The 70,352-nt window shown below is 43.9% G+C and overlaps 2 protein-coding genes across 4 annotated transcripts; both read right to left on the bottom strand.

Moving 5' to 3' along the window:
* Positions 1-11,989: 11,989 nt before the first annotated feature.
* On the bottom strand, positions 11,990-19,538 carry LOC122736860 (ly-6/neurotoxin-like protein 1). 2 transcript variants are annotated; one of them, XM_043979271.1, is made up of 4 exons: positions 19,386-19,538; positions 16,364-16,478; positions 15,828-15,929; positions 11,990-15,162 (listed from the first exon to the last, which is right to left on the bottom strand). In XM_043979271.1, the coding sequence occupies exons 2-4, from the start codon at positions 16,413-16,415 to the stop codon at positions 14,951-14,953; spliced, it is 366 nt and encodes a 121-aa protein (XP_043835206.1). In that variant the 5' UTR covers positions 16,416-16,478; positions 19,386-19,538; the 3' UTR covers positions 11,990-14,950. The 2 variants fall into 2 exon arrangements, with proteins under 2 accessions (XP_043835206.1, XP_043835207.1); XM_043979272.1 differs by having other exon boundaries at positions 19,281-19,517.
* A 2,287-nt stretch (positions 19,539-21,825) lies between these two features.
* On the bottom strand, positions 21,826-50,276 carry LOC122736458 (ly-6/neurotoxin-like protein 1). 2 transcript variants are annotated; one of them, XM_043978696.1, is made up of 4 exons: positions 50,196-50,276; positions 46,419-46,517; positions 36,289-36,517; positions 21,826-22,067 (listed from the first exon to the last, which is right to left on the bottom strand). In XM_043978696.1, coding segments are annotated over exons 1-4 (402 nt in total). In that variant the 5' UTR covers positions 50,269-50,276; the 3' UTR covers positions 21,826-22,066. The 2 variants fall into 2 exon arrangements, with proteins under 2 accessions (XP_043834631.1, XP_043834630.1); XM_043978695.1 differs by lacking the exon at positions 21,826-22,067 and having other exon boundaries at positions 35,437-36,517.
* Positions 50,277-70,352: the final 20,076 nt, after the last annotated feature.

Below are 70,352 nucleotides of genomic sequence, written 5' to 3'. Positions count from 1 at the left end.
GGATGATAAAGCTGCTTTACTTTTAAACTTTGTGTAACTGAATATGATTGAATAAATGAATGAATGAATGATAATTTATTAAGTGCTTGCCATGTGCCAAGCACTGTGCTAAGTTCTGGGGGACACAAATAGCAACATCATCTTTGTCCTTAAGCAATTTAAATTGTAGTGGAGGAAGATAAAAAGGGGAACTAAGAGGAGGGAACCAGGAGGAGGGGAGGGGTAAGCACAGGGCAACATGGTTTAGAAATAGCCAGGAGGAAGTGATGTGGAGGTCTCATTCCAGGCAAGATAAGGCAAAAAGTAAACTTCCCAGAGCCCAATATACAACAATACAGTCTAAGGTTCCAGTGGAAGGGAAGTAAGAAGGATGAGGAAGATGACTGGGGAAGCTAGGTAGTGTAAGCGCTAAAATTAGTCTTGAGTGCCCTAAATGGGCTGCCCCTTCCCCAGACTAACTACTCTACCCGAGACCACCCTGGGCACATAAACCTCAGGAGCCCAGGTCCCACTCAATGGGGATGCGCATGAAAAACCTGAGACTCGCTGGCTTTCTCCGCCCACAGCTCCAGGAGGGCATGACAGGAAGGCTTAGTGCCCCTGCTGGCTTTGGACACCTGCCCTGGGATTGGCCAGTGAATTTGCTTGGCATACAGGGGATTGATGAGCCTGAGGTTTGAGGGGAGAGAAGGGATATATAGTCTGGGAGGCAGAGATGCTGGAGGGTCACTACAGTGAAAGAGGAGGACGCTACAGAGACAGGGGCTACAGGAGCAGTACGGAGAGAAAGGGGGGCTACGGTGAAGCCCGGGGTCGCTACAGAAAGAGAAGTTAGAAGAGGGAGACGCTACAGAGAAAGGAGACACAGGGGGACACTAAGAAAGTTGCAGGCATGGCTGACAGTGAAAGGGGTTGCTACAGTGAAAGAGGGAAGGTAGTGAAAGACGTGCAGCAACAGCAGAAAAGAAAGTTTAAAAGGCAGTCAGGTCATATTTCTTGTTTTATTCTTATTTTTATGTTTATTCTCATAAATAAACCCTTTGCTGTTAAATTGGAAGAGGCTGTTTCTTGTGGTTTGGGAGAAGCAGTTGTGGGAATTTATAAATGGCCCATACTAAATTATAAGCAGTCAGATAGCCAGCCAGGAGTTCACAGATTAGGCCCACCAGTTAATAATATCATTTTTACATTGAATGTCGACTGCAATGGGACTTATGGGCCAGTTATAATTTTTCAGCTACTTATAATTTTTCATATAGCTTATAGTATAATTTTTTCAGATAGCTAGTTAAGAAAAAAAAATTTTTTTACAGTAGCTCATGGATAGAGTGCTGAGCCCAGAATTTGGAAGACCTGAGTTTAAATTTGGTCTCAGATACTCACTAGCTGTATGACCCTGGGAAAGTCACTTCACGTCTATCTCTATGTAGGATTGCAAAGGAAACCAGAGGTTAGTGAAAACGAAGATGTCATTTTTTTCCCTATCCAAGTTCACAGATCCTCTGAAATCTATTAACAAATGCAAAGACCCCAAGTTAAGAACCCCTCACCCTAGAAAGAGAGGAGAAATTTAAACCTGGGCTGATGCCTGCTACTGAGATGTGATGAGAGTAGAGATTGTCAGCTACAGAAAAGCAGCAATGGCTGCTCAGCAGCCTCTGGGAGCCTGGATTTGAGGTGCTGTGTGTGCTAAAAATAGAAGCTCCATCTGCTGCTGAGTCTGAGTGCTGGAGGGCTCAGGGTAATCACTCTGGGCATATGGACAGTGCTGAGAAGCGGCATGCTGAATTCTTAACTACCGAAGAAGAAGAAGAGTACAGGCTTCTGGGCACAGAGACATGGTAGCCCTGGTGCTTCTGGTGACTTTAGAGGGCGTGAACCAAACCATGGCTTGGTGCTCAGGTGACCTTCCTCCCTGGACCATTGTATCAGATTGCTGTCTGGAAACAAGGCACTTCCAGTTACTTGCCACTCAGAAAGCTGATGAAGAAGGAAGAAGAAAGATGAGCTACCAAAGAAAGAGGCAGAATTTGAATCCAGGCCCTCAGATTATAAATCCAGACCCCACCTTTTACTGGCTGTGTTCACCTCACTAAGCCTTAGTTTCCTGATCTATAAATTCAGAGGGTTGGACTAGATTACCTTTGAGGATGCTCTTACCCTATAAGTCACTTCATCTCTTTGGGCCTCAGTTCCTCTATCTGTATAATGATGTGATTGGAATAGATGATTTCTAAAGCTATGTACTAAGAGTTGTCGGAGAAAAAGACTAACTAGTTAGATAGGCTAGGGCTGTGGGGTTTTACCCCACAGCTCTGTCTTGGCCCTAATTCTCTTTTCTTTCTTCAGGCTCTCAGTGACCTCATCAATTGCCATGCATTCAGTTAGTAGCTCTATGCAGAGAACTCCCCAATCCACACCTGTCTGGTATCACCAGCCACCTGCTAGTTGTCTCCACCTGTGTGTCTAATAGGCATTTCTAAATTAATATATCCCAGACAGATTGCTTTATCATTCCCTCTAAACCAACCACTCCTCCTGACTTCCCAGTTTTGTTGAGGGTGCTGTTGTTCTTCTAATCACACAGGTTTACCACCTAGAAATTATCCTTGAGTGTTCACAACTTCTCCTTTGCCATATGTGATCAATTTCCAGGTCTTATAAATTCTACCTCAGCATTTGTCAAATTCACACCATCTCCTTCACTCAGAGGATCACGGAACCTAATACATACCCTCACCACCTCTTGCTGGGACTAGATCTATGGTCTTTCTGTGTGTGTGTGTGTGTGTGAGTGTGAGGGAATTGGGGTTAAGTGACTTGCCCAGGGTCACACAGCTAGTAAGTGTCAAGTGTTTGAACTCAGGTCTTACTGACTCCAGGGCTGGTGCTCTATCCACTGCGCCACCTAGCTGCTGCAGGTCTATAGCCTTCCTTTTTTTTTTTTTTTTTTTTTGGTGAGGTAATTGAGGTTAAGTGAGTTGCCCATGGGCAGCTAGGTGGCACAGTGGATAGAGCACCGGCCCTGGAGTCAGGAAGACCTGAGTTCAAATCCGACCTCAGACACTTGACACTTACTAGCTGTGTGATCCTGGGCAAGTCACTTTTTTTTTTTTTTTTTAGTGAGGCAATTGGGGTTAAGTGACTTGCCCAGGGTCACACAGCTAGTAAGTGTTAAGTGTCTGAGGTCGGATTTGAACTCAGATCCTCCTGCCTGTGCTCTATCCACTGTGTCACCTAGCTGCCCTGGTCTATAGCCTTTTAATAGATCTCTTGGTTTCCCATCTCTTCTCTCTCTAATCTTAATTAGCTCCCTAGGGTAAAATGCAAACTTCTTCATTGCTTAAAATCCTTCACAAACTGGTTCTAATCTATTTTTCCAGATGTGTTTCACATGACTCCCTCTCATGCATTTTTCCAGCCAGACTGGCCCATTTACTCTTCCCAGCACACAATAATCCATGCCCCTACCTTCGCATAGGACATCCCTACATTCCTTGTATGCACTTCCTTCTCAATCCCTATCTCCCTCTAAGGCTTAGCCCAGATGCCACCTCCTGATCTCTCTGTCATTAGTGTTCTCTCCATCACTGAAATCCTGGGGTATCTACTTTCTATTTCCTTATCTGGGGATATGTTGGGTCTCCCCTCCTGTCCTCCAAAAGAAGATGTGTAAATTCCTCAAAGGCAGCAGCTATTTTCATTTTGGTTTTTGAACTCTCAGTGTCTAGAACAGTGCCTTACACACATTAGGTTAGATTATCTCACAGAGGACTCAGAAGAAAAACATGGGAAGCCAAGGGAGGCAGTGCAAAGAGGGCTGGTCTGGGAATCAGAGGACATGGGCAGCTAGGTTGCACGATTGGAAGGCAACTAAGTGGTTCAATAGATAGAACAGTGGACCCGTTGTCAGGAAGACCTGAGTTCAAATCCAGCTTCAGACACTAAATGTGACCCACAAGTCACTTAGCCTTAGTTTCTTCATCTGTATAAAGGGGATAATAATAACATATCATTATTTCATATGTAAATATATATATATTTTATAATCTCCCCAGTGGATATATCATTGGGAAGGGCTATAAGAAGGTCAGAAAGAAGGGTCAGAAAATATATCTCAGGAGAAAAAAAGGGACAGCTTGGATCTGGTCCATGGGGAATGTGGCGATGACATATCTTCCCAAACTCACAGTGCATTGGGGTTTTTGTTTGTTTGTTTGTTTGTTTTTGTGGGTCAATGAGGGTTAAGTGACTTGCCCAGGGTCACACAGCTAATATATGTCAAGTGTCTGAGGATGTATCTAAATTCAGGGCCTCCTGAATCCAGGGCTGGTGCTTTATTCACTGTGCCACCTAGCTGTCCTCACATTGCATCATTGTTGGGTTTTACTGGTCCAAATGAACCTTTTCTGCTAGACACACATCAACCTGGGTGACTTGGGAATAGTTTGCCAGCCAGTGATTCACTGACAGTGAGATCCACTATCTTATCAGTAAGTTGTAAAGAATTAATTGGTGTTTGAAGTTTTTATGACCCCATCTTTTGGCTAGAATTTTTTTAAAAAACCTTGGTTCGTGCACTGGCCTCTGTGGCTCCACAAATGTCACGGTGCTCCACCCACTGGTTGTAGCTGTCGCCATGGTGCTGGCACCTCACGTCATCACCACTCGCAGATGCCTACATGGGCCTGGAAAAATTATAATAATTGGAAGCCTAGTGAGGGCAGTCATGTGACTGTCAGAGCGGCCAGCCAATTGGCTGGGGGCTGTCTGGGGTCTGCTGGGAAGAAGGGAGGAGATTCACCATTCTAGCTTGAAGCTGGAAGGCAACAAGATGCTGCTGTGTATTCTCAGCTGATTCCTGAGTGGTGGTGTTATTCAGGTTGTATAATTTCCCTTTTCCCCATTTTATTTCCTTTCCCTTGATCCTACTGACCCTGTTTGTGTGTTTTTTTTTTAAAGTTTGTTCTTGTTAAATAAATCCTGCTCAGTTTCGAGGGAGGCTGCTGGTCTCCTTCCTTGCCCCAATATTGCAGTGAGCCACTTAGCTAACACTCCCCAATTAAAAATTGGTCCCCACAAAGTACAGTAGTAATCCCTGGCCTTTCAGTGCTCTGTCATTGAAAGGTTATGCTTTTGTTTTTGTTTTGTTTTTTGTGGGGCAATTGGGGTTAAGTGACTTGCCCAGGGTCACACAGCTAGTAAGTGTTAAGTATCTGAGGCCAGATTTGAATTCAGGTACTCCTGAATCCAGGGCCAGTGCTCTATCTACTGTGCCACCTAGCTGCCCCTCATTGAAAGGTTATGAATGGATGAAAAAACATTTATTAAGCACCTACTATGTGCCAGATACTATGCTAAACACTGAGCATATGAATACAAAGAGGCAAGGCAGTGCCTGCCTTCAAGGAGTTTGCATTCTAATAGGGAAAGCCAACCTAAATACCCCAGTGGTGGTGGTGCCAGGAGAGGTGTTTTGAGGAGGCATAGGGAGGGTATCCATTGGGCCATCAAGTCACACTTCCTGTCCAGGAATGTGGATTTGATTACTACCCCTATGGTAAGAGTAGGGAGAGGGGTTTTCTCTTGTGGTAGAAGAGGGCTGGCGTGTGCTATTGTAGGTCTGGGGTTGGCTAGGTATGGGGAACTCTCACCCATCAGGAGAGCACAGGGCCAGGGTAGGATTGTGAAGATGCGACTGGAGTCAGTGGGTGGAGTGGCACCTGTGATCCGTGGCTGGAGTTCTGAGACCATATGCATGGGCAACCAACCACCTGCTGTCCTGTATTCTGACCAGTGAAAGAAATGGGTAACTGACCTGATCAGCTAGAAGTTAGTGAACAAGAAGAAATACAGATAAGAATGCTCTGTCATCCCATAGGCCCCACAAATCGACAATCATGCTGATTTCCAGGGTGGATAAGACATGGTGTGTTTCCGAGGGAGCAGAGCCCCTCACACAAAGAGAAACTGCTCCCTTATTATCTCCAGGATCAAATATCAAATCCTGCTTGGTTCTCACAGCCCTAAATAAATCAACCCCTTCCTATTTTCCCTGTCTTCTTACACTTATTCCATACCTCCACAGTCCCTACCATCTAGCTGCCTTGCTCTTCCTCCCACGTGACAGCTGAGTTCCTAACTGTGTACCTCTTCACTGACTGTCTCTCATCCTTGCAATTCTCTGCCCTCTCAACTCCACCTCCTGGTTTACCTGGATTCCTACAAGACTCAGCTCAAATCCCACCTTCTGCAAGAGGACTTTTCCAGTCCCCCTTCAGAGCTAGAGCCTTCCAGCCTTCCTTCTAAGTCCACTTCCCATTTACCACCCCCTCTCTGTCTCTCTCTCCTCTATCTTTCTCTCTCCTCTCTATATTTCTCTTTTTCCTCTCTCTTTCTCTCTGTTTGCTTTTTCTTTCTCTGTCTCTCTCTTTCCATCTCTCCATCTCCATCTCCATCTCTGTCTCTGTCTCTGTTTCTCTCCTCTCTATCTTTATCTCTCTCCTCTCACTTTCTGCTTTCTCTCTCTGTCTCCTTTCTCTCTGTCTGTCTCTCTCCTCTCTATCTTTATCTCTCTCCTCTCTTTCTCTCTGCTCTTTCTCTTTGTCTGCTTTCTCTCTCCACTTTATCTCTCTCCTCTCTATTTCTCTGTCTGCTTTCTCTCTCTGTCTCTCTATCTGTGTCTGTCTCTCTGTCTCCTTCTCTCTCCTCTCTATATTTCTCTCTCCTCTCTCTTTCTGTCTGCTTTTCTCTCTATGTCTCTCTCTCTTTCTGTCTCTCCATCGCTCTGTCTCTCTGTCTGTCTGTCTCTCCTCTCTATCTTTATCTCTCTCCTCTTTCTTTCTCTCTCTGTCTCTGTCTCTATCTGTATCTCTCTCTCTGCTTTCTCTCTCTGTCTCTGTCTGTCTGTCTATCTGTCTCTCTCTCCTCTCTATTTTTCTATCTCCTCTCTATCTTTCTCTCTCCTCTCTTTTTCTGTCTTATCTCTGTCTGCTTTTTCTCTCTCTGTCTCTCCATCTCTGTCTCTGTCTGTCTGTCTCTGTCTTTGTCTCTCTCTGTTTCTCTCTCTGTGTCTCTGTCTCGTAAATATTTTCTTGCATGTTGTTTCTTCCATTACAATGTGATCTCCTTAAGGGTAGGGATTCTGTTTTTGCCTTTCTTTGAATGCCCAGCACTTAGGACAGTGCCTGGCACTGCCTGTTGATTGACTGGCAGAGAGTTTGGGACTTTCTGTGGGGATAATGCCAATTACAAAATTAAATGACATAGCTTTGATCCAGATCTCCATACCTTGGCTGAGATGACTCAGCAACTGGATCACTGGGAGGTAGAGGGGCATTATAACTGTGATTTTAGAACTTATTAGAACTCCCCCTCCCATTTTATAGAAAAGAGAAACTGAGTCCCAATGTCATATGAGCAACATGCAAAATTGGGACTAAAAAACAGATTTCTGGGTGGTGCAGTGGATAGAGCATTGGCCCTGGAGTCAGGAGGACCTGAGTTCAAATCTGACCTCAGACATTTGACACTTACTAGCTGTGTGACCTTGGGCAAGACACAACCCCAATTGCCTCATTAAAACAAACAGACAGACAGACATAAAAAAACAGATTGCCACCACACTATAACCACCGCAAATTAGAAAGGCCTTTCTCATCATGAAATCAAAAGTAATGCCTTTTTAATTCCCCACCTCTCCCTCTACCATCTATCCACCTGATTACTTCTACTTCTGGCAGTTACACAGAACAAGTCTAATTCCCTTAGAGGATTTGAAGACAGTGATTCAGTCATTTTGTGTCTTCCAGGAGCCTCTCTGTCTTTCAGTCTTTTCTTCTCTGAACTAAATGTCTCCAATTCTTGCAATTGGAAGTATTCCTTTATCTTGAGAGGCAATAGGCTTTGGTGGAGGAGAGACCTGGGTTGGATCCCACTTCCAACATTTAGGAGCTGGGTAAACATGGGCAAGTCTCAGACCCCCTGAGCTCTCCTTGTTTCATTTGTAAAATGGGATAATGATACCTGTAATAATCTTGTAGGACAGCTGAGGGGATCAAAGAAAATTCTGACACATGCAACATGTGAAGCATTTTGTAAACTTTAAAGGGCTAAGTCAGTCAAATTAATAAGCACTGATGTCATTGGTCCTCTTTGAGAATGAAGGATGAACAACAAACATTTAATAAGCACTTAGATCTCTGATGGGATGGGGAGGGTGGAGAAATATGAATTATCTGAGGTCTGAATCTTCTCTTCTTGTCTCTGAGGAGACAAAGACATGCTCAAATTCAAATACCAGTGCTTAGTATAATGCCTGACATAATAATGGTAAAAGCATCATAAATGCTTGTTGACTGACTGACTGATGGACTAGCACTTATTCTTTGTGAGTTTGGGCAAATCACTTAACCCTCTCTGGGGTACAGTTTAAGCATGCATCAAATGAAGGGTTTAGTCAGAAGTCCAGTGTGTGTGTGTGTGTGTGTGTGTGTGTGTGTGTGTGTGTGTGTACTTCTCAGAATAAGGTTTTTATATAAATACAATAAATAACAAAAGATTATAAAAGGAACCAGTAACATTGAAATACAATTATTTAAATGGTAAAAACAAAATACATACCCTCTGAAATCTATTCATGAACTCCTTAGGGGTCCAGGATCTCTAGGTTAAGAACCATTGGAGTATATAATTTTTGAAGTCCTTTCAAGTTCTGAATTAATGTTCTTATAAAGGGGGACTGGGGATGGGGCAGTTAGGTGGCACAGTGGATAAAGCACTGGCCCTGGATTCAGTAGGACCTGAGTTCAAATCCGGCCTCAGACAGTTGACACTTGACACTTACTAGCTGTGTGACCCTGGTCAAGTCACTTAATCCTCATTGTCCCGCAAAAAAATAATAATGGGGAACTGGACAGTGGGATCCCCTGGAGCATGTCCACTGGGCTCTGCTTTCAAACCCCATAGGGAGGCGCAGTGATCCCATTCTTGAAAGTACATGATGACTATAATGGAAAGTCCCTTCCCCCTTTCCTGACTTCAGAGCATATACAGATATTCCAGCAACCTAGTATGCCTTTTGCATCCAGCTCTGACTAGGTGTACACACAAGGACTCCAGTGGGGGCAACTCAGCTCTCTTTCCTTCTCAAGGGAAGTCATACTATAAACTGGGTGGATAAAGAGGCTCAGAACCTTTAATGTCCCCACCTAGGCCGATATGTGCTTTCCTGCTGGTCGATGAAGGAGTATGGAACTAGGCTGCACCCTTGGGAGCTTAGAAATGTTGGGAAATGGGACCAGCAGAGGTTCAGAAATCATACCAGATTTTGCAGACAATCAAGCCAACTAAAGAGTGAAGTCCCAGGTTCTACATGACACTGAGTTGCAATGGACTGAATGCAGCCAAGAAAGTGACAGTGACTCAATCATTGCCTCCTCTGCATTCAGAAGTGAACTTTTGGTGGGTGCTTTAAGTTTGAGACCACCTCTACTCTTGGGCCCTGAGGTCCTAAAGGGGAGATTTGCCCCCACCCCCACCCTCCAGTGTTGCTGGGAAGGGGAAACATTCATACTTCTTTTCCCTGGAAAAACTAAATGATGTTAATTGGTTAAATGAAACTGAGGTGCCAGCCACCAGAGGGTATTAGTGCTAGAAGGAAGGCACTAACTCAAAATGAAGTGGGGAGATCACACTGAGATAGGGCTCTGGCTGATGGCCTTAGGATCACCATAATCCCTTGGGGTACCCCTAGAACTTTGAGTGTGATCCCTCCAAGGATCTGACTCTTCAAGGAGAGGGGGAGTTGGGATAAAGATCCCAAGAGTTTCTAAAACTACAATCTTATTTCTTGATCCCGTTTCTAATTGTTTACCTTCCTATTCTGGTCTGATTAAGTACCTTTTGCTTTAAGATTTGTGTGTACTTTTTGTAAAGTTGAGGTTTGGGCTGAAGTTCTGGGTCACCGATGACCTAAAACATGATCCAGAACCCAGGGAGTATTGAAAAGTCCCAGAATTCTGTGGGGCCTATGGAAGCCCTATATACATACATATGGATAGGTACACATACATGAATATATGCACATGTAACTATATGCATACATATGTAGACATATTTGGTCTGAGTAAGGCCTTTCTGAGTATTGGATCAAGTTAAAGTTACTTGTCCTAGCATCCCCACATCTTGGGGACTGATCTCTCAGGGTTTACAGGACTTCCATTTATAACCTTCCCACCACTTTTCTTTCTATTAGAGGTACCTCCCCTTTACTTGGTTGAAATTTAACAGCAAAGAGTTCCAATAACTCTTTTTTTTCTTTTTCTTTTGTTTTTGTTTTTTTTGGGGGGGGCAATGAGGGTTAAGTGACTTGCCCAGGGTCACACGGCTAGTGTCAAGTGTCTGAAGCCGGATTTGAAATCATGTCCTCCAGAATCCAGGGTTGGTGCTTTAACCACTGCGCCACCTAGCTGTCCCCTCCAATAACTCTTATGAGAGACAAATTGAACCAAATAACCACTCTACAACTTTTTTTTTTTTTCCGGAGTTATTGTTTATTGTGTGTTGTTGTTGTAGTGACATTGTAGAACCGGGTTGTGTAGACTGTAGAGTTGTGGATGTGAGTTAAGTTTTGAATTGTCATCATACATTACACATCTGATGAACAGAGCTGAATAGTCAGTCACCGGGGCTATTCAGATGTTCAAAATCCGACACATAACAACAGGACTGGACAGTTCGAGGACTATTGTTTTTGTTTTTTGTTATTTTTTTTGTTAATTTTTTTTTGTTATTTTTTTGTGGGGGGGTTACCTATTTGGATAATTATTATTGTATTGCAAAGACTTTACAGCCTGCCTAGGGCACTTGGAAGGATTGTTGAGTCCTGGCTAAGGTATACTGGAATGGAAAAGGGATATCTGTTATCTTTCACATGAACTTTCTGAAACTGGGAAATTCCAATATCAGTAAAATGACAAGTGTCACTAGGGTTACTTTGGAACTAGTTATTACCTCCCCCCTCCCCTCCAGGAAATGGTGAACAAAGAGAAAGCCAACATGGTGAGAGGATAGGCTGAGGATGACAGAGAAATTCTCCAGAGAAGGAAAACCCCATCCTCAGCAGCCCCCAAGCCAGTGGAGATAGTTCTATGGAATGCAGGTTGTCAACCTGCCAATATTGTTACATTAGAGGACCAGCTTTCCACCAGATTATAGAGACTGTAGAGTTGTGAATGTGAGCTTGTTATTTGTTTGGTTTTTACTACACTCCCCCCAAATGCAGAGTTCCAAGGTTATGGTTTGTAGTGCTTGCAGAGTGTGGATAATTTGGAGGTGCAGAGAATTCACAGGAACTCGATGTCCAGTCCCTTAATTCCCTCAAACAGGAGGGAAATGTAGCCTGTAACTTTGTTGTGCTCCATGTGGCAAGGTTGCTCCAGAAGCGGATGGTTGGAAGAGCATAGCCTGTTGAGCACATAAACAACTACAGACTGACCCAAGTGCCCAAGGGGAAACCCTAGTGTTGCACCTATCAGGGCAGTCTTTCAATAACCAGAGCTGATATGCCTGTGTGTGTGTGGGAGGGAGGGGGAGAGAGATAGAGATAGAGAGATAGAGAGAGAGAGAGAGAGAGAGAGAGAGAGAGAGAGAGAGAGAGAGAGAGAGAGAGAGAGAGAGAGGGAGGGGGAGGGAGGGAAGGGAGGGAATGGAAGGGGGGCATAGAGGTGGGAAAGGAAGAGAGGAGAGAGAGGAAAAGGCAGAGAGTAGGAGGCAAGAGGAAGGGGGAGAGAGAAAAAAGGATAGAGAGAGGGAGGGATGGAAAGGGAGCAAAGGAAGAGGGAGGGAGGGGAGAGAGAAGAGAAGAGAAGAGAAGAGAAGAAAAGAGAAGAGAAGAGAAGAGAAGAGAAGAGAAGAGAAGAGAAGAGAAGAGAAGAGAAGAGAAGAGAAGAGAAGAGAAGAGGACAGACAGATCAGAAATTACCCAAACTGGTCACTTGGCCTCAGGGACGGGAAGCTGAGGCAGTAGGGAGGCTGCTACTGTACAAGCAGACCTCAAAGTGAATCCAGCAGGGCACAAACTAACAAGCAGGGCTACCTCCTCCCCGGAAGGTCAGGAGACCAGAGGTCAAGGCAGCCTGTTGTGTGAAAAACACCTACAGAGAGCAGCCAAAGAGCCGGTGAGGCAGCTCTCTTACTTTGACTTTGGACCAAAACAAACACATCTGTGCTGGATTCACTCGAGAGGAATCCAGACTTTGATCAGAAGCCGAATTCCAGTGCACCAGTACCTAGCAACAAAGATAGCTTTGGGGCTTTGTCTAGACCCCAAAGATCCTCCCTTCTGCCCTCAAAGCCTTTCCTGGGTCCCGTCCCCTCAAGCATCAGAGAGAGAGTGTGTGGAAGGTGGATCGGCAACACTTCTCTCAGAGATGCTGAAAGGTTCAGGACCCCAGGTCAAGGCAAGCCATTCTGGCACCAGCCCAGAAGGAAGGCCTCCTGAGAGGCCCACCCTCCCACCCCTTCACTTCTGGGCTGTATTCTTCCATCTCCCAACGATTTGCCAACATCAACATCCGTTTACTGGGCGCACTTAAGGAAGGAATTCAGCACAGGTTTATCAGGAAGCTGTGGTCCACCAGACTGATGTTGGATGGGTGCCACAGCAGCAGAAGTGGACATGCGCCCACAGGAGTTAGGCCAGCCCATTACAGAGGCAAATGCGGCGGAGCGGTGAACAGGGGCTTCCGAGTTGGAGCAGCTATGTGGGAGAGGGGCAGCAGCATGGCAAGCCAGAGAGCTGTCAGGTGGGCTGGCCACAGGACTGTGAAGATCACAGCTACAGAAACAGGCAGATGCAGGCCAGGGGAACGAGAGCGTTCCTGCACAGAGGCACACGAGAAGCACCAGAAGAAGCTGTGGGTTGGCATTGGGACTCTGCTAAGGCAACACACTAAAACCGCCTGCTGCCCACAGGGGAGCCTGTTGGACTCCCCGGCAATCAGGAGGACAGAGATTATGGAGAACCGGAGAAGTAGAATCCCCTTTCTCCAACCGTTGTAGATGGGCAGTTGGTTGCAAAATCTGGATGAAGAGGAACTGTGTCAGGTGGGCTTAAACTAGGAAGGGGAGAGCAGCCACATGGAGGGAGCTGGCAGTGCAGACTTGGAAGGGCAGAACAGATGTTAAGGATCGGAGATTAGGGAGTGGGGGCACAGACTTGGAAAAGGGAGGTAGCTACTATATGATGAGAGAGATCAGAAGGTACTGAAGCACAGCAGTTCAGAAGCTACAGAAATGAGCATATGGGAAAAAGCAAACAGTGGGGCTGTGAGAGCTGTGGGGAACACAGGCAGCCACGGAGCCTGGCCGGACCACCATGGGATGATTCCAGAGTTGTGGTAGGAGACCAGCTTTCATTCAGCCCTTAGACATTCATTCTATTTATCCTGCCCCACTGAGACTGGAAGGAAAGAAACCCAAGAGGCAAATGATTTCAAACCCTTAGGTTAACTGGGGTTCCTTGGGTCTGAACAGAAAGTGGATGAGTTAGGGGTAAGAGGAAAGGTGAGGGGTTAAAAGCACAGCATATGGCAATCTCTTTGTGCATGAGTACAGACGACGTTTCTACCCTGTTATTTATCTTCCTATTCTGCTGTAATGAAATGCGTGTGTGTGTGTTTTTTAATAGTCATGTAGATTTTCTTTGGTGTGGCAGAGAAATGTAATGGCGAGGGCTCAAGCTTGAGGTTTCGGGATGTGATTCAAGATAGCACAGGGGACCAGCGATGTAACAAGGGGACCCAGAGTTGTGTGGGAACTCATGGGGACCCATTGTCACACACAACCCCACTTTGTGACCACTGACAAGTCACCTTTCCTCCCTGTGCCTCAACTTCCTTATCTGTCAAATGAGAGGATTGGATTAGATGGTCTCTAAGGGAATCTTCCAGCTCTCCCGTTCAGCGATTCTGTCTGTGTGGTCCTTTCTGGGACAGCTCAAGAGAGCTCCCCTCCATCTCAACCTTCTGTGGTATGTGTCAGTCTCTGGGTAGGCCTTACCTTCTTGTGCACCCAACCTCTTCCCATTCCTCTGGAAGAGCCAACTGAAATAAGGGGTTAACTATGACAATCCATTTCAGACCAGGGGCTTCCTGGAGGTGGGGGTATTTCCCCCCACTTTGCCCAGGTTCTCTCTATCTCCCACTCCTTCCCTAGCAGCAGTGCTCGATTATTTCCACCCCCACCCCCAACCCCCCATCAGAACTTAACAGGTAACAAAAAACCATACTTGTCCAACCCCTGTGTATGTGCCTCCCCCCCCCTCCATACCCCACCCTAAATTGGTCTTCCCCCAACACTCATCCCTGTGGAAGGAGTCCGGTGTGGATGGCAGATCCATGCACATTTCAGGCATCAGGTCCCCCATTAGTCAATCAAGTTCAAAGTCAGACATTTTGAAAAGTAGATGAGTTGAGGAGCAGAAGTGTGAAGCGTTCCGAGATGGTCAGCATAGAAATAAGACTAGTCCGGGGATAAGGATTCGGGGAAATCCAAGAATCCAAGAGCCTCTTCCCCTTCTCCCCCCCTCCCCAACTTTGGGCTCCAAACAGGTTCTTCTGACTCCAATGACAGGGCAGAGAAGAAGCCTATGGATTAGCTAGAAATGAGGCCCACTCCCATCCCCTGGTTGTATGGGAAGGATTCCCAGGCCTAGGAAGGATTCCCAGGGAGGATCTAGACTCAAGCGGAAAGCACCCAGGGAGGATCTGACATCCCATGAGCGCGCTGAGGGCTGGGGGCAGAAGAGGTGGTCCTGGGAAGAGGCCATGGGCGGGGCTTGATTCGTGGGGTGGGGCTGGTTAGGAAGTCGCTGTGTTCTCCTCATCTCTCACAGAGCCAAGTTGATCTGGGGCTTCTGGGAAAAGGGAAGGGGTCCAGTTAGCCTGGATCAGAGGCTGGGGGGGAGCAGCCCCCAGAGCGTGCTGAGAATCGTGGTGAGGGCCAGAGCTGAGGAGGCCTGGGCCCCGAGGCTCGCCCCATTGCAGTAGTCATATTGGCAGCAGGACGTAGTGGCGGCGTTCTTGGTATAGCCATCGTACAAGGTCTCGAAGCAGGTGGGGACACAGGACTTGCTGACTGTTACCCTGGTTGGAGTAATATCTGAGCGCCGAGGGAAGGGGAGGGAAGAGGAGAAAGAAATAGGCTCAGGATTCCAGGAGTGGGCAGTCTTTGCTCTGAACACCTCCCAGGCTTACCCCTGAGGTGGAAGCCCCTGGCCTTCCTAGGGACTAAGCTGCTACCAGGACAGTGCCCAGGTCGGCTATTCTGTGATCTCCTCTGGACTGTGACTGAAGTCACTCATGGCTAGGCCCCCACCTATGAAGAAGCTGCAGGACAGGCACAGTCTGACAAACCCTCCTTCCCTTCATTCAATCCAGAAAAGGATGGGCTTCAAGAGCTTGATGGAAGAATAAAGGGTAAGAGTCACATCCCCAAATGACAAGGGATTGTTCATTAGAATGGTGGGAAGACATTGAATAGCGATCTCTAGAAGCCTAGCCTTGTCTCTTTGTCAGTGAAGCTCAAGGGATGATAAATTCCTCTCTCTCTCTCTCTCTCTCTCTCTCTCTCTCTCTCTCTCTCTCTCTCTCTCTCTCTGTCTCTTTGTTGCTCTCGCTCTCGCTCCTCTCAGTTTCTCATCTGTAAAATGAGGGGATTTCATAAGATGTTCACTAAGGTCTCTCTCAGCTTGGACTTGGATCCTGCTGTTGGAACATTTTGAAATTCTCACCCTAAATCTTAAGGGGACTGAAGGGGCTACTTACAAGTCCGGGTGGTCATACAGTAGTTGACATAATCAGGGCACCTCATGTGCTTGAAGCAGTTGTACCCTTTGGATTCACAGACGTAGCATTCCAGGGCATAGGCTATATATGGAGGAGACACAGAACACAGTCATCAAAAGGTCACCATTTTCTTCCCCCTAATCTGTACTCTCTGTCTTTGGCCAGGACCCAAACACTGGAAGTGGGGGAGATGCCTTCTGGGCAGGTACATTCCCAAGGGACTGGATCTGATGGCTCAGGCCACAGCTCTTGTTCCCACCGGGGCACATTTACACATACTTTTTTTCTCTCTCTCTCTCTCATCTCAAGTGGGTATTACAGATCTCACAAAAACCTACCCCTTCCTCCCCACCTCTGGGATCCCAGACCCTTCGCCTCTGCTATGGTCCCAGATATTCCTTCCTAGAATAGGATTGCTGTAATGAGGTGAGGAGAAGCATTAGAATTCCAGCCCTCCTGGGCACCTCCCCCATCCCACCCCAACCCCTGGAGGTCAAACTGTTTATCTTCCTTACTGAGTGGCTGGGCCATGATCGTCGTGAGAAGCAAGACTGGAAAGAACTTCATGGTTGAAAGCTGGGGGAAGAGTTGCTAAGTTGAAGCAGGAAGCTGCAGGCAGGATTCTTCAGCCTGGAGAGGTTAAGGGGAAAGGAGAGCAACAAACAAACAAACAAACAAACACAGGGAAGAAGGGGTTAAGGAAAGGCTTCAAATCTCACGACCTTGTTCCTGTTCAGTTCTGCTCAAAGCATCCCCCATCTCTCCTATCACTCTTCTCTTTCTACCCATCCTTCAATTCATTTCAATTGGTTCAGCTGGAAAGGACACTATCTGGAGTCACGAAACATCTGCTCAAATCCTAGCTTTATTTTTTCCTAGCTTAGTGAACTTGGGCAAATCGGTTTCTATTCCTTCATCTATAAAATGAAGTCATTATTTACCTATCACCCTAAGGTTTGCAAAGAGCTTTAAAGATCTCATTGGATCCTCACAATAGCCCTGTGAGGTAGATGCTATTTATACTAATTTTACGATGAGGAAACTGAGGCTCAGTGACATTAAATGACTTGCTCAGGGTCACAGACAGGTAGAATTTGAACCCGGTTCTTCCTGGTTGCAAGTCTAGCACTCTGACCATGATGTCATGTGGTCCCTTAGGGCCCTTCCAGCTCTTAGTAAATGAAGGTGAATCCTTTATCTGAAACAATCTATTGCGCTTTAGGACTGATCTTGTCTTTAGCCAAAATCTGTCTTTGCTGTATTTGCCCGCTGGGCTTCTTCCACATGATGCAAGGCAGCATTTGAAATGCCTGAAGATAAGCATCCCATTGCTCCCGTCTTCTTTTCGGAAGGTTAAGCATCCGCTTTTCCTTCAAAAGGTGTTCACGTGTCCTGGCTTCCAGTCCTCTCTTCACTAGGAGAGTCTGGGCCACACCCATCTGACGTTAAGCATCCTGGTTGGTTACTGCCCTTCGCAATCTAGACTGCGAGCCCCGCCCCCATCCCCCGAGAGCCCCTCCTTCCACTTCTCTCTGCCGCAGTCCCCCTCCCACCTGAGCCCTGCATAACGCTGGTCAGAAGGGGGCGGGTTTAGGAGATGAACAGGAGATTAAGGGGGCTGTGACTCAGTTTATTCAGTCTCTGCTCAAGAAAGAAGCCTTTAATGTAGAAAAAGGCGTTTAGGTCAGGCATCCTGGTGCCTCGGTCCCAGGAGGGAAAAACAAAATCCCTCCCCCTCCCTAGACACTCACACGCGGATGTATTCTGTATTATCAAAGACCTAATCCCTAGCCCCTGTCTCGCCCATTCTCATAGCGCCATAGGTTTTGGTTAAGGGGTAACTCATGGGCAGCGTTGTCGGTACCTTCCTGGGGCTCATTAACTGTTCATCTAGTCTTTCTCTTTGTCCCCATCACTGCGGTCCCTATGATTCAGCATTCTGCAGTACTAGAATCCCACCCCCACCCCGCCACACCCTCTGCTGTAATTAGTGAGCTCTATGATGCTGACTAGTTTTGTGACCCCCATCAGCAAATCAAACATCCTAACCCCATTTTTTGGCATCAAAGGATCCTGGGCATCCTTTGAGAAATAAAGAGACAGTAAGCTTGAACATCAGTATGGCCCTGGAGGGGGGGATGCCGATATCTTCCTAGGGCTCATTAACTCTTAAGCCGATCTCTCTTTTTACCCGCACCGCCACTGCACCGCCACTGCGCCACCACTGCGCCACCACTGCGCCAACATTGCGTCAACACTGCACCAACATTGCGTCAACACCGCGGTCCCTATGATTCAGCATTCTGCAGTACCAGAATCCCGCCCCCGCCCCTCCCCCGGCCCCGCCCCCTCTGCAGTAACGTGAGACCAATGATGCTAACAAGTTTTGTGGTCATCATCATCAGCAAGTCGCCGAACCTTTATGAGCCTTAGTTTCCCTTTCTGTAAAATGAGAATAATACTTGCACTAACTACCTCAGAGGGGTATTTGGAGAAACGATCTTTATAAACTTATAAATGCTATTGTTAAATATCTCTATAATACTTTTTATTTTATGCGCATTATTTTGTGACGCCTAGTTGTTTCTGTCTATGCCCATGTGAAAACATCCTTCCCTAAAGCACAGCTGAGTCTTTATCCACCGACTCCAACCCTATTTTTGGTGGCAAAGGACCCCAGGCGTCCTTTAGGAAAATAAGAATGTGACCAGAAACTAAGGGAAGGAAGATCATCAGTATGGCCGTGGGGGGCGGGGCTCCTTAACTGTTAATCGGGTCTCTCTTTTTGTCCTCAATACCCGCGCCACCACTGCGCCAACATTGCGTCAACACTGCGGTCCCTATGATTCAGCAATAATCCCGCCCCCACCCCGCCCCACCCTCTGCCGCAGTCTCCCCCCCCCCGCACCCCCCAATCAAAAAGGGGCTCTAAAGGAGCCTCCGTAGGGCGTAAGGCATATTTCCTCATCTGTAAAATGGGGATAATTATATCACTTCCCTCCCAAGGTTGCTATGAGGTTTGAGGAGGAAAATACATAAAAAGCGTTTTGCAAACGTCAAAGCATTTTAAAAAATAAATTGTCAGCAATTATATAAATGATAACTGTAATATTTATGATTATTATAGGGCACAGAGTGAGGGGTAAGTGGAGTGTCGGGCATAGATTGGAGATGGGAAGTATTTTGGCGGGGGAGGGGGGGAAGAGCCCTTTGGGGTGCAGAGATTGCGGGGGCAAGACTGGTGAGGAAGGGGAGATGCTGCGGAGGGGCGGGGGAGAGAAGTTAGTAGAGGAAAGTGAAATCTTGGGGGAATGGAAGATAAGGGAGAGACAATGAATGGGGAGGAAAAGGCTGGGTGGGGAACTAAGGAGTTTCTGTAGAAGCCCCCAGTCCATCCCAGCAAGTAGAAGAGCCCAGGATTCCCCTATTTACCTTGACTCCTTCCTCTGAAAAGCCCCTTAAATATTCGTCTACAGCAACTGGTAGGGTCCATAAGAGACCCTTCCCAGCCTCTCGGCTTTCCCACACATCACTCACGTCCAGGTCCATCTGGGTCCATCTGGGTCCATCTGGGTCCTTCCAAGTCCGTGCACATCCATCGGGGTCCATCGAGGTCCAAGTCCGCAGCTGCAGCCGCAGCGGCGGCTGCGGCGCAAGTGAGGGGAGAGAGGTGCACCGCTGTCTTTTAGACTCTCTTAGGCTCCGCCCCCTCTCCAGACCTCCTCCGGCTCCGCCCCTTGCTCCCTTACTGCAGAGCCCCCTCCTTCCTTCCAACCCCACCTCCACTGCAGAATTTTGGCTTCTGGCCTAGAATCCTACCCCAAATCCTGGTCTTGACTCAAAATATTGCCAGGACCCCTCTCCCCCTCCCCACCTCCCCACCCCTATCACCACCCCTTTTTCAAAATTAAACTTAGTTCATGGGGGACCCAGACATCAGATTGTCACCCCAGGCTGGGCCCGGCCTCTGCAGTCCTTTCTGGGCTCCGCCCCAGACCTCCTTCTCCCTCCCTCAAATGCAGACTTCAGTCACTCCCTCCCCATCCTTGTCCGCAGTCTCCCCACCTTCTGCAAAACCTCTGCAAAATCTGTTTCACTGCCTCCCTGCAGAGTTCTCCTCACCCCTCCCAACCTGTTTCCCTATTCTTACATAATCTCTGCGGCAAATCCTTCACTGCACCATCACCACCCCTACTTTGTTCAGGAACCTTCTACATCCTGACCCCAGCCAAGAACTTGGCCCCTGTCCCCAATCCCAAGCCAGTCCTGCCTTACACCTCACTCCCAGATCGAGAGCACCCCTAGTTTACCCTCCTCAACACCCTCTCCCCTTCACCTCTCCAGAGCAGATCCTAGGAGACCAAACCTTTATTTTTGAACAGCCTGTCCCCAGGACTGCGACTAGGAGTGAGAAAGGATGTGAGACAGTCACACAAGCCTAGAAGAAAACATCCATGCAGGTACTGACATCCCGAGTTACAGAATCACCCTCAATCACACAGATACATGTTGACAGGCATACATTCATATGCATACACAAATGCAGCTAACTCACAGCATTGTTGTGAGAATAGCACTTTGTAAACCTTAGTGATCTATTAAAATGTGAGTTGTTACTGACAATATCTGTTATGTCTATCCCTTCCTCTCTGCTCAAATGGAGACCCCATTTTAGTCCTTTATCACTTATTACCTCTTGTATGGATGGATTATTGTGATGACCTCCTAAAATGTCCTCCCTTACAGGCTCTTTGCTATGTAATCCCTGCTTCCAGATTCATTTTGCTAGGTCACTATCATTTAAAAAAATATATAATTTGTCTACTGGATATATTTCTTTACCTGAATATGAAGGCCCTTCAAAATCTGGAATCTGTCCCCTCCTCTCCCACCTTTCCACTTCAGTTTTTTTCTTATTCTATTCACACACTATATACCTGAATCACTGAATGTTCCCAGAACAAAAGCAACGCTTTCTCTTCCATCTGAAGTCTACCCCTCCTAGCTCTCCACTCCCCTCATTAGTCCTTTGAAATCTCACCCACAGTGCTTTCCTTGATGGCTCCCATTGGATCCCATGAACTCCCGAAGCCCTGAACCTGGTCTACTCTTATAATCCTTTTCACAACCTGCATTTAGCTGTCATGATCCAGATTTTCAAAAATGAAAAGAGGGAAGAGTCCCTAAAGTATAGGCCAATGAGTTAGCTTTGTTTAATAAATCCCTTAAAAATCTTATTAAAAGGATGGTTTGTGAATATTCAGAAAGGCAAGTGCAGAATAATATAATGACTTCATCAAGACTAGACTCTGTCAGGCTAACTTCATTTCCTTCGTTGAGAGGGTCATTAGATAAGTAAGTTACATATAAGAATGTCACATATAAGAATATATATGGACCTCTTCAAAGTATTTGACAAAGCCTTTCATGTTTTCATGGTGGGTGAGATGAAGACATGGGGATTAGATACATTTGGGAAAATTCAGATCTAGTTGGATGCCTGGACCCAGACACTAGGCGGGTGACCTTGGGGAAGTCATTTCATCTCTGCTTCGCTCAATTCTCTTATCTGTGAAATGGGGATAGTAATAGCACCTACCTCCCAGGATTGTTGTGAGGATCAAATGAGATCATACTTGTAAAGTGCTTAGCACAGTGCCTGGCATGTAGTAAGTGCTATATAAATTTTAGTAATGATGATGATGCTGATTAATTAACGGATTCATTCTGGAGGGAGATCTCTAGCAGATTGTCTCAGGGATCTGTCCTTGGTCCTGCACTGCTTAGTTTTTATTTGTTTCATTGTTTTTTAAACAAAGACTTGGATGAAAGCCCAAAGGGCACACTTGTCAAAAGTGAGGATGATGTAAGGGCTAATTAACACACTGGATGATGGAACAGGAATCCCCAAAGATCTCCTCAGGCTAATACATTGGGCCAAATCTAATACACTGAACTTTATTAATAAGGAGGAGTTTAAAGTTCAATACAACTTCAGTAAAACAACTGTCAAAACTCAGGACCAGGGAGGCATGGCTAAGACTAACCAACCCCATTTCCCTTTTGACTGGGTTTCTTGATTTCCAGCCCAGGAGGAGATTTTTGATCCAGTCAGCCTGGTGCAAGTGAAGTTCCTTAGCTGCCAGTTTGATCACTGAAGCATCTTGATGAGAGGAAGCTCATGGTGGTTTCAATTATTTCAGTGGTCTGGAGGATGATCTGTGAGATGTGGATATAGGATATGATATGATTTATCTAGATTTTGGTAAAGCTTTTGACAGTCCTTCATAGTGAGAAGGAGAGAAATAGAAGCAGAGTACAGTTATGTGGATTTGAAAATAGCTGGCTGACTAACCCCTAAATGGTGCCATTTTAATGCATTAATGTCTTTGAAGGAGAGTTTTAGTGGAGTACTCTAGATGACTCTGCTTAGCCCTGATCTTCCAGAAATTTTCATCAGTGACTTAGATAAATCAAGATATGGCCTACTTATCAATTTTATCAATAATGTAAAACTGACAGTGTTAATTTATTAGATGACATACTCGGGATTCAGAAGGAAGATCACAAGAGGCTAGAGTCTTCTGGAATGTTCAGTATTCAAAGAGGATCTCAACAGGTTATGATGTTGCAGAATATATCTGGGCTAAACGTAGAATCTTTGATTGGGTTCTATGTTAAGGCTAGGCACAAAATGACTACCACAATGCATTCCATGTCATGTTTGTAGCTGCCATGATTCCTTTCTTCATGCTTATATAAGAGGGTTTGTCATTTCAGATAAATATTTTTTGGTAACTGAAAGTGCTAAGTTTCCTTTGTGGCTGTCTGTGAATTGACTGTGTTGTCTCAAAAACCCATCAGTCATGTGCAAAATCCCAAGGGAAAGCTATAAACTACTTGATTAAAGGATTCATTATCTTCTTGATAAAGAGCAGATATGGAGGTCATTCCTCTGTCAGTGGTCATACAATTTTGGTATGTCAGATGATGAGTCATTACAGATTATCTATTTTCTTATATGTCTATTCAATTTTTTTGTTCCCTGGTATTTTTGCTTTATATCCTTAAACTTAACCTTCCAGTGCCTCCAGGCACCTCTCTAAGACTTTAACTTGCAGAAATGTTGCTGATCTGCCTTGGTGGAAGACATTTCTTCCCTCCTAACACCAATAAAATCACAGGTTCAGACTACCTTCATCTCTCCCTAAATGCTACTCTTTTCTTGTTTTCAAAAATTCAGACTTCATAACTAACACCCTTCCTAGCCTGAGTGGAAGACTCTTTTGTAGCACCCTAATTCCTGGAAGTGTAGATAACAGATTTCCACATTCTCTAATTAGGAGGCCTTGAGCAAAGGTAGGATTAATGATTATTCTAATTCCATCCTTGCCATCCCATTTAGCCAGTCGATACCTCAGAATCCCCTGGAATAGCCAAATTGAGGGAGAATTGTGTGATTGATGGGAATGAAAAGGAAGAGCAGGGGAGGCCTCTTTGATACTGCCATTACCACAAGCCATTTGGGGGGATTATATTGTCCCAGTGGTTAGTGGAGACTCCACTTGAGATGCAGACTAGCTAAACCACAGCACTTTTCTTCTCCCTCCAGTTCCCCTGAGACTTCTACTGGCTGTAAAAAGAAGATCCTTCAATAAGTATCATTACGTTGCATATATTTTTGTGCCTGTGCTGTCTTGTGGCCAACAAACTCACTAATTTGAAGAGTATTCATAGCTAAGTGATTGGAAAAGTGAACAGGGCAGTCTGATTGCTTCTTCTGTCCTGCAGAGGCCCCATAAACTCCATTCAGGGCCAGAAAAGTAAACTTCACAAGTACAAGAATTACGTTTTTCCAATGAATACAAGTCCATCTTCTATCCCTCCCAACCTTACTCCTCTCTGCTGGGAGAGAAAAAAGAAAAAGAAAACTAAAACTCTTGTAACAAATATTCGTAATCAAGCAAAACAAATTCCTGCATTGGCCATGGCAAAAAAAGATCTGGGTCTTGTAGTGGGCTGTAATCTCCTTATTAATTAGTATGGTGATTTGGCAGCTTAGATAGCATAGTGGCTGGAGTGATGGACTTGAAGTCAGGAAGACCTGAATCCTGCCTCAGACTCCTCCTAGCTTAAACCTCTGTCTGCCTCAGTCACCTCAATTATAAAATGGAGGTCATAATAACATCTACCTCCCAAGGTTGCTGTGAGGATCAAATGAGATAATATTTGTAAAATACTTAGCAAACCTTAAAATACTATGTGAATGTTATCTATCTATCATCATCTTCATCTCCCTCTTTATCTTCATCATCATCATCAGAGAGAGAGAGGGGGACCTCAAAGTCAAGAAGACCTGGACTCAAGTACCATTTCTGATACATTCTGGCTGCAAAAGGAACTGAGGAAGGACCATTTAGAGAGAGGAGGATGCTCAGGAGAGTATGATGTCTTGGAAAACAAAGAAGGAAATGATATTTAAAAGGAGGGAGCAGCCAACAGAATTAGAGTAAAGACAACTAGAAACATCATTAATAGAAGTTACCCAGGCAAGGCTAGGTGACTGCCAAACCCACTAATTCACCTGAACTGTCTTCAAAGCCTACCTTTAGCTAGCATTTTAGCTCTATTATAATTTTTCTGGGCTCAGAATCCCATACTCAGACATCTGTCTCCGCCTGAAACAAAAATGGTCCTTGTCCTCAAATAAACTTTATAAATATACTTTGCATTATAAGCTGGGAAGTGAATAAAAAGAGTTTTTGTTGATAGTCGTATAATTAGATGGATTCAGAATTGGTTGAATGATGGGACTCAAAGAACAATTAGTATATAAAGTGTGTAAGGATCTTTGCTGGGCACTCTGCTGTTTAATATTCCTAACAACAACTTGGATAAAGATGCCACCATCATAAAATCTACAGCTAGCGGGCAGCTAGGTGGCACAGTGGATAGAGCACCGGCCTTGGATTCAGGAGGACCTGAGCTCAAATCTGGCCTCAGACACTTGACACTTACTAGCTGTGTGACCCTGGGCAAGTCACTTAACCCTCATTGCCCTGTAAAAATATATTTTTTTTAAATCTACAGCTAGCATATAGCAGGGTGGGGTAATTTGTACTTTGGATGACAGAGCCAAGATCCCCCAAAATCTTAACTGGATAGACTGTTGTACTGAATCTAGGAAGATGAAGTTTAATAGGGATAATTACAGAGTTTTACACTTAGGAGTTACAAAGTTGATTTCACAAATGCAAGATAAGGGAGATATGGTTAGATAAGAACTTGTCTGAAAACCAACTCAGGGTTCTAGTCCATTGTAAACTCAATATGGGTCAAGAGAATGAAGTGGCAATCAAAAAAGCTAACTGAAGTTTTGGTTGCATTAAGGTAAAAAATGGTGTCCAGGACTGAGGGAATGGTGGATAACTATCTTCTTTAGCTATTCTCTGCCCTGGTAAGACTTCTATATGTTGTGATTGGTTATTGGAACCACAGTTAAGGAGGAACACTGAAAAGCTATGGAATCCAGAGGAGGCTACTAAGGTTCGAGAAAGACCTTGAGCCCCTGCCCTATGAGGGTCACTTGGAGTGAAAGAGAAGAATATCCAGGGAAGGAAAAAGAGAAGGGAGCAATTAGAGAGGTAGAAGATGGTGTGATAAATGCTTTTTGATTGACCAACTGTTGTCTTTGAAGGAGACCCACCTCCAGCCCTCCTTGGTAGCATTGCCCAAATCTGGAGTCAGTTGTCTGAGTGAAGGTCCCACCTGCAGGAGATGTGCTACCCCCTAACAACACACTGGAGATCTCCACAGGCACCCAGATTCAGGACAAAGTTTTGTAAGTGGGTGCCTCCCCACACACCCCGGGGAGTAGAAACCAGTTTAAGAGAAGATACATCTGACATTGTGGATTTTCTTAGCATTTCAGCTTTTTTCAGTATTTAGAAATAATGTGGCCCTGTTTGGCTTGGAGCTGAGCCGGGGAACTCTGTCTTCAGTGAGTCCATCATTCAGCCAGTCAGTCAGTTAGTCAACAGGCATTTATTAAGTACTTTCTACATGTCAGTCACAGTGCTAAGTGTTAGGTATACAAAGAAAGTCAAATACACTGTCCATACCCTCAAGGACCTCACTACCAATGGGGGAAACAACATGCAAATAACTAGATATACACAAAATAGATCCATTGTAAATGGGTGGTAATGTTAGAGGGAAGGCACTAGCAGTGGTGGTGGATGGAGGAGGAAGGAGATGGAGTAAAGGCTTCTGAAGAAGACAAGGTTTGAACTGGGTCTTGAAGTAAGCCCAGGAATAGAGCTGAGGGCTGGCATTCCAAGCATGGGGGACAGACAGTGGTGAGGAGGTAGATTATTGTGGACTAGGAACAATAAGGTCAGTGTCTCTGTATCACAGAGTACATAAAGAGCTATAATATAAATCTAAGAGTTTAGTAGAGTAGGAAGGGGCCAGGTAGTAAAGGGCTTTAAAATAGATAGAGGATTTTATATTTGGGGGAAACTAGGTGTTGCAATGGATAGAGCCCTGGGCTTGGAGTCAAACTCATCTTCCTGAGTTCAATGCTGGCCTCAGACATGTATTAGCTGGGTGATCCTGGGCAAGTCACTTCACCCTGTTTGCCTCAGTTTCCTCATGTGGAAAATGAGCTAGAGAAGGAAATGGCAAACTACTCCAGTATCTTTGCCAAGAAAATCCCAAATAGGGTCACAAAGAGTTGGACGCAACTGAAAAAATGACTCAGCCACAACAAAGAGCCTATAATAGGGTGGCGGTTCTCTGAGTGGAGATAAGGGATGTATGTGATATATCTTCTGAGAGTACAACAGATCGGGCAACAGATTGGATATATGGAGTGAATACGAAGGAAGAGTTCCCTACACTGATCAAACTATAGGTCCTGGGCATCCTGTGCATGAAGAGTTGTCAGGAGCATGTTCTATCCAATTGACCAATTATCAAGCATTTGTTGTGTGCCTGCTAGGTGCCAGGCACTGGAGATATGAAACCAAAACAAAAGAGTTCCTTCCATGGAGGAGTTTACTTCCTAGCAGGGGATACAGCTCATGCATGGATCACTCTCTACAACACAAATACAAGGGTCATTTGGAGGAAAGGCTATGGCAGCTGGGGGGGGGGACCCAGAAAGGTCTCATGGAGGAGGTAGCGCCTCAGACCCTTTTCTGTCACTATAAGGGGGCCCTTCGCGGAAGAGTGGGTGGGGAACAAATGGCAGGCTGAGAAGCAATGCCTGACTAGGATCTGCCCAAGGAGAAGGCAACCTTCCAGAACCTGGGGCCTGGTAGTGCTCTGGGCTGTGACACATCCTGATTCCTGTTAGGTTCAGCCCCAGGAACACAGGCAGCACCTCTCAGACAGCCCCAGAGCAAGAAGGATATGATCCATCCTCACCTCCATCGCCAACTGGCATCCCCCAGGTACCAGGATTCCCAGCTATAGGTCACTAAAGTCATCTATGCTTAAGGAGGATTGATCTGGCAGCCATGGCAGGATGGATTAGAGAGGCAAGGGAACTGAGCAGATGCTATAGCGACTGGCAGAAGGAGCCCTGGATTCTGGATCGGAGAACTTATTCTCAGAGAACCCAGGCTCTGTTCCTTACTAGCTATATATTGGGACTTGGAGGGTCACTACACCTCCCTTCACCTCAGCCTCCTCCCCTGTAAAATGAGGGTATTTAGCTGAATGCTCTTTAAAATCCCTTCTAGTTCTGATACTCCCCGACTTTTCATATTAGCCTGCCCCCTATGACTGTACAGACGGGTACTTTTTAAAAGTTACATTTCCTCATTAGCCAGCAGAGGGCAGTGTCTACCCCCAGTCTTCATTGTCTATGGACTCGGGAGTTTTCCAAGACTCAGACGAACTTGATGTTCCCAGGACTGCCACAAGGGGGTGCCCAGACGGTGTTCTATGGACAAAAGGGCCTATAGTAAAGCTAAAATAAACAGCAGTTTTAACTACTCTCATTTACACACACACGTATATAGTGATGCAGTGGATAAAGCACCTGCCTTGGATTCAGGAGGACCCGAGTTCAAATGTAGCCTCAGACATTTGACACTTACTGGCTGTGTGACCCTGGGCAAGTCACTTAACCCTCATTGCCCTGCAAAAAAAATACATGCATGCACATATATGTACAATGCATATACAACACACAAACAGTACATTTATACACAATATACATGTATATAAACATGCATACACACATGTGCAATCCAATAATATATGAAAGCTATGTCCACACAATGCAGTATATTTCATACCATATACATACATGCATTTTTATATACACATACGCAAAATATATATGCATACATGCATTTATACACATATGTATATATGCATTTCTATCTATTGTCTGTCATCAATCATCTTATCTATGCATCTATCTCTCTATCATCCTATCTCTCTCTCTCTCTCACTCTCTCTCTCTGTCTGTCAATAGATCTGAGGTCTATTGAGTGTGAATACTGCCCCACCTCTCCATTGGAAGGAATTGGAATCTACCCTTATCTTTTTGTCCTGCATGTAATTCCATTCCTTGGACTTCCAAAAATCCTCTCTGGAGGATTTCCCGCCATAAGAGGTCCTCTTTGGGCTCTTTAAATAACAGATAGTTCACGAGTTTCCCTGAAACACCTAATCTATTTTTTTTATCCTTCCCTTTTGGTACTGTCATAGGCTTAGAGACTCATGAAGAAAGCACCAAATGGGATCTGAGAGGTCATCTAGTTCAATCCCCTCATTTATACCTTTGGGGAAACTGCTCCAATAAAAGAATATATAATCCTTGAAGTGTTCAAACAGATATGTTTATATTGAAAAATAGTCTTAGATTTGGATCAACTGGTTTTCTCAGCTTTCAACTCCAGCCCATAACCTGAACAGAGAATTTCAGAGCTAGAGGGGCTTTATAACATAAAATATCAGAACTGGAGAGAACTTAGAACATCAAATAGTAAGAGATAAAAGAGACCTTACTACCCAGAATGTCAGAGTTAGAAGGAACCTTAGAACATGTAATATTAGAGATGAAAAGAATTTTAGAGGTCTGAGTCCAAGTCTCTAATTTTACCTAGGAACTTAGCTTCAGAAAGAAGACATACCTTGCTCAAGGTAGTGGTCAAGTTAGCGGTCAAGCCCAGACTAGATTCCAGGTCTCTTGTTTCCAAGTCCAGAACTCTCTCTGCCCTACTCTACTTTCTCAATTAGCTAAGGACTTTGAGAATTCATTCAGTTGAACAAACACTATTTAATAAACATCCAAGTGCATGAATTTTTGAGGACCCTAGGAAACATTCAGATCCCTGGTCTCTAGTCTCTAAGAGTCTAGGTTCTCAGTGAAATCCCATGCCTGGGGCCTAGAATGGTATGGCTGTCTTTTCTTCCATAGTTTCTATGAAATGGTCCCTGTAGACTTTTGGGGTTAACAACAAAAGAAGCTGTTTGTTTATTTTGTTAAGAAGTGAGGGGGTTTCTCTCCTACAGGAGGAAGGGAATGGTCTGTGGGTGGATCTCTGCGATTTTGGTAGCCATGTGGTCTTGAACCCTCAGTGATATTCATTACTCACATTTATGCAATGAAGCACTCTCCTCACAATAGTTCTGTAAGACAGATAGTGCAAAAGTGATCACCTCTATTTGATAGAGGAGGAAACTGAGGTTCAGGGAGAGAAGATGTTCTACACAGGGTTACACAGCTGGTAAGTTTCATGGCTAGAGAATTTGAACTCAGATATTCATCCTCCAAGTTCTGTCCTCTTTCTCCACTACCACCCTAGGTAGTTTAGTGGATAGAGTGGTGGGCTTGGAGTCAGGAAGACCTGGATTCTAATCCTGCTTCAGGCATTAGACTTGTGACCCTTAACAAGTCACTGAATTTCTTCCTTTGCAAAGTGGGAATAATTAAAGTGGCTCCTTTATAGGGTTGTTGTGAGTACCCAATGTTCTTTGTGCAGTGCTTTGCAAACCTTAAAGAGCTAGATGAATGTTAACAATTTTTAACAATGCAATTCATCAACTGACTTGTGAATGATAAGGAAATAACCCTTTGTCTTTCCTCCTAAGATCCTTTTTTGATTGGGAGAATCTAGGGAGGTTGGGAAGAGGGAAAAGGGAAGGATTTTCCAAGTTCATCTCCTAACCAGAAAAGGCTAATTAACAAAGTTGAGTAGAGAGTGGAAACCCCCTGGATATAGCCTTGTTGTTGTCGTTAAGTCATCACAGGTGTTTCTGACTCCCCATGACCCCATTTAAGGTTTTCTTGGCAGAGATACTGGAGTAGTTTGACATTTCTTTCTCCAGTTCATTTTATAGATGAGAAACTGAGACAAACAGGGTTAAAGTGACTTGTCCAGGATCACACAGGCATTAAGTGTCTGAGGCCAGATTCCAAATGGGGAAGGAGTCTTCCTGACTCCAGGTCCGGCGCTTTATCCACTGAGCCACCCAACACAGTGCACATATCCTTACAAAATCATTATCTTCCTTCAAGGCTCAGCTCAGGAAGCTCTTCTGAGAAGTCTTTCCAAATCTTTGTACCTCCATCTCCAGTTGTTAGTATTCTTTCTTTTCTCAAATTTATCTCTTGCACATCTCCTTACCCAGTCTTCAGAGGCTGTAAGCTCCTTGAGGGTAGGAACTATTTTATTTCTATCTTTGTATCACAGCATCTAGCCTAGAGCCTGGTATATGGTAAGCCCTTAATAAATGATTATCGAACTGAATCAAATAATTATAAATGAGAGAAGCCCCAGATGCAGTGGTTAACTCTCTTCTCCCTTCCTATAAACTTCCACTTTTCAGACATTATTTCTCTACCCCATATTTCATTTCTTCAAGAGTCTATAATTTTGTAGGTGTGTCTTACCTATGAAATATAAGGATATCTCATCGTGGGGAGGCCAGATCCCAAAAGTCATCTGCTTTATAACTTTATAACTTAGTAGATAGTTGTCACCCCGCAGCCTTACTATGATGCTGTTTGGATTTAGCCAGGCTAATCCTCTAACAACAGGTATGTCTACCAGTCGATCACCAGACCCACACTTAAAGCCTTTACAACTTTGCAGAATGTGCCATAGCTTATATTCTTTTTTTTTTTTTTTTTTTTTAGTGAGGCAATTGGGATTAAGTGACTTGCCCAGGGTCACACAGCTAGTAAGTGTTAAGTGTCTGAGGCCGGATTTGAACTCAGGTACTCTGCTCTATCCACTGCGCCACCTAGCTGCCCCCACAGCTTATATTCTGTTGGCATAACCTCTGAGAATGCAGGGTGACCTGTGAACCTCAGTGAACTATCATAGAAGAACTCCTCTGAAGCTTGTACATCCAAGAAAGGGGCAGGTAAAACTTGATGACTTCCTCCTGTTATCTGTGATGTGAGTCAACCTCTGAAGTCCCAATGAATGACCAATAGAAACTTTGAGATCCTAGGAAATGGTAGGTGTTAGGTAAAAGTGTAGTATTACATCTTATGGGGCAAGGGATGGATTTTTTCCTTACTGTCATCTTTAATTTTACACCCTGGTTTCAGACTCAAAGAGAGGAAGTGGCCTTTCTAAAACCATTGTGAACTCAGAGCTAGAGGGTAAAAATTTTCATTAGATCAGGGACCCCTGAATCATTCTGCAGCAGAGGAGCAGAGACAGAAGTAAACAGGTGTACAATTGGGCAATCGACAGAGGTACAAAAGAATGATGTTAAGTAAGCTCAAGCTCTATCAGGGGGTCAGCATCTTCATCCAAACAGAATGTGGGATATGCTTGATCACCAGTCAATATTCCCCTGCTAAGAAGCCAAGAGATTGATGAAGGACCTCTTTTTAGTCTTTCTAGTCTTCCATTAAAAAAGGATATTTAAATTATAAATTCCTTCTATGCTATTTATTTGATGCTTTCAATTGTACCATATATTTTTTTTTGGTGGGGCAATGAGGGTTAATGTCAAGTGTCTGAGGCCAGATTTGAACTCAGGTCCTCCTGAATCCAGGGCCAGTGCTTTATACACTGTGCCACCTAACCGCCCTTCAATTGTTCTTTAAAGCTGGTTTTCTCTAGATAAAGATAAGATGACCCTTAATTGCGTCTGAGTCATGTCTGTTTTTCACTGCATGCTGAAAGGATAACAGGGAGATGTTGTTGGCTAGATTGAATATACAGAATTCAAATAGGTTGGAGATCTTAATTTGTTGGTATTTGTCAAACTCAGGACTTGCTGAGGTGTGATGATTTATATTGATAGCTTGTATTCTTAAACTTCTCCAAAAAGTAGAGAGATTCCTATGGTACCCAGGACCTTTGTCCCTGGGCTAAATAACTGTGAACCCTCTATGTATGTTGCCAGACTGATTCAAATGCAGGAGGCCCAGGCAAAACATTAAGTCTTCCATGAAGGGAACCCAATGATGAGTTAAGGGTGGTGACACCCAAACCTGTCCCCTTTGTTGGAGACAGACATGGTCTAGGAGGGTGATCTCTGCCTCTTTTTGTGGGGGAGGTGATAAACCCCTCCTCAGTCAAATTCTGCTTTCCACAATAATACCTAATGGTTAAATAAAAATTTAGGTAAAATGCTATCTATTACATTTCTCAGATCTACACTCCTAGTTACTTTGTCAAAAAAGGATATGAGGTTAATCTGGTCACTCTTTGTGACTACCATGTCCTCTTCCAGAAATTTACTAACCATTCCTTTAATGAGAATTTTTGCTAGAAATTGAAATAAAGCTCACTGGCCTATTATTTGCAGACTCTGATCTCTCTTTTCTTTCTTTGAAAGTTGGAAAAAACATTGCCCTTTTCCATTCTTGAAGTACCTTTCCATTTGCCATAGTCTTTCAAAAATGATTGACAATGATGCCACAATTGCATCCACTAATTCCTTCAGTTTCTTAAGGTAGAGTTCATCAGGGGTTTGGGATTTGAATTCATTAAGGACAATTAAGTCCCCTTTTCCTATCTCCCTACTTGTCCTGGGCATTACCTTCTTATTAGTTATTTTTGTTCTCTTTGTTGTAGTCAGAATATTATTTTGGAGAAAAGAGGCTAAGTAACAATTGAGTAGTTCTGTCCTCAATTATCATCCCATTATCCCCTCCAGCAGCAGTACCAGCTCTTCATTGATCTTCCTTCTTCCCCTACCCCCAATATAATTTTAACAACCACCCTTTAAAAATTTTTGTTTTTGTTTTTGTGGGGCAATGAGGGTTAAGTGACTTGCCCAGGGTCACACAGCTAGTAAGTGTCAAGTGTCTGAGGTCTGAGGACTAATGTCCTCCTGAATCCAGGGTCAGTGCTTTATATACTGTGCCACCTAGCTGCCCCTGTCTATATCTATATCTATATCTATATCTATATCTATATCTATATCTATATCTATATCTATATCTATATCTATATCTATATCTATATCTATATCTATGTCTATGTCTATGTCTATGTCTATGTCTATATCCATATCCATATCCATATCCATATCTATATCTATATCTATATCTATATCTATATCTATATCTATATCTATATCTATATCTATATCTATATCTATATCTATATCTATATCTATATCTATATCTATATCTATATCTATATGTGTATATATGTGTGTATATATATACATACATACATATATACACACACACACACACATATAAAAGTCTAAGTTGGTTAATGAACTCCCTGTGCATTCATATTAGTCTTTAGTCAACTAACCCTTGTTCTTACCACTGGAATTGCTTCTCTTTATGTCTTCAGACTTTTATTCTTGGGTACAACTTATGCATCACAGGTGACCTTCCCCTATAGAATTTTAGACCCTAGGATAGTACTAGTTATTTCTTTGAATTCTGCTATCCTAAAATCTAGGGTACATGATAGACTGTGAACAGCTTTCCTCTTCTGCATCACAAATTCTAAGATGGAATGGTCACTTCTCTCTGAAGTTTCTTTTGTTTTCATCTTGGTAATCAATTCTTCCTTGTTCATAAAATTTGGATCCCAAAGTAGTTCCTCTGGTTAGTTCCTTCACTTTTTTTGTTTTGTTTTGTTTTGTTTTGTTTTTTGGTGAGGCAGTTGGGGTTAAGTGACTTGCCTAGGGTCACACAGCTAGTAAGTGTTAAGTGTCTGAGGCCAGATTTTAATTCAGGTCCTCCTGACTCCAGGGCCAGTGCTCTATCCACTGCACCATCTAGCTGCCCCCAGGAGTATACTTATAATGAGGGTCTGGTACATATCCAGAATGCCTCAGATGCCATGTACACACAAAGGAGAGTAGGGAGATGACATGAGGAAAACCATGAAGATGTGTTAGGGACATGCCTTGAAGAAGCAGATATTGGAGCATGAGTAGATATTCTGTAGGGGCAGCTAGGTGGTGCAGCTAATAGAGAGCTGGCCCTGGAGTCAGGAGGATCTGAGTTCCAATCTGCTCTCAGACACTTACTAGCTATGTGACCCTGGGTAAGTCACTTAATCACAATTGCCTCAAACATCTGGAGCCATCTCCAGTCATCCTGATGTATGTCTTGCCACTGGCTCCGGATGGCTCTGAAGGAGAGAGTGAGACTGGTGACTTTGAACAGCCTTCCCTCGCTTAAATCCCATTGACTGAAAGTCATGATATCACCTAATATCATGCATGGTCCTCTTTGAGAATGAAGGATAACCAACAAAATATTTGCTAACTAGTTCTGGGTGGAAAAGGATGTGTGTGGAAAAGGATGTCTTTTGATCAGCTGAGTGGCATTCAAAGAGGTCTGTTAGCTTCAGCTACTTTTTGCCTTGGTGCTATTGGGGAACTTAGTGAGCATTGAAGAGAGTGTATGGAACTTGTGAGTTGAGAAATTCAAGAGGCCCAGAACATTCCACTCTAGAACAAGGTCCTCAAAATTCCATCATTCCAAAATTCAGGTTTTCAGCTAGCATTGCATCGATATCCCCAAGTTAAGGAGAGAGAAGTACTACCTTCAGCATCCCAGACTTTCAGAGTCTAGGTTGGTAGTGAACTGAGCTTGATGCCCTGCTTAATACCTCAATTTTGTGCTCGTGGGTTGGAACTAGAAGTCAGAAATCTTAGGGTCAGGTCTTTCTTCAATCTGGCTTACTCTGTGACTTGGACATATCCCTTCCCCTCTTGAGCCCTAGAATCTTATTCTGAAAAAATGGGAGTAAGGTAAGGGTAGGGGGTTATATTAGATGACCTCTATATTGTCTTTCAATTTGAATATTCTATGGTAGAGGAAAGTCAGGGGCCCAGATCTAGACCATGAACTATGGATGCTGGTGTTGAGGCGAGGAGGCAAGAAAAAGGTAGTGGGGGAGGCCTCAAGAGGTTGCACATATGTATCTCTCTCCCAACCCAGAATAAACTCAATCCTTGGTCATAAACTCAACCCTTCCTAACCTTGGCCCCACACTGAGGTCATAAACCATCCTCATTACAAGCCAAGTTGAAATCTGGGACTCTCTGCCCTATATTCTTTGAGTTCTCTGGGTTCAAGGGGGACACCAAGGGCATTTTGATTACTTTTATTATTTTTCCTCTCACAACAGCCCTGTGAGGTAGGTAGGCACATCAGGGTGGACTCTCTGATTCAGACAATGTGACACCCTTCACCCTAACCCCAGGTCCTTAGCTTTCATTCATACTATTTCCATTTAGGGACAACTTAACACCTGAGATGCTTTTACCCTCCCCCCAATATTGCTCATTAGATGGATTTGAGGAAATTATGTACCCTTCATCTCCATCCCCCATCCCATCTCCAAGCTACATGGTCATTCGATGATGGGGTGACTCATTTAAAGGGGGGGCATGATTAAAAGCTGCTCTTTTTAGAGAAACCTCCTTTAATCAGGTCATCCACCCTTACTGGCCTTGGGAGGACTATCTTGATCCTCCCAAGGATTAAAGAGGGGAAGGGGACTTGATGTTGAGTAGGACAGAGGTAGAAAAGAAGAGAGAAGGAAGTGATTATTTAATTAAAACATTAAAATTTCACAGTTCCCCTATGACCTCTCCCTTCCCCTCTCAAGTATGACTGTACCACCTCCAAATAGAGATTGTTTTTTTTTTTCTATTCTCAGGGGGCAGAAAACCCATAAGGAAAAGATCAGCACCCCAGATAAGAAAGGGAAGAGGAAGGGTAAAAGAGAAACGGTAATACTGGGAGTTGGCCAGGCCCATACCCAAAGAGCCAGACCACTGAACAGAGTAGTGTCCCTTCTGATTCCCTGCAGGAGCTGGGAGAAGGAGCAAGACCCTGTCCTATGGACAGTTTTTCCCTGAGAGGAAATCTGTCCTTTGGTGTTGGAGGTTCTGTCCTGAGTAAAGAGATCTTGGGAACAGAAAACATTAGGGACAGTGGAGGGGGTAGGGACAAGAAAAATCTCCTCACCAAACAGCTTGGAGGAGAACCCATAGGAGGCTGGTGGAGACACCCACCCACAGAACCCCTCGGCTGATGATTAGGCTAGCAGAACCATCTTTCTCCACCTTCCCATTGCATCTATTTCCCTGGCAGCAGGCAACAGAAATGGCATGTCCATCAGTTGAAATGGTGCTGTTCGGGCATGTTGGGGCACAGGACTTCATCACCAGGATATGGCTTGGGTTGATTGAGTTGACTGGAAGTGGAAGAGAAGAAAGAGATGGGTGAGGTTGGATAGAGCACTCTAGATTCTGCTGGATGAAGAGAAATTAGCATTTACCATTATCCTAGCACTCTCCACCAAGACTCTCTTTTTACCTCTCCATGGCTCTACACATTCTTCCGAAGTTGAATTTATTGATTTCAGAATTCGCTGATTAGCTTCATCTGATTGATGCTCCTTTATTCTACATCCCCACATCATCACAACATCATAGAATCTCAGGGTTGGAGGAGACTTCAGTGGTAGTCCAACTCAACTCAGAGTGAGTTGCCACAAGTGGTTATCCAGCTAACTCCTGGAGACTTCCCATGATGGGGAACTCATTATTTCCTTAGGCTGAGCATGAAACTTTGGTACAGTTCCATTGGTGGGTGTGCTGGTAAATGTTTAAAAACTGCCTCTTTGGGGCAAGGTGGGAACTCATTCCTTTACAACTTTGTGACAGTTCCAGCTGTGTGTGCTGGTGGCTCTATGGAGGGAAAATGTTCTTTAATTTGCATTATTTGAATTTTTGCCATCACTTTCATAAGTCTAGAAATTAATGAAACAACAAAGTAAGCCTCAATTTGTAGTGCTTCCCAATTTCCAACATGTAAGTGCTCACACTGAAAATATAAGATAAGGCCAGTTTGAGTTGTCTCCCATGCAACCCTGGACAGCTCCACTTGTATAAGGAGGTGTTCTCTTACCCTAAACCTTGCAATCTCCTCTTGCAAAGGATTCTAACACCTGTTACAAGGAGCTCTGAATGTCTGAATTTCTGGGTAGGACTAAAGTGTGTGAAATCAAATGAGACTTGAAATAAGGAAACTATTGGCCAGCCTTGGGACTCTATTTAGAATAAGGTAATTTCCATTTTTGGAATGAGAATCAAGTTAGAGACAATTCAATCTAGTTGAAACCAATAAGCATTATTAAGTGCTATTATGTGCTAGGTACTGTTAGGTTATGGGGACACAAAGTTGAGGAAGCATTTGAGTTCAAAGAGCTTATATTCTATTGTATAGCCATTTTAATTTGTACATACATCTCTTTGCAAGTGTAGAGTGTGGCAGGGAAGGGAGAAAGGCCAGGTCAGTCTGATACAGTGATTTGATGTAGGAAAGAACACTGTCTAAGGCATCAAAGGATCATTTGCTACTTACTATCTCTATGTTCGAATCTTGTTTGCTACTTACTACTTTTATGACCCTGGACAAGTCTTTCCACCTCTCTGTGTCTCATTTTTCTCATCTGTCAATTGAGAAGTTTTGACTGGTTGAATTCCACAAGACCCCGCCCAATTCTTAATCCTTTGACTAAGGCATTAGGGAGACCTGAGTTCAAATTCTGCCTTAGGCAATTTGTGATCCTAGAGCAAGTCAGTTCACTCAATCTCTCTCAGCCTCAGTTTCATTATCTGTAAAACTGGGATAATAATTTACCTACCTACTTTTCAGGGTTCTTGTGAGGATCAAATGAGATAATATTTGTAAAGTGCTTTGCAAACTTTAAAATTTATATAAATGCTGTATTATTATATTGATATTACTTTTGCTTTGCAAGTCTTAAAATGCTTTATAACTTGCTATCATTATCATTATTAGTTTGTCATGAGATCTTTCAAGCCTAAAGAAATAAAAGTTACCATAGCCACTAAATTCCTGATGAGTTGGGAGTTTGTCTTTATCAGGAAGATCACTGACTGGGAGGAAAAAAAGATGGCTACATTTACAAACAGACCAACCACCTTTTTTCTTTTTTCTTTTTCTATGCTATGAGGTGAGGTCAGATGTAAGGGAGATTGATGTTACAAGGCAGAAGAGGCCTTCCCAGCCACTCTAAAAGTTGAGCAAGTCTTTTTCTCATTAGCCAGAAGGCAAAACAGTAGGAAGATATTCTTCTGGGCTTTGGCTAGAAGAGTTCTTTTTAAAGCTAATGAGAGGTAAGTAGCCAATTTAGGGTTTCTTTCAAGATAGGGGAATTCTTAACCTGGGGACTCTGAACTTAACATTTTTTTCTGATAACTGCATTTCAAGATAATTGTAAAGCCTGTGCATTTTGTTTTGTGAATTTCAAAGCATTATTTTGAGAAGGGGTCTTAGGCTTCACCTGACTGCCCAAGGAGGCCATGACATATAAAAATTAGGAGACCCTTGACTAGAGACCAGAGGGGTTTTGTCTGATAGGGTCTTTTTCAAGAGGCTGGTCATAGATAGGAGGGTCATGAACAATGTATTTCCAGCTCTTGAGAGTCCATTCTCCAAGGCCATGAAAGTACCCATTGGGACATCAGAAGGCATGGGCAAAAGAAGCACAATTCGGGGTGCCCACTGAGCACACTGGGCCAACAAACCTGGTGAGTTTTATGGACCAGAATCTAAGTTCTCTGGGTTTCTAATTAGCCCTATATATTTATAGGGGAAAGATTACTGAATCTAGAAACAGAAGACCTGGGTTCAAGTCTTGTTTTCAACATTACTAGTCATGTGTGAACCTGGGAACATCACTAACACTTAAGTTTTTGCAATTTATAAAACAGGGATAAGAATACCACCTACTTCATCAGGTTATTGTGAGGATCAAATGAGATAATGTATGTAAAGTATTTTGTAAACTTTAGAGCACTTTGTAAATACTAGCTAAGGGTAGTTACATTGTGCAGTGGATAGAGCACTGGACCTGGAGTCAGGAAGACCTGAGTTCAAATTTGACCTCACACTCTTACTATCTGTGTGACCCTGGACAAATCACTTAACCCTATTTGCCTCAGTTTCCTCATCTATAAAATGAGCTGGAGAAGGAAATGACAAACCACTCTAGTATCTTTGCCAAGAAAACCCCAAATGGGGTCATGAAGAGTCGAAAACAAATGAACAACAAAATGCTAACTATGGTTAGAAAGTGGGGAAGAAAATAAAGGGAGGGGATATTATGATTGTCTACAGAGACTCAGAAGGCTCTCATCTGGACAAAGGAACAGACCTTTTCTATGTGGTCCAAGAAGGTAGAACTAGGAGTAGTTGGGAGAAAGCCTGTGAATTGTAATGAGAATTTAGCTCATTATAAGAAAGAAAATTTTTTTTAACCAATCAGAGTTGCCAATCCCATGAGGAGATTTGGAGGAGGGAGGATCTGTCTGACTCTGGAAGTGTTCAGATAAAAGTTAGACTGGAAGCCTTTGGGAACTGTAGGATTTAGAACTAGAAGGAACCTTAGAGATTATCTAGATCAAGGGTTCTGAAGCTTTAAGCATTGTGGGCCCCTTGGGCAGCCTGGTAAAGCCTATAGATTTTCTCTGAATATTTTAAAATGCATAAAAATTGCATTATGGAATTATAAAGGAAACCAATTCTATTGAAATAGATAAAATCCTTTCCCCAACTAAGTCACAGACCCCCTGAAATCTATCATCTGTGCATCTCAGGTTAAGAGTTTCTGCTTTAGTCCAAACCTGCCATTTTGCAGATGAGATCCCTCCTAGGTTCAAGATTCTATGATCCTATGAAAGGAAGAGAGATGAGAGGAAGGAGGTAAAGAAGATGGGACCCTGAGAGGGATGATTCATTCTCCCCCTCCCCAAAGTCCAGCTCTTGTTCTAATGGGTAGACCCAGCCCTAGTATTCAGGGAGCCCCCTCTCAACTATTTCCTCCCTATCCTTCAAATTCAACTGAATGTTTACTTCTTTGATCAAGCCTCCCCTGACCTTCCCAACTGCATGTAGCCTTTCTCTCCTCAGAAACCCTACAACCCTGGCTCTGTTCCTCTCTTGCAGCCCTTACATCATCCTTCCCCTTTATGAGATTTAGCTGTGTCCTGGTGTTTTATCTCCCCATTATCAACACCAGGATCCTGCAGATAGTAGGTGCTTAAGAAATGTTTGTTCACCAGATAAATGAGAAAAAGAGAAACCTGAATATTTTTCTCTCCCTTTCCACCACCACCCCCTTCCCAAGTGATCTTTGGCTTTTTACTTTTTCTGGAGCCCTTTGTCCAGATCTCTCCTTTAGCTCTATCTTATATTGTACATGGAAAAAGATCCTTATATTAGAATGAGGGATTTCAGTAAGACTGGGGGGGGGGGCAGGCAGGGTAAGTTCCTTAAGGAAAAGCTCAATTTTCTCATCTGAAAATTGAGGGGGGGCAGCTAGGTGGTGCAGTGGATAGAGCACCAGCCCTGGAGTCAGGAATACCTGAATTCAAATCAGGCCTCAGACACTGAACACTTACTAGCTGTGTGACCCTGGGCAAGTCACTTAACTCCAATTGCCTCACTAAAAAAAATGAGGGGGTTGGGTCAGATGCTCTTCAAGTTCTAGAGTCATGATGTTGTGCGATAGTATGGCATAGTATATGATTGCTGCCATTGTTCATGTCCCATACCCCACTTGACTGTGGGTCTATAGCGGTATAGGTCAGGACCCATATTTTATACTTCCCCCAGGGCTTAGCACAGACCTCTGCCTACAACAGACATTTAAATGTTTGGTGAATTGAATTGAACACAAGGATCCTTGGGAAAGTAGAATGTGTAAATAATGTTACTAGGTTTAAGGAGAGCTGGGTACTCTCCAAAGGATGAAAGCTGGTGTCCAATACATTAATAGAATCATAGGGTTTAGAAGAACAGATTTTAGGATCATTGATCCCAAACCCCTTATTTTACAGAAGTGTAACTGGAGACTAGAAAAGTGAAGTGAGAATTTAGAATCAAGGGGGTGTCTGTTGGGTTTTGAGGGTGGGGACTTCAGTGACTGGGTGACTAACCTGATATATGAGAGAGATGAGGTGACAATTATCAATCACAGCTTTCATTTCAATTGGTCCTCCCCCTCCCCCCACAACAACAAGGGGAGGAGTGTGTGTTAATACAAGGACTGGTTGTTCTATTTTACACAGAGAGGAAAGGGACTCATCCAAGATCACAGAGCTGATGTCTCGGAATGATTGCCCTTGGTACTTAGATCTGGAGGTGGGGAGGGATGAGAAGGATGCTTCTGAGAGATATGAGTCTGGTTGGGGTGGGGAAAGGGAGAGATTCCAGATAGTCTGGGTTGGATGGAGAAAGAAGAAAACAAAAGATATGAACTGGTACAGGCTGAGGGGGAGGGGAGGCAGGGATGGCATCTTAGGATAACTTTATAGCTTTGAGCTCCCTTAGCATAGGATCCTATCTGACAAATATTTGTTGAATGAATGAACAAATGAATGAATGAATGAATGAAAGCACCCCTTAACACCCTTCACTCCCTCTAGGGTATGAATTTCTAAAGATTAGCTCAGACTACAGATGGAGCCATTCAGAAAAAAAAAACATAATGATATGGAGGTAATTTTCTTGAAATTGGAATATTTTTGATCACTGGGCCACAAGATTAGGAGTTGGAAGGGTCCTTCAAAGAGAAGTGACTTTCTTAAAGTCATACATGGAGCCAGTAAAAGAATCGGGAGAATTCGCACCCGGGGCTCTTTCCATTACATTTTGTTACCTCTCATGTAATTCTCTATCCCTTTTCCAGGTCTACCATACTATGATTCTTGGAATTTTGGGGAGCCTCGGAGGGCTGGCAGACAAACATCTGGGTTATACTGTTATATTAGGCCCTTGCTTCCCAGGAATTCAAGATAATAACAGCCTTCTAGGTCCAAGGACTGGCACCTGTTATTTGTGGGTTGTGAAGCCCCTTTTGCCCTGTCATTAAGCAGGCATGGGAGGGGTTGTGTGTGTGTGTGTGTGTGTGTGTGTGTGTGTGTGAGATTTGGCTATCATCTCTGAGTTCATGTAGTGCCTGCCCTGCTAGAAGACACAGAGATGGTGAGTCACCTACCTCAGGGGACCCAGCACCTGAAGGCTTAACTTGGTAAGATAATTTGGGTCACCAGTCTTCAATGATGCCCACTCCCTGATCTTGTTGACTTAAAACACAGGAGTGTAACAGCTTTCAGGAACCTCAGGAGTTAACAACAGATGAAGCCATGAATTTATAAAACAGGCCAAGATTGGGGCAGCTAGGTGGTGCAGTGGATAAAGCACAAGCCCTGGATTCAGGAGGACCTGAGTTCAAATCCGACCTCAGACACTTGACACTGACGAGCCGTGTTACCCTGTGACACAACCCCAATTGCCTTACTAAAAATAAACAAAACCAGGCCAAGATTAGGGAATGGAAAATTTAGAAATAGAGGCCCTTCTTCATTCAAAACAACAAACATTTATTAAACAAGCACATAAATCCTGATCTGTCAGCTATTTTTTTTTCTGGGGATATGTAAAAAAAAAAAGCACAGTTCCTGCCCTCAAAGGGCTTACAATCTACAGTTAGGGAGAGACGACTTAGACACGAGTAAGTAGTGAGAGAAGCGATTAGTACAAAGGAGGGATCCAGGCAAAATGCTAAGAAATATTCCAGGAGGGAGAGATCATTTCTAGCCAGGAGAAAGTGAGAGAAGGGAAAGGATCAGACAAGACTTCCTTCAGGGGGTGGTGCCTGAGCTGATTTTAACAGAGTCCTGCGCCCCTTCTCACCTGGATCCTCAGAAGCCAGAATCCTAGTGTTTAAGAGCTTTGTGACTTAGTACATTTAATATGACTTAGAATGTCAGGGCAGAAATAGACCTTAGAGATCATCCAGTTCAACCCCTTCCTTTTACACATGGGGAAACTGAGACCTAGAGAAGGAAATAGGACCCCATTCTTCTGACTTTCAGGGCTCTTTCCACTATACCATCTAGGATATACATGACTGGCCTTTTGGTTTTGTTTTGGTTTTTGTAGGGCAATTAGGGTTAAGTGACTTGCCCAGGGTCACACAGCTAGTAAGTGTCAAGTATCTGAGGTTGGATTTGAACTCGGGTCATCCTGAATCCAGGGCTGGTGCTTTATCCACTGTGCCACCTAGCTGCCCCCATGTACATGACTGTTAATGAGAACTCCTCTCTGGGAGCCTGGCATTTCAGCTGGGGACTGAGTCTCAAACCAAAAGAATGAATCTCTCTCCAATCGTGGAATTGTAGGCCCTATGGCAGTGAAGGGAGAGAGAAAATTGGTGTGAGTGGGGGGTGGGCACTTCTAGAGTGTCTGAGCCTCCCCTCCATTTAAATAGTTTATTTTCCAAATTAGGCTTAAAGGATAAAATTCCACAGGAATTTAATTGCTTATCACTTCCTCTCCAGACACTAAGGATAGACATCCCTTGCCTCAAGCAAATTTGTCAGTCATTTTAGTCATGTCCAATTCTCTGTGACCCCATTTGGGATTTTCTTGGCAAAGATACTGGAGCATTTGCTATTTCCTTCTCCAGCTCATATTACAGATGAGGAAACTGAGGCAAACAGGGTGAAGTGACTTGCCCAGGGTCACATAGCCAGTAAGTGTCTGAGGCCAGACTTAAACTCAGAAGCTCAGGAACTCTATCCATTGCACCACTTAGGAAATCCTGGATTTCTTCACCAGCTTCCTCAGAGGACCAAGGGAAGTCTTTATGTTACTCAGGGATCAAATACCCATGTCCTTAAAGGGCAATCAAAAGCTGATGGAAATGGGCTTCAAATAGGATGCAATTTACAAAGACACTTTGAAGTTGAATGAGGGTGAGTCATCATGTCAGCAGCTGGGAGGCCTGGCTTTGAATCCTGGCCCCAGTACTAACAAAGCAGGGTGACCGTCAGCAAGACACAGGACCTCTCAGGGGCTCAGCGTCCTCGTCTGTAAAATGAGGCTACATCTCTTGGTTCTGGGCATTTCCTCTGGCTGTCCTCCAAGCCTGAGATGTTCTCCCTCCTCATTTCTATCTCCTGTCTTCCTTCAAGTCTTAGCTAAAATCCCACCTCCTACAGGCGGCCTTTCCCAGTCCCTCTTAATTCTAGTGCCTTCCTTCTTTTAATTATTTCATTCTGGGGCAGCTAGGTGGCGCAGTGGATAAAGCACAGGCCTTCAATTCAGGAGGACCTGAGTTCAAATTTGACCACAGATACTTGATGCTTAGTAGCTATATGACCCTGGGCAAGTCACTTAACCCTCATTGCCCTGCCCCCCCCAATATATATATTTCATTCCCCCCACCCCAATATGTAGTATATAGCTTGCTTATACATATTTCTTTGCTTGATATCTCCCCTGTTAGTTTGGGAGCTCATTAAGAGCTAGGGTTGTCTTTTGCCTCTTTGGCTACCCACTAGAATGGTGTCTGGCACATAGTAGAAATTTCATATATGTTTACTGACTGACTAACTGACTGACCTACTTACCATAATTGTGAGGAAACATCCTCATGAACCTTCAAGGAATATAAGATGGGAGCTGATATCATTAAAAATGTCATCCATACCCAATTTTAATCTACAGACTTTGTTTAATTCTTGCCCCTTCCCCTCACCCTGGGGTACATCTCCATATAGCACAGGAACTCTTCCAGGGGCATAGAGAGGAGAAAGAATTTGGCTGGAGACAACCAATCTGGGGTTCCTGAGTCCTGTGAGAAAACTCCTCCTCCAGGGAGTATTCCATGATGAGCCACCTTATTTGCACTTGGATTACTTCCCACTCTGTGTTCTCTTGCAGGGTGTATTTAATTTTTACTAGGTTAGTGACTCAGTCAAGGATAACAACAACAACAACAATAACAATAAATAACTGACATTTATGTGATGCTTTGAAGTTGGCAAAAAGTTTTGCATACCTTATCTTATTTGATTCTCATAATGCCTCTATTATAATTTCTCCACAGGTATTATTATCCCCCTTTTACAAATGAGGAAATTGAGGCTCAGGGGGAAGTGACTTGGCTATAATCACATAGCCAGTGTCAGAGGTGGGATTTGAACCCAAGGCTTCTTTATTCCAAGTGCTGCCTTCTTTGCACATCTTTCCAAATATCGAAATACATTATATGACCTTGAAGATGCAGAAGGTACCATGGGAATGGGAAAGTTGTGGATCTGAGGTCAGAAAGACACAGGCTTGTATCCTAGCTCTAGCCTCAGTTACCACATAAGTAAAATGGGAATGATGATAATTGTCCTGGCTCCTTCCCAAGTTCAAATGAGGTAAATGCTCTAAAGGACTTGGTAAAGCTTAAAGGGCTGTGTAATGTTAGCAGTCAATGCAGTGTCCCAAGATAATCTGAAGGCATTTCTGCTACTTTGGTCTAGTCTGTCCTTCCAGGCTGTGCCACATTGATGGGGGCCACTCTCAGCCCAGAGAATCCCCAAGGACAGGGGCTCTAGAGGATCACAGATTCTCTTCTTTCTTGGCCTCTGGTGCTCCTTCAACAGGGCTCTGCCCACAGTGGCCCTTCATTTGACATACATGAACTCTTCCTGGCCAGGCATGGATGTCTGCCTTGGGTCTAGAGTATGGCCAGGAAGACTAGCTAGGTCCTTGTGTTCTTTGTTTGGGACTTCTCCATTACAAGGCCATAACAAATTATGCTAGCCTGATGGGTGCTGTGGATATAGTGCAAAGTCTGGAGTCAGGAAGTGCTGGGTTCAAATCTAGCCTCAGACACTTATTAGCTGTGTTACCTCGGGGGGATCACCATATTTTTCTCTGTCTGTCTGCCCCAGCCTCCTTATCTGCGGATTCTACCTCCAAGGTTTGTTGTAAGGATAAAATGAGGTAATATTTTAAGAGTTCTTTGTAACCCTTAAACCATTCTATAAATGCTAGCTATTATGACTATGAACTGGTTAAGAGGCTGCCCAAGACAGGGGATGATGAGGGGAAATTTCTGAACTCTTTTTGGGTGTGGGGGGCAATTGAGCCCTGTGTGGCAGCTTTTTGCCTCATTCGGAGTTTTATAAAGGGCTGACTTTCTAGCTCATGTCCCCACGTGGGAGAAGGGGAAGATAGAGGAAATGGGGACTGGGGAGAGGGCGGGCTGTGGGAATACTCACTTGCCCGGGTAATAAGACAGTACTTGTCTGTTGGGGAGCATTCGACGGGAGCCCGGCAGGTCTCAGGCCCGCAGCACACGTGGCATTCTAAGGAGTGAGCTGGGGGAGGAAAGGAATGATAAGGAAGGTCAAATGGGGGTGGAGATCTGGGATGGAGGGATAGGGGTTTCCTTGAAGGATTAGGGATGCAGCCTCTGGTATATGTGAGCCTTTCGCTGTGGGAGGGAGCAGTGGGGACCCCATGCAGGATGAGTTCTGTGGCCTGACTTCAGGGGATGGACCTAGCAGCCCTGTGGCTCCCTGCAGGAAGAGAAAGAAAAGAAGTGGAAATAACTAGAGGGATAAAAGTTCATAGAATCTTAGAGTCATAGAGACTGAAAGTCTGATTATTACAATCTACCTACACATCTACATATCTATACATGCATACATACAAACAATCTATACATATACACGCACATGCATACGCTTAAACACACACATGCATGTACACACACATACGTATATACACATAGACAACATATATTCACTTATATACTATACAATACACGCATATAATATACACATACATAAAATATATATACATATACACACGTATACACATACATAAAATATATATACATATACACACATATACATATACACAAACACATGCACATGTGTGTATATATACACATACATATAGTTGAAATCTGCCTCCTGGTGTCTTTTCCTATTGCTCCTACTTCTACCACCCTTGCGGGGGAGGGGGGGGACATCACACTGAGCAAGGCTGTTGTTTCTCATGACATCCCTTCAAATCCTTGTAGACCTTAATCACATCCCCTCCCTCTGTTCCTCTTTGCTTTCCTTATACAAAGTCACAGAACGTTTGAGCTGGAAGGGACTTGAGAGGTCATCTCTAGTCTAACACCTTCATTTTACAGATAAGGAAACTGAGGCAAGAGAGGCAAAGGAACTCATCCAAAGCCACAGAATTAGCCTGAGGCAGAGCCAGGCCTCTGGCCCATTTTTCTCACTCAACTAATAGTGTTTTCATTATACCACACTGCAAACTGAGGCCGAAGAGAGGGAAAACTTGGCCAGGGGAAGGAGCTAGAAATAATAATACTATTCATTCCTATTTTCCCAGTGCTTTGAAATTTGCAAAGTTTTTCTTACTGCAATCCTGTAAAGCTGGGATGGAATCATCCCTAGCCACATTTTACAGAGGAGGAAACTGAGGCTTATAGTGTCAGTGACTTGTCTAGCACCATAGAGCTTGTGAGTGGCAAAACCAGGATTTGAATCCAGGCCTTCTGCCTCCACATTCAGGCCTCTTTGCACACCATCACCACTGCCTCAGAGGTAACAGAGATTCTAACAGTCTGGCATATCTCCCATCATCTTAGGAAGGGAGTAGATAGGTAGTATTCAGAAAGTCCTCAAAGGGCCCCACAAATCTAATTTTAATTGCTATTCATTCATTCATTCATTCATTCATTCATTCATTCATTCATTCATTCATTCAAAAAACACTGAGTGTGGACCATGGCTCTGGGCTTGGCACAGAGGGGTGAGCAGAGATGAATAAGAAACAGCCCTTATCTTCACAAAGCTTACATTCTCAAAGGGATTACGGCATGTACACAGGACCCTACAGTGCCAGGTAGGCTTGAAAGGGCCATAGGAGAGGAATAGAAATTGGGGTGCAGACATCCTGGGGAAGGGGAGGGAGTAATTTCTGCATGCATCAAGGAAGACCTCATGAGGAGAAGTGGCATTTGAGATGAGTGATCATTGAGATGGATGGAATAATATTTCCCTTAGGTTGATTTGTTTAAGGGGTTGTAAAATGAGCCCAAACCAATAGCAAAGTGGGGGTCAAAATCCCAATCAACCTGAGACCTCTCAGCATCTCCATCATCTCCCAGGACCTTCTCTTGTCTCTACTGCAGGCTCCCACCCAGACGGTCCCCAGGAGAGCGCTTCCCTGATCCAGAGTTAATGTCCTCCTCTCCCCAAAACAACTACAACAACAAAAACAAGTGCCCTCCCATTTCATTAGGGAAATGCATCTCAGCTGACTGTTAGGAGGTGAGTCCCCATCAAAGTGTTAATGACTGATCACCTCTGAGAATGACTGATAACAGTGTGGTACCATTGAAGATGGGACCATATTAGATTAGGAACCATCATACAAAGCTTTTAGGCCCAGGATCCTTGGGCAAGTGACCATCCCACTCTGGTCCTCGGTTCCTAACTTACACAATGGTGATGAGAATAATATAGGCAGGTGATACTTTCTCCAAGGGCTATTGTAAGGTCAAATGAGCTTTTATGTGGGAAAGCTCTTGGTCACCTATATACCCTCAGAAATGCAATTCAACTCTCATTTACTAAACGCCTGCTGTATACAGTCCAACTCAACAGACATTTATTGGGAGCCCTAACTAGGTGCCAGGTGCTATTTGAGGTGCTAGGGAATAATAGCTCCTATTTCTATAGCACTTTAAGGTTTATAAAGTACTTTGCTGGCAACAGCCATGTGAAATAGAGAGTCTGAGTACTGTTATTCCCATTTTATAGGTGGGGAAAAGAAAACTCAGAGAAGCAGATTGACTTGTCTAGATAATAAATTTCAGAGCCAGGAGATGAAGCTAGGTCCTACAAACTAAGGGGTATGATCACAATTTTTGCATAATGCCTCTGATTTTTAAAAGGGTAGTTGATTAGCCCAAGGGAATGAGTTTCTAGACGTGGAATTTCAGAGGAGTTGTGGTTGGGTAAAGTTTGCCTTTCATAGAACTATTTAATTGTTGTTTAATCGATTAGGCATGTTCCACTCTTCATGACCTCATTTGGGGTTTTCTTGGCAGAGATACTGGAGTGGTTTACCACTTCCTTCTCCAGCTCATTTTACAGATGAGAAAACTGAGGCAAACAGGGCCAAGTGACCTGCCCATGGTTACACAGCTAGTAAGTGTCTGAGGCAAGATTTCAAATCAGGTCCTCCTGGGTCCAAGGTCAGCACTCTATCCATTTGTGCCACCTCAATGCCCTAGAACCCTTCAAGTTATACCATAAAACAAACCTATAAGATTGATCATGTACTTGTCAAGAGCCTTGAAATTGTATATAGGAGACCTGGTTTCTATACCTGGTTCTGTCATACCTGCATTCTCTTGGGCATCATGTCCTCTGTCTGGGCTTATCTCTAAGGTCCTCCAGCTCAGAATCTTTCTATCCCAAGACCTAAGTTCAAATTCTGCCTGTGTTACTTAGTAGCTTGAGCAACTCACTTCCCCGCCTTTGAGACTCAGTTTTCTTGTCTGTAAAATGTATATAAAAATACTCAGACTCCTTACAGCAAAAAACGATTATGAAGAGATGCTATAGAAATGTGGATTGTTGTTACTTTTTAAAAAGGGAAATATACATACATATGTATGTGTGTATGTGTCTGTGTATAAAATACATATATACCTCTATCTATCTTTCTATCTAAGAACCAGGGATCCACACAGGTTTAATTTCAGTAAATGTCACATAAAAAGGGATGACTCCAAATGACTACAAGCCGAGTCTATCTCTGACCCACAGATACAGAAAGACTTTAAGTGTAGGTCTCAGAAATATGATATAGGTTCCCCAAATAAACCATCCCTAATTCTATCGACTGCTTCTTCACCCCCCAGAACCTCCCTGGGGTCTCATTCCATCCTTCCCACTATCCTTACCACCACCACCACCACCACCACCCCAGAGAAATCCTGGGCCAGTAAGAGTCAGCCTTACCAAAATTCACACACAATGTAGCCACCAGAAACAAGGCAGGCAGGCACAGCTTCATGGTTGGGGGAGTCCTCATAGGGGCTGGAGGCTGGAGGAGGGCACCTGGTAGGCGCCTTTATATGGCCTTCTCTCAGCAGAGCTTGAGGGCTTCCTGGGCCCTGCTAATTGAGCTAGCCAATTAGACCAGGAAAAACAGCAGCCTGAGTCACAAGCTGGAACCTGCCCACCCCTCACTTGAAGGCCCTCTCTTTTCCTCCTCTATGACATTGGCTTACTCCCAGCTCTCTCAGGAGTCCTAAGGATCATAGAACTTAGAGCCAGAGAGATCTTAGAGATCATCCAGTCTGAATTTCCTCTTTTGACAGATATGGAAACTGAGGTGCAGAAAGGGGAAGTCACGCAGTTAGTTGGTAGCAGAGCTGAGGTTCAAAACTGGGTCTTCTGTTGCTAATTCCAGTGTTCTCTCCACAGTACTGGGTGGCCTTTGATGCTCAATAGGGTAGTCAGTTCCCTAAACCTGGTCTATGAGATTCTGGAAAAGCCTGCGCCTGAAACCAGAGGCTCATAAATTCATTGTATTTAGAGCACGGGAGAACTTTAGACACTATCTACTGTCTTCTCTTTATTCTGTCAAGGAGCGAGGGGGGAAACTGAGCCCCAGAAAGGAAAGTGAATCGTCTAAGGTCAAAAAGGAAGTCAACAGCAGAGTCAGAATTCAACATTCTTCCCTTAGGACTCTTAGGATCATCGCAGAAGCTATCTGGTCTGACCCTCTCACTTTACAGAAGAGGAAAATGAGGTCCAAGGGAGCTGAATGACTTGCCCAAAGTCCCACAGGCAGTATCACAGGCAGAATTTGAACCCAGGTCCTGTGTCTTTAAAGCCAGCATTCTTTTCATTGAGAGCTCTTCCTAACTCCTTTAATCCCATTGGCTAAAGATAACTTTCTGCTCTCCCCCATCCCAGACTCTTAGGTTGCCTTCCATTTACCCAGTATATATCTTGTGTATATACATAGGTGTTTGCATGTCATCTCCCCCATCAGAAGGGGAGCCCTTTGAAACCAGAGATTCTATTTTTGCCTTTCCTTGTACCTCTTAACCTGGTGCCCAGCACATGGCAATCAATTAATAAATGCTTATTTATTCTGGTTGTTTGGGGGTTCTCATTATTGATTTTAAAATGAAGAAAAAACATTAAGTTGGACAGATGAGACAGCAAGAATTTGAAAATAGCTTAAAATATTACTTGAAAATCTTAAGGTTCTGCGCGTTCTGTTGCTCAGGGAATGGACAGTGGAAATGAGATAGCCTTGGCATCGTGTTCTCATGGAGGTCAGAAGCATTCTTGGGTGACTCGTGTTGAGCCCAGAAAGCCAGAGCAAAGGACCATGCATGGGATATACCCAGGTAGCAGCTTCCACTCCCTTCCATTTAGAGAATATCAACAAGGAGGACAATTTTCACTTCACCGTGAGATATTCCCCTGTGTATAGAGCATGTGCAGTTGGATGGACAACCCATGAGTTAGTCTCTCAGTATGTGGTTCGGGGAAGACATAGTGGAGGGATAGTAATGGGGAAGAGGCACACGGATTGGACCACACTGGAGGAAGGATGCCAAATTGTCCATCATCCCGAGTTGCAGGAATCACCACCAGTGCTGTCCCAGTGGTATGTGGTATCTTCAAATCCTGGAACTTCAGAAGAATCAGGATTGTAGGGTGCCTATTGGGCAACAGAGAGATGCATGTTGGGGGTAAGCAGGTTTCAGGGTTTGGCTCACAGGAAATAGTGGGTGGGAAAGAATCCTAGGACTAATGGAGGACACCTCAGGAATTATGTAGTTGTGACAGTCCCCAAACCTAGAGCTTATGGATTCCTCTGAGCCTGTCAATTAGTCAGTCAATTAGCATTTATTAAACACCTACTATGTCTCAGAGGGACAGTGACGGTGTGGTGGATAGAGCCCCTGGCCTAGAGTCAGAAAGACATGAGTTCAAATCCAGCCTCAGACACTTACTAGCCTGAGAAAGTCATTTCACCCTGTTTGCCTCAGTTTCTTTACCTAGAAAATGAGCTGGAGAAGGAAATGGCCAAACACTCCAGTATCTCTGCCAAGAAAACCCCAAATGGGGTTGCAAAGTGTTGGACAAAACTGAAAACAACAAAAAAATGAAGTCAACCCTCACTTAATTTCTCTGGACCTCAGTTTTCTCATCTTTAAACCATATAACGGCAATAATGACTATGTTCCAGGCACTGAACTCAGAGCTGGGGATCCAAAGAAGTATGGAAGACAGTCCATGCTCTTGGGGATCTCACAACTGAGTGGGGGGGGATAACATGCAAACAGCTATGTATGAACAAGACGGATACATGATAAATTGGAAATAATTGACAGAGGAAAGAGCCTAGAATGAAGGGGGGGGGGTCAGAAAAGGCTTCTTGTAGAAGGTGGGATTTCAGCTAGGCCTTGGAGGAAGCCAGAGTAACCAGGGGGCAGAGAGGAGGAGGGCCTACCTGCAGACAACCTCTGCTCTGCATCCATAGACAAGACCATTTCCCTGAGAGGCTGTGTGCAGGTGGATGGCCAGCTGAGGACCTGAGTACGAATCCTGCTCTGGTCGCTACCTTTGTGACCCCTTGGAAGAACTGCTAAATCTGTTTCGGTCCTTAGTTTCCTTATCTGGGTGATGAGAGGGTTGAGCTGGGTAACCCCTGAGGTCACTTACAGCTCTCGATCCCATGCACGTTTGAATGAACCTTTTCTTCCCTACGCTTGTGTTTTCCTAGTGGATTCAATACCCCATTCTCCCCAAACTGCTGTTCAACTTCTTTATTTTACAGGTGGAGAAACTGATGCTCAGGGAGGATGCTTCCCCACCCCCATCCCAGTAGCAGCACCAAGATTTAAAATGAATGCGGGGCGGGCAGCTAGGCGGTACAGTAGATAAAGCACTGGCCCTGGATTCAGGAGGACCTAAGTTCAAATCTGGCCTCAGACACTTGACACCTACTAGCTGTGTGACCCTGGACAAGTCATGTAACCCCCCATTACCCCTTGCAAAATAATAAAATAAAATAAAATGAATGCTTGGTTACATCAGACCTGATGCTCTTGCTTCTGCATCATCAAGGGTACATTTGGCTGGAAAATGTCCCCCTGAGCACTATCCAGGGTGTCCCAAAAGTCTTAGTGCGATTTTAAGTTATTAAAGAGTAAAACTGTTCAAGCTTAAAAACACACTAAGACTTTTGGGACACCCTGCATTTGTTGTACCCAAAGTATTAAATTATTGTGTATACACCAATTGTTAAAAGATCCCAAGGGAAGGCCATAGGTGGATCAAGTAAAGTTTTTGGGTAATACCTATATAAAGAAAGAGGGAAAAAAAAACCACCAGGAAAAGTTGTGGAGGGGTTGCAATTGGCCCCGGTGGAGGGACCTTTCATGCTTAAAAAATCCTGGTTTCATCCAACCCTTAAGGGGAAGGATATAAGCATTTATTAAGCACCAGGTCCTATGAAGCAGTTTACAAATATTATTTTATTTGATCCTTACAACAACGCTGAGAGGTGGGTACTGTTCTGATTCCCACTGTAAAGTTGAGGAAACAGGCAAACAGAGGTTAAGTGACTTGCTCAGGGTCAGACATCTAGTAAAATGTCTGAGGCTGGACCTGAACTCAGGCTTTCCTGACTCCAGGCCCACTGGTCTAGCCACTGTACCACCCAGCTGCCTCAATTTATGATGCTGAAAAGGGAGAAGAGATATTCTCTAGAGCAATGATCACCCCGGGCCAAACCCCTTTGAGACTTGGCAATGTGCAAAGTGACTGTATACTGGAGTGGGAGTTAGGAAGACTCCCATTTAAATCAGGCCTCTGGTGCTCCCTGGGAAGTCACTTATCTTTTCTGAACTTTAGTTTCTTCCTTTGTAAAGTGGAGGTAATTACATCTGTAAATACTTAACTCACAGGATTGTTATGAGGCTCAAATGAGACCATTGGTGTAAAATGCTATGCAAACTGTAAGAGATTTTATTAAATCCTATCAAGAGTATTTTACTATATCCATTAAAATGTATTAAATATTCATATTAAAATGACATGGGTATTCTGAATATGTAAATGTCAGTTATGAGCATTTACTAGACGAGTAGCATCTTCTTTCTACTCACTGTCTGAGGCTTTGAGTAAGTCACAGCTTCTCTGGCCTCAGGGAGATAGATTATATAATAGAATAGATTATATGATATAGTTAATATGCATTAGGGAGAAGCTAGGTGGCACAGTGGATAGAGATGTATATTGTGTCTGTATACAAATACATTCATATGTGGTTATATTTATGTATGCACACATATCAGTGAATCAGCCCAACAAATAGCATTAACATGAACTCCTCTAGATGCAGATCTCATAGAGACAAAGGAAAGCTGGATTTCAGCTGGTGAGATCCCGGAAGACTTCACTGAGGTGGTAGCACTTACCACAGAGCTGACACTGCCTTGGAAGGAAGGAAATAACCCATGTTTAAGTTATGCTTTGAGGTAGGCAAAGCTTTATCACAGTGCCTAGAAGACAGTAGGCGCTTAATAAATGTTTATTGTCTGACTGACTGTTTCACATACATTATCTCAGGTGAGTCTCCCCATGGTCCTGCACTAGACCTAAATTTCCCTCTCCCATTCAAATGGGCACCTGTCCCGCAATTTATGATCTCAGAGAGTTTCCTTACTTCTGTGGAGTCATAGAGACAGTGTGTGTCAGAGGCAGGACTTAATGGAGGTCCTTCTGATTATAAAACTCACTTGTGAGCTACCATATCATGCTGTTGGCAGATACTACAGGTGCAATGGGGGGGTCTGGCTAAAGGAGCCAGCCTGCTCCACCTGCTAACAACCCACATGGAAGAGCCTGTAAGCTTGCTTCTGGAGACGCATGATGCTGTAAGGACTCAGATCCTGGCTAAGAGCATGCATAGATAGGCTGCTAACTACATGGTGAAGAGATGGGCTTTTGATGAACTGCTTAGCCTGAACTGGGGTATTTTTTTTTTGAGGCAATCAAGGTTAAGTGACTAGCCCAGGGTCACACAGTTAGTAGGTATCAAATGTCTGAGGTCAGATTTGAACCTGACTCCAGGGCCAGTGCTCCATGGGGACCTTCAAAAGGCACTAACTGGATAAAAGCAGTCTCTTGTTCCTTCCTGCCTGGCTGACCGAGTGAGAGAGATATACTGTAAGCCTCTGGTGAGGATAGACCCTGGGCCTTCCCTACCCAGGGCTGACATGTGCCTGCATTTCTTCTTTCCTGACTTTAGCTAATAATAACAATGAGAAGGAGAATAGTTAGCATTTATATAGCACTTTTTTTTTTTTTTAGTGAGGCAATTGGGGTTAAGTGACTTGCCCAGGGTCACACAGCTAGTAAGTGTTAAGTGTCTGAGGCTGGATTTGAACTCAGGTACTCCTGAATCCAAGGCCGGTGCTCTATCCACTGCGCCACCTAGCTGCCCCTATATAGCACTTTAAAGTTTATAAAACACTCTACAATTATTATCACATTTTGATCCTCACAATAATCCTGGGAGAGAGTTGCTATCATTATCCTCATTTTACAAATGAAAAAAATGAGGCAACTGAGGGAGTCACATTAAGTGACCTGGTCTGAGGTCAGGTTTGAATTCTATACTTCCAAGATCCAGGCCCAGCAGAACTGTATTCAAAGTTCCACCTAGTTGTCCTTTAGATGAATCATTATTAAAAATAGCTATGACCTATGAACTTAAATCTGGACTAGTGAGTCCACACTAAGGGTTTCTGGAACCCATGCAGGTGTGAAGTAGCAGCTGAGCCCCACAGGGCAACCTGCTTGACCTCCCCCAGTCTCTCAGTCTGACTCAACCAGAGGCAATATCATATTTGGAAGTAGCCTTGGTGGGGCAAACGCTTGATAGAGACAGATTTTAATCTGAGCCTGCTCTCCCCAAGGGACTGAGGTGACAGAGGAAAGTGTGGTCCCCTAGGTGTTGGGAGAAAACATTTGTGACTTTTGTTCCTGCTGTACCTTCTCAGTATAAATAGCCTTATTTAAAGCTAATTGATATTAATTGGCTAAGTTCTAATGGGGTGCTAATCACTGGTAGTTAACATTGATGAGAACTCAGCAGAATAAGGACTTGAGCCAATGATAGTAGAGGATCACTGTTTGACCCCTTGGGGGAGCCCCTAGAGCTCTATGGGGGAGATGGAGCCTTGCTTGGGGATCATCTTAGTGTGTGAGTGTGAGTTGGGATAATAAGGATCCTCCAAGCTTATATGGGCTACATAGATATTATTATGCCCATTTTATAGATATGGAAACTGAGGCACAGAGAGAGCATAAGTGATTTGCTTGTTGTTGTTCAGTTGTTTTCAGTCATGTCTGACTCTTCATGACCCCATTTGGGGTTTACTTGGCAAAGATACCGGAGTGGTTTGCCATTTCCTTCTTCAGTTCATTTTACAGACGAGGAAACTGAGGCAAAAGGGTTAAGTGACTTGTCCAGGATCACAAATCTAGTGTCTGAAGCTAGATTTGAACTCAGGATGATGAGTCTTCCTGACTCCAAGCCCACCACTCTGTGCACTATGGCACCACCCAGATGCCCTTTACAAGGACCACACAAGTGTTATTATGCCCATATTTATAGATATGGAAACCGAGGTAGAGAGAGCTTAAGTGATTTGTTTATTTAGCTAGTAAATATCAGAGCCAGAATTTGGGTTCAGATTTTCCTGACACAAGGTCTAAGAATTTATTTACTATACTACATTATATTGCTCCCTCAGCGAAGGATGTCAGCAGGAGGAAAGGATCACTGGATTGTAGATTCAGAGTTAGAAGGACACGTGGAATCCATGGAGTCTGCCCTCTTCATTTTACAGGTGAGGCACTGAGAAGTCAAATAATAGCTTATCAAGGGTCACACAGCTCACAAGGGAGATTTGAACCCAGGTCTTCCTGCCTCCAGGACCAGCTCCCTATCTGCTAAGATAGGAATATTCTAGGTCTGGGGATTGACCTGTTCAAGTGCATGGAGTTAGGAGAAAGTAGGAGGAGAAAAATGAAGAGTTCAGTATGGCAGAAACTTAAAGCAGATAGAGGGGAACAATGTGAAATGGTAACAGAAGGGTAGGTTGTGGGAGGTGATGAGTGCAACTGGAGGAAGTTCTATACTATTTTAGTTAGGAGTCACATACATATGTGTATATATAATATATTACAAACAGGGAAGAACACATGGTCAGATCTGTGTTTCGGGAAAAAAGATTATTTTGGCATCTAGTCCATCTGGGATCTGTTGGTTGAGTGGGCCAGCAGCCTTTTACTTTTCCTGACCTCAGAACCACCTCCTTTAGGCAGCTTCTCCTGATTAGGCCTGGGTTGGCTTTGGGTTTAGCTTTATGGGATCCTAAATCTGGAGATGGAAGGACACACAGAGACAGTCTAGTATAACTCCCTTATTTTATTGGTGGGAGAACTGAGGCCCAGCAAGTTTAAGTGATTACCTTGCCTAAGGTCACGGAGGTGATAAGTGTCAGAGACAAGATTTGAACCCAGCACCTCTGGCTTCTGAGGAAGGGTTCTTTTCACTGTTTAGGGGTACCAATCTGACTTCCCCTCCCTCTTCTATACCTCCCTCCTTCCCCAAAACCTACTCCTAGCTCAGCTTCCTTATGCAGTGCATGCCTAAGAATCACCACTTGGCCGGGCTAGGTTGTGCCCTTGCAGGCTGTGCCCTGGGTTGTTCTCAGCCAATGGCAGAAGAAGACTGAGGTTGAGGGAGAGAGCAATCAGCAGTGGGGTAGATGGCAAAGGCTGAGGGGCAGCCAGATATCCAGGTATGTCATTTGGGGCAGGAGATCACAGTGATAGAAGGGCAAGGGGGTGGGTCTCCAACTATAAAAATGCTGAGAATGTTAGGCAGCCCTTTATAATCTTTAATTAGTCCTTGCAGACATTGATGCAGGATGAGGCCCACATTAGTTTAGTTTGACAGCCGATGAAGCTGACAAGTTTCATAAACAAAGCCTGGAGGCTTGGAGGATGGACCAGGTGGCTTCCCCAGGTCTCTTCCAATTGTAGAGTCTGCGACGACGGGTATTCAACGAACCTATGATTCGAAAATTCCACTTCCATGAATCAAATTATACGTTTCTATTTCTGATTCTGTGATGCTGGTTCTATGAGTCTGGCCCTGTGGATCTCCCCACTCCGATCCATCCTCCAGTCAGTTGATCTTTCACAAGTCTGAGTATGTCACCCATCCCCACCCCCAATCCCCTCAATAAACTCCACTTGTTCCCTATCACCACTAAGACCAAAAAAAAAAAAACAACCCTCTGTGCGGCATTCAAAGCTGCTGCCTCCCCATTTCTTGTTCTCTTACATCTTATCTCCCTTCCCCACCTTCCATGTACTCCTTGACCCATGGACCCTGGCTTCCTGGCTGTTCCACAAGAAAGGCACCCCCTCCCTTATCTCTCTGCATTCTTTCCCCAGTGCCTTCCTTCTTTAAATCTCAGCTAAAACCCCACCTTCTTTAGGAAGTCTTTCCCAACCCCTCTCAATTCTTGTGTCTTGCCTCCTTTATTTCCTCCTACATATGGCTCGTTTGTACATTTTTTTTGTTTATTGTCTCCCCCATTAGATTGTGAACTCCTTGAGGGCAGGGACTGCACTTTACCAGTTAGTATGGTGCCTTGCCTGGCACAGAGTAGGCGCTTAATAAATCTGTATCCACTGGCTGGCTGAATCTAGTTCTGATTTTGGATGGACAGTTGTCAGTCCATAGTTCTGGTCCTGTAAGTCTAGTTCTGATATTAGATTGGTGATTCTAATTCCATGGTTTAATTCTGGGATTTTTTTTTTGCCATGAATTTGGGTTGATTTTATATCTATCATTTAAATTCCATGATTCTATGATACAGTTCTATGAGTCTCATGCTGATATTTTTTTATCTCTGAATCTAATTCTACAATCTATGATTGTATGATTCTGTTTCTGTGATTGTGATTTTCGGATTTGAGTTCTCTGATTCTGGTTCTAGAAATCTAGTTCTGACTTTGAACCTACAACTCTGACTGCATGATCAGATTCTAAGATTCTGTTTCTATGAGTAGAATGATAGCTTTTATAATAATGATTCTTATTCTCTCACTTTGGTTTTGTGATTCTGATTCTGAATCTAGGGCTGATTTTGGATCTGTGGGTCTGATTCCAGGGTTCTAATTATAGTCTATCATTCTGCACATTCCAGGGGTAGTTGATAGCAAGGTGATGGTTTAGTAACCCACTCCCAAACCCAAGGGCAGATACTTGGTCCTTAGGATGTCTTGTCTCTCCTACAGTTTATATGCCAAGTTAGAATATCCTGAGCATCTGGTAAACTAGGAAGGAGGAGAAGGTCTTAATATGGTCATGACCTGGTCACAGACTGAATGAACACTGGCCCCAGAATGACCCATAACCCCAGCCACAGTCTAACTCCTAACCTATTAACTGATCTCATCAGGAAAACTCTGTGAGATAGGCAGGGCAGGGAGATTATTATCCCAGTTTTACAGATGAGGAAATTGAAGCTATTTCTGACCAGTCCCCCAAATCCATATAATCATAGAATTACAGAGTCAGAAAGAATCTTCTTAGAGTTGACCAAGTCCAAACCCCTCATTTGACAAAGGAGTAAACAAAGGCCCAGAGAACAAACACTGGTCAATTGCCTTACTCTAATGTCACTGGTCAATGTTCTTCCCCAAATGTGGCCCAAATGTTAGATACGGTCATCCAGATGTGATTTAACCAGGGCAAAAGATAGGAGGGATGCCTCCTCCCTCTTTCTGCATGTTATCCACTGCAATGCAATCTGAGATCCCTAATCCATACTTCCTATTATAGAATTTTAGGAAATCTGAAGTTGTAAGAGTTAGTTGTAAGAAACCTTGGAAGGCATCTAATTTAACCTCCCACACAATGGAGGATTCCCTTTTAAAACAACCTTGGCATGGGGTTTGCCATTTTCTTCTCTGGTTCATTTTACAGATGAGGAAACTGAGGCAAACAGGGTTAAGTGATTTTCCCAGGGTCACACAGCTAAGAAAGGGGAGCTCACCATGTCCCCAGAAAGCCCATTCTATTATTAGATATCTATATTGTTGGAAAGAGTTGTTGTTTCCCCTGAATCTGAGCCAAAATCTTGCCCCCTTGCAATTTCCACTCATTGGTCTACTCTCAATGAAAACGAAAAATGTGGAACCCTTGATCCTCGACACACGTTAAAATAACAGCTGTTTGTCTCTCTAGGGCTGTGGTGAACTGTCATTCATTATGTGACATTGTGTGACGCTGAAGGTCTGAAGGTGGGAGTTTCTCAGGAGTCCTGAATTTTAGCCTAAGCTCTGCCCAAGTAGCCTTGCACAAGTCAAACTTCTCTTCCCCTCTCTGGGTCTCAATTTCATCATATAAAAAGTGAGAGAATCAAACTAGATTGTCTGTAGCACTAACATTTTATGTTCTAAGATTTCTTCCATCTCTGAGAGTCTTTGGGGCTGTAGGAGCTGGACAGAGGCATCCTGGCTGAGTGAAGGGCCCTTCATACCCTGCTTCCAAAGATGAATGGAGCAGGGTTTTGTAGAGCTACGTCCCCCCGGGCATGAATATTGAATCCCCCGAAGTAGCTGCAAAACTCACACCTTCAGGTAAGATATGGTCATTGGTTCTAGCTCGATGGCAATATGCAGTGCTAATAATTCTAATAATCCCTCGACCTCTTTGAGGGCTTCGTTAGTCACATTTATTGGAACCCATTTGTATCCTTTCATCCTACCGGAGGTGACTGGGTTCTTATATAGCCTGTAGGTCCGTAATACTGCCTGATGTCATAGAGCTTGTGTTGCTCTCAAGATGAGATTCCATTATTATGAATAATTCCCATTGAAGGGCAAGGGGAGGGGGGAGGGAAAAGAGGGAAAGGTGCATATTGAAGCTGGATGGTGGGGGTGGCCACAAGGTTAAGGAAAATAGCTCACCTCCCAAAGATGTCAATGTCTTCACCACAGGAGTGTCTTATTTGTAGGGAGTTTTTACTAGATAATCTCTAAAATCCCTTCCAGCTCATTTCTCCATGTCACATTTTATGAATGCAGAGACATAACTAGGGTAGAGTGGCTGAGACTTTGTTCCAAGCCCTTATAATTAGGGGGCATATTTCCTCCCTACATGATCTGGAGACCTCTTTCTCCATGCTTTACAGTCCTCTTTTGGTCCCTATTTCTGTAGATATAGGATGTAGATCAGGATGAAGAGAGGAGAGCCCTGAGACAGGAGAGAGAGCTGGGTCCTGAGCAGGGGAGAAGAGGAGGTGATGGGCTGCCCCATTATCTGGCAGCACTACACTTAAAGTCAAACTGTCTTTCCCAGGGTCCCTCTTTATTATTATCCCACCTCCACCTCTCATCCCAATTGAAATTATCCAAAGCATCGGGATTCCTAGTTACATTTTTATAGGAGGGACCAGCATCTGGGTGGATAGAACAGTGGACCATCATCTTCTTGAGTTCACTTACTCCTGGGACCCTAGGAAAGTCACTTAACCTTGTCTCAGTTTCTCATCTGGAAAATGATCTGGAGAAGGAACTGGCGAACCGCTCTAGCATCTTTGCCAAGAAAACTCCAAATGGGGTCACAAAGAGTTGGGCACGACTGAATGACAAAATCTCTGAATCTCAGGAAGGATAAGGATAAACTGGAGCATTCATAGCACAGTGCAATCCTAATGGTAGAAGGACTCAAACTTGTATTGTCTGGGGTCTGACTGAAGGAAATAAGGATGCTTAGCCTGGAGAAGAGGAGACTTAAATAAGTGAACAGAAAAATGGCCTTCAAATACTTGAAGGATTGTCATGCTGAAAAGAGATCAGACTGATTTACTCTGTTTGGTCCCAGAGAACCAGGAACCATGAGATACAGGGGAAAGAAGGCTGACTCTGATTATCAGATGACCTGGTTCAAATACCACCTTTGACACTTGTCATCTGTGTGACCTTGGGCAAATCACCTAATCTCTCTGGGCCTCAGTATTGTCATCTGTAAAATGAAGGGCTTGTACCAGATAACCTTGGAATTCCCTTTCCGCCCCAGCTCCTCATCCTATGCTCCTGTGTTGCAAAAAAATATTTAGACTTGGCAGAACAAAAGTTTCCTTACAATTAGTGCCAGCAGAAGGTGGCTGGTGCCCCCTCTGGTAAGGATAAGCCCCCATTCTGTGGAGGCTTTTAAGCAGAGATGGGACGATCACTTGTCGGGTGTGTTTAGTGGGAATTCTTGTTCAGGTAGGGCTAGATGACTGTTGACATCCCTTCTAATTAGGAGATAATGAGAGTCTAATATTTTCTATTCCGCATTCACCTCCCCATAACTGTAGAATGGTCTATGCTCTAATATGCCGGCCAGCTCTAACCTTCTCTGATTTTGTGTTTCTATTGGAATGAGAAGGTTCTCCATACCTGAGAGAGGGAAAGGAAAGGCCTGGAAGCACCCCGTTCCCCGCTTCTGGTAGTAAGTGACCTTAAGAGGAAGAATGTGACCTAGCTGGAATACCCCACCATCAGAGAAAGGGGGAGGCATAATAATACATTATTAAATTAATGGAGGTATCAGAAACACATTTTTATGAGGCTCCAACTACACCCCACCATCCCAGACATTATAATTACTATCTTGAATCCACCAAGGGACAACAATATATTGGAGTGGTAGGAGAGGTATACCTTGCTCTTATCCAGAGATCCTGGGCCTTTATAGTTATTGAAACTCAATTCAGTGGCAGTGTCAGAGATGCTATGGGACCTGTCTATTCTTTAAGGTCCGGCTTAAAAGGTATTTCCTCTGAGAAACTTCTTCTTCTTCTTCTTCTTCTTCTTCTTCTTCTTCTTCTTCTTCTTCTTCTTCTTCTTCTTCTTCTTCTTCTTCTTCAGGCAGTTGGGGTTAAGTGACTTGCCCAGGGTCACACAGCTAGTAAGTGTTAAGTGTCTGAGGCTGTATTTGAATGCAGGTCCTCCTGAATCTAGGGCCAGTGCTCTATCCACTGCACCACCTATCTGCCCCTGAGAAACCTCTTCTGATTGCCCCTGCTGTCAATGACATTTGGACTACATTTGTACTTCCTCCCTTCTTTCCTTCCTTCCTTCCTTCCTTCCTCCCTTTCTTGCTTTCTCCTTCCTTTCTTCCTTTCTTCCTTGCTCTTCCAGTTCTTGCTTCCTACCTTTTTTCTTTTTTTGTCCAGTCCTATGATATTACTGTTTTGGAGGGCCTTTCAAAGTAAAAACTACCTTTACCAATTTAGATCAGCAAATTATTAACTTACATAGTCTGAGAGCATTGTCGAGGTCACTGAGAAGTTTATCAGTGTGCCCATGGCCAGACAGTCAGTGTGTGTCAAGGACAGGATATGAGCACAGCTTTCCACAGAGTTTCTCCACACCATCCTGGTCACCCTTCCCTAGTTCTATAATAATGTCATGGCTGGCAGTGATGCATTCAGACTGCCTGTCTAACATTCGTAATTCGATCCAGCCACATATATCATAGGATCACAGCCCTGGAGCTGGGGAGCGACCTCAGAGGTCATCTGACCCAATCCCTTCTTTTTAGATATGAGGAAACTGAGTCTCAGGGATGTGCAGTGACTTACATTAAGTATCAGAGAAGCTGCTTTGATCCCAAGGTTCTTCCCACCGCATTTACTGCTTCCTTTGATGTCTTTTATGCCCTTTGAAATTCCTGATAATTACTTTTCTCTAATATTTTAGTTTTTATATCTGCATCTTGTTTTTATAATTGTGTTAATTCTCATTAGCCCATCCACCAAGTACAGACTGTCTGTGTGACCTTAGACAACTTATTTAACCTTAAATCTGGGTTCTCAAGTAACTCTCTAACTCTCTGAGTTGCAGAACTGTTTTCAATCTTCATTGGCAGAAGTTTCCCTAATGAGAATCCATGGAATCACAGGTCTAGACAAAAAAAAATGGTAGTGACAATAATCCTTGGAGTACCAACCTTTTTTTTTTTTAACAAGTGTTTTACAAACCTCAAAGTACCAACCAAATGTGAGCTACTTATTTGGACCTTTAGAACCTCACCAGGTCATTGTTATCTCCAATACTCCTTCACCTAAGAGTAGGAAAGAATAGACACCAAAGAGAGGAAGCAATAGTAGGGCTGTGTGCTCAATGGGGAGATAAAGACTTGAGCCTGTTCTCCCTACCCAGAGGCTTACAGCATTTCATCCTTCTCACTCAACCAAGATGAGAGGGGTCAATTTGACTGTTTAGAGTCTCCCATATGCACACCTAGTTCTAACTCATCAACCAATCTAGGTTCCTCTAGAATACTTGCCCTAGAACACGCATATGCTCTAAAGTCTACATGTGGGGTTTCATTAGGCAATACTTCACATGCTCATAAAGACTGGGTCCTCATTAGCTAGGTCTCCATTACAAATATATGTTTGTTAAATGAAAGGAAAGATTCCCCAACACAACTACAATCTCAAAAGACTGGAATCCCCTGGGAGTCGGCACCATCAAAAGGTTGGAAGTCTCAGCAGGTCAACAGTGACAGTCAGAGAGGGCTGGACTTGGCCACCTCCCAAATCAGTAAACAGAAGACCCCATTGATTTCTGTGTTTTATTTTTCAAAGGTCTTGTTTCCTCTTGGGCATGTACCCATGTGGGAATTCTGCAGATAGGAGGTATCCTTGCTGGTGACTCTCATCATCATTATTTTTTGTTATTATTACCACTGGGCTTCTGCCAGCTCCACTCTCACGCCTTCAGAAGAGCTCAGTCTCCATCTCTCTCATTTCTTGGATTCTCTCTGGCCCTGGGGTTGGGAGGCTCCATTAGAGGGTAACAGGGTGTGATTCCCTTAGGGCACGTGGAGAGTGCCTGTGGTCCCCTTTCTCAAAGGGGAGGGAGCAAGCCCAGACATTCAAGCCTGAAAAGGCCCCCGGGGGATAGGCCTGGCATCCTTTCTTGTTTATGCCCCTCTCTTGGTTTCACTTAACCTGGAACAGCAGAACTGCAGAGATATCAGGTGAGAAAGTTAGAAGGGAACTCAGAACACAGAATGTTAAAACATACAGAATATAGGAGCCTATGGGAGTCTACCTAAAGACAGACTATCTAATCTAAAGGCAATCTAGAATCCAGAATATATCAGATGATATTCGGGACTCTATTTGGGCTTTTTTGGGCAAAGATGCTGAAGTGGTTTGCCATTTCCTTCTCCAGTTCACTTTATAGGTAAGGAAACTGAGGCAAACAGGATTAAGTAACTTGCCCAGGGTCATGCAGCTAGTAATGTCTGAGGCCATATTTGAACTCAGAATGATGAGTGTTTCTTTCTTTCTTTCTTTCTTTTTTGTTTGTTTCTGCAGGGCAATGAGGGTTAAGTGACTTGCCCAGGGTCACACAACTAGTGTCAAGTATCTGAGGTTGGATTTGAACTCAGGTCCTCCTGAACCCAGGGCCAGTGCTTTATCCACTGTGCCACCTAGCTGTCCCCATGATGAGTATTTCTGACTCCAGGCCTGGCATTCTATCCACTGTGCCACTCAGCTGCCCCACATTAGACTATGGAGTGCCAAAGTTAGAAGGGATCTTAAGATATAGACAATAGAATGTTTTTTTTTAATCTTCTGATTCAAATTTTTCTAACTGAATCCACCGGGGACCATCTATTGTTTGTTTTTTTTTTTAAAGCTTATGGGGACCATAGATTTTGAGCTAGAAAGGACCTTAGATCATTGACTCCAACCCCCTCAGAGGAAGTAACCAAAAATCAAGAGAAGTTAAGTGACTTGCCCAAGGTCACACAGATAGAAAGTGCTTTGAGACATGAATCAAACCCAGGGCTTCCTGAGTCTTAGTCTAGCACTTCATGTAATATACCACATTGTCTTTCTCTTTTAAGTTCCTTGAAGGGAGGGGACTGTTTTATGTGATTTGGTGTTCCCAGATCCTAGCACAATGCTTTGTATGTGCTTAATCAATCAGTATAAGTAAAAGTTAATAATAAAAGAAAATAAAAGTGATTTTTACACTTTGGTTTTTTAAGTGCCATCTTTTGTCTTTACATCATCTTTCATATCTAAATATATCCCTCCCTCTCCCTACCCTGAGAGCCATCCCTTGTGACAAGGGGAAAAAAAAGCTTTTCAGCATCTTGAGTTCCAATCCTGCTTTAGACCCTTAGTTATTTGAACTTTGGTGAGTCACTAATCCTGCCTCAATCTCATCTTCCTCATCTGTAAAAGGTGGGGAATCGTTCTTGGGCTACTCATCTCATGAGGCTCTTGTGAGGAAGGCACTTTACAAACTGCAAAATGTTGTAGAAATAGGAGCAACCATGGTTGAGAAGCAGTGTGGGTTAGTGGGAAGAGCAGTGGATTTGGAACCAGGAAATTAGGGTTTGAGCTTTACCACTGACAAGCTTTATGACCTTAGGTAAGTCACTTTCATTTCTGAGTCTCAGTTTTCTAATCAATCAACAAGCATTTATTAAATGCCTTCTATGTGTTAGACATTGTGCTATGAACTGGGGAGTGCTCTGTCCTCAAGGGGAAACAAATACGTGTCTATATAGGTATAGATACAAGGTACTTTTTTGGGAGAAGGCAGTAGCAATTGGAGGGATCAGAAAAGGCCTCAGGTAGGAGGTGGAAATTGTTGGTGGTGGTCCTTTTTTTTCAAAGTGGAACAATGATATCACGAAGATGATGTCTTGACTTGCTCATGAATTGGGTATGAGTGAAGCCGAGCTGTGCAAAGTCATCAGCCTCACTCTCTCCTCCAGAGTCATCAAAATCTAGCGTCAAGACAAAGGTCACAAGGGCTGGCCATGGCCCAGGATGCAGTGGGTGACCTTGTCCTTTTGAAATTTAAGGTCTTTTCCAGTTCTCAGTTTGTCTGAGATGGAAATGGAAATAAAACCAGGCATTCCAAGAGATAGAGGTGAACAGGGAGTGAATTGTAGGCAGGGACACAGACAGTGCAAAGGTCCAGAGATGAGAGATAGAGTATTATTTTTGGGGAAGAGAAAGAAGACCAGGTTGGCCAGACTATGGAGAGCATGAAGGAACACAAGATGCAACAACTGATTGGAGATGTGGGTTGAGAAAGAGTGAGGAGTCAAACATGAGTGAGGTGGTGGGCCTCAAGGATGGCTGGGTGGCTGACTTCAAGGATGGTGGTATTCTTGATGGTGACAGTAGACCTTCAGAAGAAGGGTGGGTTTGGGGGTGGGGTTTTGGACATGTTGGGTTTGAGATGCCCTTCTAATATCCAGTTTGAGATGTCTGGTAGCTAGTTAGTGACCTAAAGCTCAGGAGAGAGAGACATGATGACTGGTTATGTAGATCTGGGAGTTATCCCCAGGGAGATAAGTAGATAGATATTTAGGGAGAGAGAGAGAGAGAGAGAGAGAGAGAGAGACAGAGAGACAGAGAGATTGAGATTCTGGGAATCATCTCCAGAGAGAGGATTATTAAATCCATAGGTACTGATGAGGTCATCAAGAAAAAGAGTGTGGAAGTCCACAGACAGGGCCTTGGGGCACACACATAATGTGCGGGATATGAAGGGTGCTACAGCAAAGGATACTGAGGAATGGTCAGACAGATATGGGGAAACTTGGGAGAGTGTGAAGCCCCCAAATCGAGTGAGGAATGTATCCAGTGTAGTCAACCGTGTCAAATAGCACAGAGAGATACAGAAGGACGAGGACTGAGAAAAGAACATTAGATTTAGCAATGAAAGGATTGTTAGTAATGGGAGAGCAGTTTCATTTATGGGGTGGGGAATAATAATTCTATTCCAGACGCAGCATGGTAGAGTGGATAGAGGGCTGGTCTTGGACACAGTAAGACCTGGGTTCAAGAAATGCTCCTGCTCCATCAAGGCTGTGTCACCCTGGATAAGTGATGTAACTTCTCAATTCCCCCAGGCAACTCTCCTAAGAGTATAAATTGTAAAGAAGGTGTTGAACTATACCAACAAAGGAGGTTTTGCAGTTTTTCCATATATCTATGGAATCACGGGTTGGTTCATTCTCTCTCTCTCTCTCTCTCTCTCTCTCTCTCTCTCTCTCTCTCTCTCTCTCCCTCCCTCCCTCCCTTTCACCCCTCCCCCTACCTCCCTCTCTCCTTTCTTGTCTTCTTTCTCCCTCCCCTCCCTTTTTCTCCACACACACACACATATATGGGCTTTATACTCAGACATATATATGGGCTGCACACACACAAACACATGTGTGTATATAGGCTGTGTATACACACACACACACACACACACACACACACACACACAAACTTTCCCAAAAGTCTTAGTGCAGTTTTAAGTACTAAGTGCACTTAGTGCAGTTTAAAGCAGTACTAAAACTTTTGGGACATCTTCTGTGTGTAAATATACATGTACTCAGCTGTGTATGTATATATTTATATGAACATATATGTCTCTTTGTGTAATATCCATGTAGGGGTACATTTGTGTACCACATGGCTACACACTTGTTGAATGTCTGTACTAGCTACCTCTTAGATACTTGGGAAATGTTTTATACATTTTAAGTCCTATCCAAGTTGTTGTTGTTGTTGTTGTTTATCCTTTATTCTTCAAGAGGACCATGACATTGAAAGTTAATATCATGACTTGCAGTGAATTGGATTTTTTAAGTGAAAAAGGGCTGTGCCAGGTCACCAACCTCACTCTCTCCTTCAGTAATCTGGATCCAGTGGCAAGATACAGCAGGACAACTGGAGATGGCCCCAGATGTTTGAGGTAATTGGGGTTAAGTGACTTGCCCAGGGTCACATAGCTAGTAAGTGTCTCAGGTGAAATTTGAATCCAGGTGCTCTTGACTCCAGGGCCAGTGGTCTATCTACTATGCCACCTAGCTCTCCTCCAATCCAAATATACATAGATGAATCTGGAGTATACATGTATAAATGTGTACCTAAATTATTTGTCTTAGCAATGTGCCAGAAGTTCAGAGAATCTTCTGTCAAATGTGTGACTCTAAATGAATGTGAATTATTAAGATGTCTTGCCCTATATCAGTGACTGAACTGCTCCATGCCTGCAGGAAGTGCCAGGCAGCCCCTTGGGGAAGTTAGCATGCTCTTCGAGGTGAGTGGGGTCATGGACACCAGTCTAGTCCTCACCTTGTTCTGCGTGGGTGGATCTGGGACTGGCTCTGTTTTGGTTCACAAGGCAACTTACACCTTGAGGTCGACTTCCTGTCTGCCGGGGACATAAGTGCCAGTCTGGATGATTGTGACTTTGTTTGGAATGTTGGTTATGGGCCGTGGGGGAAGATCTAGCTTGTTACCAGAACTCCATCTCCTGCCCTCTTGGACAGGTGTTATAATCATTTCTGTTTATCCTGCTCACCCATCTTGTAAACTCTCTGATCCCCAGTATCATATCTTCTTCTTCTGTAATGTCTACTCCTTTGTAGGAAGCTCTGCCCAGCATGGGGACTTGTTAAGAACTTGAGTCATTCACCACCAGGATACTAACAGAGTTAGAGGATGTGGGTGAAGATCTGGTTCTACCGCACACTCACTGTGTTGACCCCTAAGAGGGGGCGGGATAAGGTCACTTAATCCCTTTTGGCCTCAGTTTCTCAATATGCCAAATGGAGGGCTTGGACAATAGATGATCTCTGAAGTCTCTTCCAGAGCTAAGACTGCAATCCTATGAATCAAAGATCTGTAGAATGATAGTCTTAAATGAAATGGGAGTGTAGACATGGTCTAGTTGAATTTACTGTCCAAAGCCAGAATTACTTCTATGCCCTCCTTTGCCCAGGAGTTACAGAATCCTAGAACCTTAGAACTGGAGAGGGTCTTAGCACCAAGCCTTCATTTTACAAGGAGGGAAACTGAGTCAGGGAAGGGCGTGGGGAGTGACTTGCTCAGACTCATCCAGGTAGTTAAGAAAAGTGCTTGGACTTGAACTCAGATCCTTTGGATTCAAATTCAGCGTTCTTTTCACTGCTCCATAAGAAAGAGAGTAAGCTGAGCCTAACAGGACAGAAGAAGAGCACAG

This window comes from Dromiciops gliroides, chromosome 1 (assembly GCF_019393635.1).
Source record: "Dromiciops gliroides isolate mDroGli1 chromosome 1, mDroGli1.pri, whole genome shotgun sequence".
NCBI lineage: Eukaryota > Metazoa > Chordata > Mammalia > Microbiotheria > Microbiotheriidae > Dromiciops > Dromiciops gliroides.
This window is presented reverse-complemented; position numbering and strand designations above follow the sequence as displayed.

Coding starts and splice junctions, on each gene's coding strand:
- LOC122736860 (XM_043979271.1), bottom strand. CDS start 16,415: ATGAAGTTCTTTCCAGTCTTGCTTCTCACGACGATCATGGCCCAGCCA. Junction 15,930..16,363: donor GATCATGGCCCAGCCACTCA/GTAAGGAAGATA, acceptor CTCCATATATAG/CCTATGCCCTGGAATGCTAC. Junction 15,163..15,827: donor CTGTATGACCACCCGGACTT/GTAAGTAGCCCC, acceptor CTCGGCGCTCAG/ATATTACTCCAACCAGGGTA.
- LOC122736458 (XM_043978695.1), bottom strand. CDS start 50,268: ATGAGGACTCCCCCAACCATGAAGCTGTGCCTGCCTGCCTTGTTTCTG. Junction 46,518..50,195: donor TACATTGTGTGTGAATTTTG/GTAAGGCTGACT, acceptor TTCCTCCCCCAG/CTCACTCCTTAGAATGCCAC. Junction 36,518..46,418: donor CTGTCTTATTACCCGGGCAA/GTGAGTATTCCC, acceptor TTCCACTTCCAG/TCAACTCAATCAACCCAAGC.